The 72,089-nt window shown below is 43.7% G+C and overlaps 1 protein-coding gene across 1 annotated transcript; it reads left to right on the plus strand.

Annotated features, from left to right (window-relative positions):
* The first annotated feature begins 16,105 nt into the window (after positions 1-16,105).
* LOC144769729 (killer cell lectin-like receptor subfamily B member 1C) lies at positions 16,106-52,577 on the plus strand. The gene is made up of 5 exons (XM_078653910.1): positions 16,106-16,332; positions 32,040-32,182; positions 40,289-40,440; positions 41,292-41,404; positions 52,364-52,577. Exons 1-5 carry the CDS (start codon positions 16,106-16,108, stop codon positions 52,515-52,517), a joined length of 789 nt encoding a protein of 262 aa, XP_078510036.1. The 3' UTR covers positions 52,518-52,577.
* The last annotated feature ends 19,512 nt before the right edge of the window (positions 52,578-72,089 follow it).

Below are 72,089 nucleotides of genomic sequence, written 5' to 3' on the forward strand. Positions count from 1 at the left end.
AGAAGACCATCAACGTAGAACTAAAGCGGTTGATCGAAGACCACTCCGTACTCCACCCTTTGCAATCCAGATTCCGTAACAACTACAGCACCAAAACAGCCCTACTCGCCGCCACTGATGACATTCGCACCCTGCTCGACCAAGGCCACACCACAGCCCTGATCCTACTGGACCTGTCAGCAGCATTCGACAACATCTCTCATGGCACACTCGCCACCAGACTACACGATGCCGGCATTCAAGGAACCACCCTTGACTGGATCCGCTAGTTCCTCACTTGGCAGAAGCCAACCAATCAGACTGCCACCCTCCGATCCCACGGAAATCAACTGTGGAGTACCCCAGGGATCATCGTTCAGCCCAACCCTCTTCAACATCTACATGCCCCCCTCGCTGCCCTCGTCAGACAGCACGGCCTCAGCATAGTATCCAACGCTGACGGCACCCAGCTCATCTTCTCCCTCACCAAGGAACCCACCACCACCAGACTCAACTTCCAGGAAGAAATGCAGGACCTCGCATCCTGGATGAGCAACAGCTGCCTGAAGCTCAACTCAGAAAAGACAGACGTCCTCATCCTCGGAACCTCCCTGTCAGCATGGGACAACACCTGGTGGCCCACCGCTCTCGCCACCCATCCGACCCCCACAGGCCACGTCAGAAACCTCGGCATCATATTCGACTCCTCGCTCTCCATGAGCCGACAGATCAATGCTGTTTCAACACCCTCCGTATCCTCCGTAAAACCTTCAAAAGGATCCCCGAGGCAAGGAAGACAGTAACCCACGCACTCATAACCAGCAGACTTTACTACGGAAACCCACTTAACACCGGCATCAACAAGTCTCTACTCCGCAAGCTCCAGATGATACAGAACACCGCCGCCAGACTCGTCGTCGGCATCCCTCTACACAAGCACATCACCCAATTCGAGAAGAAAGTCACTTTCAAGATACTCACCCACGCCTACAAATGCCTCCACATCACCGTCCCCCAATACCTCAATGAGAGAATCACCTTCCACGCACCCAAAAGAAACCTCCGATCCGCCAACCTTACCCTTGCCGAAACCCCACGCATCCACAGAGCCAAAACAGGGGGGAGAGCCTTCTCATACATCGCGGCCAAGACCTGGAACGAGCTCCCGATCGACATCAGACGCGGCCCCTCCCTGAAAACCTTCAGGAATGCTCTTAAAACCTGGCTCTTTGACTGAACGGAACTTCAGACCCTCCCACCCCCTACCCAGCACCTTGAGACCCTCTCGGGTGAGAAGCACGCTTACAAGCTCACCTGATTGATTGATTGGTTGATTGATTGGAGGAGGCTTTTGAGTTTGTGTTCAATAGAGTAAGTACATTTGCTTCATGAATACACAGTCTGCTGTCATTATGTAAGGTTTCAAAAGATTCACGAATAGTGTGATTTAGTTATGCTTAATTGTGAGCACAAGATTTAGGTAGTTGGAAGGAAGGGTGTGATTGTTAACCGTTGAGGGCTTTAGCATGCCAGGATTTCAGAATATAGTTCTGGTTTTAATTTTGAGATCTTTATTATGCCATATGTATGATATAAAAAATGTGGTTTTATGTTAAGTTATGTAATTTAAGCTTGTAACACACTCAGATACTCCAAAGAGTGTTCTGGCGTGAGCCTTGAAAGGGTAAAGAAGGGCTAATTTAGGTGAAAAGAAACAATTTACATCTTTCTTTTAAGAGAGTGCAAAGGGCAAATGGCAGCGAATTCCAGGCCAAAGAGGCCCTAAAGCGAGAGAGCTTTCACCCATTCTCTGGAGATGAAAGTGTGGAATGTGGGCTAGGAGCTGTCTAGCCGTAACGTAGAACCTGAGCATTTCCTTAGGTAGATTGGACCGGATTCATGCAAGACAGAGTGTGTCAGGACGAGGGCTTTAAACTTGACGCTTTCGACCACAGGCAGCCATCGGAGTATGCATAGATGTTATCTTATGCTGGTTCTTATAGGGATGTTAAAAAGAAGCCTGGCTGCTATGTTCTGCAGTCTGTTCAGTAGATAGCCCGGCAAGCCAACGTACAAAGCGTTGGCATAGTCTATACGAGAGAGTAACCGTTTCCTTGGCCTCCCTAGGCAGGAGACATTTTCTGAGGGATTTAGGTCTCCCAAAGCAATGCCCAGCAAGCTTCTTGAGCTGAGTGGGAAAAGACAGGTTCTCTTCAAACCAAATCCCAAGTTTTTTTGTGGGTTACCCCGCTGAAGCAGGCATGGGATATTCAGCAGGCCAGAGTTCTTCCCTAAACTGAGGGGGAAACTTCCAAAAAGTATGATTGCTGATATATCCTTGTTGCATTTTAATTGTGCAGAGGAGAGCCATTTAAAAACTGCTGTCAGACAGTTTTTTGCCGAAGAAGTGGAGCACTCGTTTTTTTTCCAAGTAAACAGAAGCTGCACATCATCAGCTTATGCAATAATTTTGGCACCAAGCTCTCCAGCCATCTAAACCAGGAGAGTTACATATATGTTAAAAAGAAGGGGGCTCAAAGAGCCCTGAAGCTCTCTTGTGGTCACATTCTGAGGGGAGGAATAGGAAGGAGGAGCCAAACCTGTTGCGTTCAACCCTCCAGGAATGATTTCAACCAACTCCAGGCCAAACCTGAGATTCCTATGTCTGCAAGGTGAGCCAGCAACAGGGAATGGGGTATGGTATCAAATGCCGCAGAGATGTCCAACACAATCAGTGCTGCCCGGCCGCCAGAGTCCAGGCATTCCCAAATGGCTTCAGAAATTTCACAAAGAGCCGACTCAGTACCTTTAAGAGGCTCTGAACCCGAATTGGGAAGGATGGAGTAGGCCAGAGCCTTCGACGAAGTCGGTAAGGTGTTTGTGTACTACCTTTTCGCAGACTGTCACCACACCGGGTAGAAGGGAAATGGGGCGATAAGTCAGTGGGTACAACTGATCCAGCAAGGGTTTTTATAAGATTGGCAGGATCTTGGCCTGTTTCCAAGCTGCAGGGACTAGAGCCTCCTGGAGGGACAAGTTGATGACCGTGTTGACCTCTGAGTTGACTGTCTCTGCGGCCGAAGCCAGCAGCCTAGATGCACAGGGGTTAGACGGTGAGCCAGATTTCTAGGTCTTGAGGAACATCAGTGAATCAGGCGGATCAATAGTTGTGAATGCCACCAGAGGAGGAGATATAAGTGAGGCAGCTGCCGGTACCTCCGGAGGCAAAATCCAAGCTGTGGCGTGGATGCCTTATTAAAAGATGCCTGGAGAGTACTAATCTTATCGGTAAAGAAATTTGAGAGTTTCTCGCACCAGGGGGCAAGATGGCTGCTGGCAGGCTGTAGGGAGAGGACGTGTCTTTCCTCTCTCCCTGATTTTTGAGACAAAGATGGAAACGTGCATGCAGACCGGCGGATGAATCTCTTTGATGTACACGGAGAAAAACGAGGATATGGTGTACTTGCTTGGGCAAAAGAGAAAGAAAGATTTAATCTTAGTGTCCTCGATTATAGCTGAATACAAGTTATATGGACAAGAATCAACCGCCCAGACGGTGAGGACGGCGGTGGTGTGGGCGCTGACACGCTCAAATCAGTTGATTGCTAAGTTTACTGGCTGGACTCGATCACACTATCAAAGAGCACTAGCTACATCGTCTAACTATTGGGATATGATGGCTCCGAAAATATCGAAGAACGCGAGAGAGGAGAGGGAGAGAGCCGCCTGGAGCGATTCGGATGCTCCGGCGGCTAACCTCAGAGTGAAGAAAATACTTCGGAGTCAAGAGGAGCGTGATAATCTTCGTGTTGGCGAACAAGATAGGAGTGCTGTTAGAAATGATGTAGCTAACAGCACGACCGAAAGGAAGAGGAAAAAGGAAAAAAGCAAGGCGGCTTCTAACAAGAAATGCAATGCAGGCGGTAAAGCAGCTGAACAGACAACCATGAGGCAACCTACGGTTTACGAAGCTTTTCTACCTGTTAGTGTCAGCGTCGGCACTCGCGGGACATTAGCAAACACATCGGCTTCCGCAGACCTTGCTGTGGTTGAGTCAATCATTGCTCCTGCTCCAGAACATTTGGGTCAAGACGGCGCTATGGATTCAGCTCTGACAGTACCGGTAAGCGTGGAGGCAACGGTCACAGCAAACGAGCAAGGGGCGGGGCAAGGTGCTTCAAAGCAGTCGGAAGGAGTAGCAATGCAGGCGGATGGTGTGGAGCGAGGCAAGAATGAGAATGAGAGTGATTCACTGGAAGGGGAGAAACAGGCGGCGAACCAAGTGCAAGTGAACAGTATAGCCCAAATGGAAGTGACATTAACTCGGCAGGAGCAAGGGGCGGTAAATAATGGCAATAATGGCAATTGCCAGGATGAAGAGGGGACTGTCTCTGTGTGTGTGGATAAGGAAATGGCATCAATAGGGGCATTAACAGAGAAAGTAAGAACAGAAATACAGGCTGAAGTTATGGTTTTTTCTTCAGAAGATACTACGGGGTGGGGGTCTGCTCAAGGACTTACTAAATCCGGACCCATGATAACAGTGAACGACATGGCTATTGTAGATTCCGATGAGCCTTATACAAAAAAAGGAGGCCATTCTAGCAGGCACCCTTTGGAAATTCCAGGCTCTCCTTCCGATGAATGTTTTTTTTCTGTAAATGAGGGTGAGGAGAACGAGAAAGAGGAGGAGGAGGAGGAGGACGGGGAAGAGGAGTTGGGGGGAGAGCACTTCTGCAGCCTCCTCAAGCTCTGTGGAGACAGAGAATGATCAAACATTGTCTGGATTAGCGACAGAGGCAGTAGCCACATCAGAATCTGGAGAGGGTTCGGTTCAAAAGCTACCTGCTAAGCGTAAGTCAAAAATTTTGACAAAAAAACGAAGGAAATCAAAAAATACTGTAAGTCCTATAAATGCTGATATTGCAAAGCGACTGGATTGGGATTACTCTGCAACGTCACAGAAGTATCAAGAGACTGCTGGGGTGCCAGGAGATAAAAATATGGGCACTATAGAAATATCAGAGCAAGATTCAGAACAAAGGCAGAGGCAGAATCAGAGTCAGTATCTAGGGCAATCATCACCTAAAGGGTTTGAAATGATGTTTTCAATGTTGAAGCAAATACAGACTGAGGCGAGAGTGGAAAGTCGCAGAGCCAAGCAGGAAAGTAAAAAGATACAAGGATCTCTCCGCAAAGTGAACAAACTATACGCAGATTTGTCAGGGAGAGTCACAGAGGTGGAAGAAAGAACCGGTTTGTTGGAGGATGAAATGAAGAAATGGCAGGAGTTCAGGCAGGAGCAAGAGAAGACTACATCAGATGTCCTATGGAAATTGGAAGAATTTGAAAATAGGCAGCGTAGAAATAATATCAGACTCTTGGGTATTGCGGAGGGGAAAGAGGGGCAGGATGTGAGAGCATACGTTATTGAGCTACTCAAGGGTGCGCTTCCTGGAATAGAAGGCTGGGATTGGGAATCGGAGATACAGCGTGTGCATAGATTTCCATTTACACAGAGAAAGGGGAATGTATCAAGCAAACCTAGAGCAATACTTATATATGTTGGTAATTATCTGCTAAGAGAGGAGATAATGGCAAAGGCAAAACCACAGGCCAAGTGCAGGTATAAAGATGTTGAGTTTTTTGCTAGGCCTGACTTCTGCCACACAACTGTAGAAAGGAGGTGGAGATTGCGGGAGTTGATTGTGCCTTTTCAGAAAATGGGATGTGAGGAGTACCTGATGTTCCCTAGCAGGCTAAAAGTGGTAAGGGATGGACAGTTTAAAATTTTTTATTCTGAAATTAAAGCTCAGGAGTTTCTGATATGGTTGAAAGAGAATAGCCCACAGTCCCAGACACAGGCTGATAAAGAGCGAGCGGTAGCTCTGGTGGCGCAAGGAAGCAAGAAGCCGTAAAAGCACATACAAAATGGATGAGAAGTACAAATGATTATAGCAAAGTAAGCTAAGAAGCTGTATATATATAGGATATTTTCATCTTGTTTGCATAGGCTGGTATTAAGAAAGGGGGAGTGGGGGATACTGTGTTCCCAGACAGTCACAGCTGCCACATATAGGTCCCATGGACCTATTTGCCAGTAGGGGGGGTGGGATAGTCAGGGTGGGAACTCAGGGGGGGAGGGCAGGGGGGAGTGAGGAACAAAAATTTTGGAGATATTGTAGAGGAACAAAGGAAGCAAGTCAGAAGATAATGACTAATAAAAGAAAACTGTATGATTTTTTATGGCTGTTAGTTCATCATGTATAAGGTTTGAGCTGTGCATTGATATAAGAAATGTTTACTCATTTAATAATCCAGAATGAATACTCGAATAATGACATGGAATGTCTGCGGGTTAAATGACAGACTAAAAAGACAGAAGGTGGCTATTTTAATTAAGAGTCTTAGACTAGATTTCCTAATACTGCAAGAAACACATATTCAGGTGTCTGAAATTCATCTGCTTGAACAATTGGGACTTTCTTTATTAGCGTATTCAAGACAGGGGTCTAGGAATAGGGGAGTGGCAGTGTTAGCAAGACAGAGAGACATCACTACTAGGAAAAAATGGGAGGATGTTTGGGGGAGATGGGCTCTGATAGAATGCCTGGTAGGAGAACAATGGGTAACTCTTGGTTCTATATACGGATCTACAGGGGACGATGCGGAAATTTTTGAACAGGTCGATATAGAGTTGGCAACTTGGGCCCCATATGTTGTACTAGGAGGGGATTTTAACATTAATGGCGCAGGAGGCCTGGGATTGGGGTTAGGACCCCCAGTTAAATACCAAGGAAGGAAAAGAAGAGTGTTTCAAGCAGTCTGCTCACTAGCCAGGAATAATGGGTTACTGGATGTTTGGGATACTCTCAAACCAGGAGAGGATGGATATACGTACTACTCTGCACCGCATAAAGTAAGCGCAAGATTAGACTATTTTTTGGTCAGTAATCAGGGTGTTGAAGGTGCACATATTGAGAGATTGCCAAGATTATTGGCCAAGATTATAACCCCCTGATTATTAACCTAAAAGGATTATCAGCGGCAAGAGGGGGCTCGGTGTGGACTTTTGAAAGAGCACTGTTGGAAGATGATGCATATATCCAGCATATGAAGATTTGGATAGCAGAATACCTGACAATAAATAGAGATACAGCAACTGTAGGTATGGTCTGGGATAGTTTTAAAGCTGGGGTGAGGGGAGAGACTATAAGTTTTGGAGTAAGGAAAAGGAAGCAGGAACAAGAGAGAAGTCAGGCTTTAAAAAGGGAGATACTATTAGCAGAGGAAGAAGTGAGTTAGGGTGTAGATTCACCCAATAGTAATGGGTGTGTGCCAAATCCTGCTATAATTAAGTTAGCGAAATTGAGAATGGAAGCAGAAGAATATATAACAGCAAAGGCAGCAAAACAATATGTGACTAATAGGGAAAAATGCTATGAGTTGAGTGATCGAGTAGGCAGGATGTTAGCAGTCAGAGCGAGGCAAAAGGCATCGATTGGGGAGATAAAGGCAATAAAAGACAGTTCGGGAAAGGTGGTAACGAGTGTGCATCAAATTAGAGAAGTCTTTAGAAAATTTTATACAAATTTATACCAAGAAAGCGATGTAAGGGATCCTGGAGAGATAGCGGCATACTTGAATGATTACGCAGGGGTGGAATTGGATGAATCAGAGAGAAAGAGACTAGACAATCCAGTAGATCAACAGGAGATAGGAAGTGCTCTGAGGAATCTTCCATCTGGCAAAGCAGCTGGGCCGGATAAGATCCCGCTAGAATTCTATAAGGTGTTTTGGGATGAGTTAGGGAAGGATATGGTATGTACAATGCAACAGGCACAGAGGGGTTTATCAATACCGAACTCTTGGTCTGGTGCAGAAATAGTTGTCATTTTAAATAAAGGAAAGGCACCTACAGACCCGGGTTCGTACAGACCAATAACGCTAATGAATACCGATACAAAGATCTACTCAAAGGCATTAGCAATAAGATTCGCTAGGGTAATAACACCATTAGTTACTATTAGTCAGCATGGATTTATACCTGGACGAGGAACCACGCGCCATACACGGAAATTAATTACTCTTTTTGATAAAATGGAAGTTATAGGGGAACCATTAGCGGTCTTACTGTTAGATGCCGAGAAAGCATTTGACCGTGTATCCTGGGTGTATCTGTGGAGTGTCTTAGAAAGAGTGGGTTTTGGAAATGGCTTTCTTACGGCAATAAAGACTTTGTATAGGGATCCGGTGGCCACGATAAGAATAAACTCGGGAATAACTGAACAAGTGACAATTAATAGGGGTACTAGACAGGGATGTCCGTGTTCCCCATTACTCTTTGCTATATATCTGGACCCGTTAATACGCAGAATGGAAGGGAATGGGAATATACCTCCAGTTGTTACGCCCAGGGGGGACTGTAAGATACTTGCATATGCCGATGACGTGGCTGTTGTAACACCAGTACCCACAGAGGCTATCAGATATCTGGAACTGGAGGCTATAAAATTTGGAAAAGTGTCAGGTTACTCTTTAAATACTGGGAAAACACAGATTATAAAAAATAGTAAGGCAATGTGTCAAGATCCACGAGTGGTGCAGACAGGAACATACCTGGGTATAACGATCACTGCAGAGCTGGGAAAGTTAGTAGAACTAAATATAGATCCTATTATAAGGAAGGTGGGGAAAGATCTAGACAGACTTAATAATTTACACCTTACAATAGTTGGTAGAGTAAATATTATAAAGATGTTAATTTTACCGACATTTTTATATATTTTTAGGACAATCCCGTTATGGTTTGATAATCTCTGGTTTAAAAAGATCGAAGGAATGATTAATAGATTTATCTGGTCTAAAGGTAAAACTAGGAGAGCAGCAAGATTTATGGTACTCCCAAGAGAGAGAGGTGGGTGGGCTTTACCGGACCTGAAACTCTACTATTGGGCTGCAGCTTTACAGTATATGGTTGGATTGATAGGTGGAGCAGAAGCAGAAGGGGAGGATGATTTAGGATCATTAGCAATATATGGTTTATTGTTGGGGGAAGAGGTAAAAAATATATTCTTGAAACACTTTGACACAGCTTACTTCAAAAGGACACGATTTAAGACCATTTTGGGAGCCCATAATATCTGGAAAGCTTTTACCAAGAAATATGGCTTGGGGAAAATTAATAGATATACGAGAATAAAAGACAATTCAGTATTCCCTGAGGATATCTTTTCTGATCTAGTGTACATAGAATGGTATAGGAAGGGTATTATAAAAGTGGGGGATTTGATGGGTACACAGGGGATGAAACAATTTGTACAAATACAGGAGAAATATGATTTGGCAACAAGGCATTTTTTTAAATATCTTCAAGTAAGAAGTTTTTTGGTGAACAAAAGAGGGGGCCCGAGAGGATTTAAGAAAAACTCTATACTTGAGGCGATACATAACGGAGTAAACTGCACTATTAAAAGGTTTTATGCAGAGTTAATTGAAACAAAACCGGATGACATGGTTAAGTGGGGGGAAAGTTGGTCGACTAAGTTGGATATAGAATTGGAATGTTTTAATTTGTCATTAGAACTGGGACAAAATATTTTGTGCTCTGCAACATTACAGGCTCAGCATTATAAAACTATATACCGCCTGTATTATACTCCGGCAAAACTCGCACAATGGGGGGCGATTACTGGGACTAACTGTCCTAGATGTGGAAGCTTGCAGGCCGATATAATTCATATTTTTGCAACATGTCCATGTCTATCAATAATATTGAATGAAATACAAAATTTTTTACAAAGAGCATTGAAAATAACCGTCAACTTAACCCCTACGATTGTGTTATTGGGAGTGAACTCAGGCAATGCACATGGAGAGGGTTGCTATTTTATTTTTGTTGCAATGGCTGTCTTTAGATTATGTATTGCCTCAGCATGGCTCGATCAGGCACCACCAGTATTTCAACAATGGTTAGCTAAGGTCTTAAACATCTACAGTCTGGAAAAAGCAATATACTCTAGAAAAGGAAAGTATGGGAGGAAATTAGGATTGAAAATATGGGAGCCGATAGCAAAATGGAGAGAAGAAGCACAATGTATATAATGTATATAATGTATATAATGTATAGGTTTGTAATGTTTATTGTGGTAGGAGGGAGGAATCATAAGTGTCTAGTAGGAAACAATGTGTCGTATGTTTTTTGTTAATTTTAGGTGCCCCACATGATTGGATTGATCAATTACTAAATTTAAGCTCTTCCTGATGTATATGTTCCTCTATGTGTATTGTAGCATAAGTTGTTTTTGAATGTATACAGTAATATGTTCCTCACCCCCGGTGCAGGGGGGAAAAATAATATGTAAAAAGTTGTCAATAAAAAGAATAAAAAAAAAAAAAAGAGAGTTTCTCGCACCAGGCGGTCAAGGAAGGAAGCGTGATAGGTTCAGCTCTTGGATCCAGGAAGCTCTGCACAATGGTAAACATTTCCTTGGAGTTATTTCTGCCCAGATCTACGCAATCTGCATAATAAAGGCTTTCCTAAGAGTCACCTTAGCCAATGGGCAGTAGTCCTGACTCCAGCAATGTTCCAGGTTTTTGCATTGTTGCTTCTGCGCTTTGAGCTCAGATGAAAACCAAGGTTTCGAGGGCGAATGCATGGAATGCCTATGGAGGTACGCAGGAGATAGGTGCTCCACCGCCCACATGATCCAGCTGGAAAAGCTACTAAGAGCCCCCTCCAAGTCCCTAGGGAGGGATGGCCTTGACCCAGCAAGAGCATGGCTCAAAGTCATGGGGTCAATTTTGGCAGAGGCACCACCTTGACATTACATTTTGTACAGTAACTGGGTCCAGAACATCCTAATCTAGGGAAAGTAGTGTAGTAACATTAAGAACATCCTGGATAGACATATCCAAAGTCACCACTTCCTGTTCAAAAGTCTCAATAGGCTTAGGATTGGTTTAAAAAAATATTTTTAATTTCAGCTGTCTAATTAATTTAAACAGATCAATCTTCATATCATTAATATCGTACATCATTTTCGGACATAAATTCATGCCTTTTTGTAATGCAGATATCATGTCCCTAGACAGCTCTTTGCTAGATAAGTTAACCACGTGCACCCATACACCTTGATAATCATTCATTGTTTGTTTTTGTTCCATGAGTGTGTGTGTATTCTTTCTCTTTCTCTTGTTTGTCTTGCATCGTTCTCCTTGTTGCCCATTCTTAAATGTTGCACTTCCCTTAAAAAAGAGCTGTAAGGCAAGGTAGTGGAAGGTCCCTCAATGGGATACTAGAGTATCATAGGTTCCCCTTACTCTCTATACTAGACTTACTATTTGATATTTTATTCTTAAATAGTACTGCCGCATAGCAATTTAGGAGGGAAATCAATTTTGCTATATTTAGATATCACCTCACCCCTAATTGTTAACATTATTTTGCATACTTGGTCCACCTTTCAATAACTAATTACATAGACCAGGAAAAATGCGGAGAATGGATATTTGATGCTACCTTTGCAGCATATATAGGACTGCGGATCCCATTCTTGATGATAAATACAATGATAACTCATCCCCATTTTAAGATGGCAACCATGTATCCTTGGTCCTCAATACTGGTACGGCGAATACACCTTGCTGTTATTTTGGATATTTTCCTTTACTTCATATAACCTATAAAGTGACCCAACTACTACTTTGGGTCTTATTAGACATGAATTTTCTTTGCTACTCTAGACTGCCAGTACAAGAAGGTGGCCAACTACCACGCCGGTTTCTGATCACATGCTTTTTCAGGGCGGGCTTTCTATAGAATTACTATTTATTCAAGCAGGCACACTTTATGAGACGCTTGCGAGAAGCCGAATATGTTACATTGAGTACTCTCCGTCGGTAGGATACTATTAATGGAGATGATTGTCTTAACGTGGTGCAATATGCATACCTTACTCCCCTGATGTCGAGTCTTTCTGGGAACACGGGTTCCAAACTCATGTTATATACTCTCTAGCTATAATTTGGCTGCTAGCATTATACTCTCTAATATTTAAGCACTAACACACTTCTCAATCCTTGCTATACGGCACGTGTACGTCCTGAATTAAAATATTTTCTACCACGATTGCTGAATTATTATTGAGTTTGGTTTAAATACTTAGGGCCCGATTCACAGAACTAACATAAGACGAAATCCTAAACTTACTACCATTTTGGTATTCACAGAAGGCACTTACACATTTTGGTATTCGCAGAAGTTAGGACTCCTAACTTTAGGATTCCTAAATGCCTTCTGTGAATACCGAAAGTCTTAAAATTAGGATTTTCTCAGTTTAGTATTAGTAAAGTTAGGACTCCTAACTTTAGGACTCCTAAATACCTTCTGTGAATACCGAAAGCCTTAACATTAGGATTTTTCTCCGGCATTTAGGAGTCCTAAAGTTAGGAGTCCTAACGTTACTACTACTAAACTGAGAAAAATCCCAATTTTAAGACTTTCGGCATTCACAGAAGGCATTTAGGAGTCCTAAAGTTAGGGCTCCTAATTTTACTTCTACTAAACTGAGAAACATCCCAATTTTAAGACTTTCGGTATTCATAGAAGGCAATTATGGCTCCTAAATGACGACTAAGATTCAGTGTTTATATCACGTAACCTCTTATTTGAGTAGCATCATGTATTTTAGGATGCAAGATTTAGACTAATAAATACAACAGCATTGTTAGTTCACTTATTTTTATGGCACGGCTAACGGTTTTGCGCAACCTAGATAGTTTGTTATCTTTCATTTTTACTCATATACTTTAGGCATTGATAAGATTCTTTACATGTGTGGCCGGATATCTTGATGATAATTTTTTTGCCTCCTTTATTGGTTTTTAGACATACTTACCATGTACCCGTATTTGGAACAAAAGTGGATATGGGTATACGTACACTTCAATATTTCCTAATATTTCATCTGGGCCTCAGATGGAATATGATTTTGACATTATTTCTTTTCTTACTTAGGTTACACATATTTTAATTTGGGAATATTATTCTCTGAAGTCTTTCTCAATATTGTAGACAATTTGGTGAGCCTAAGATTTATACAGAATCAGTGTGGTTTATGTAATCACTAGGGTGATGGCTCTAAGTGTATCTCTTCTTCACTATGGATACCTGACTTCTTTATCTTTGCACACTTGCTTTCTTGCATTTCGGGGACTGTTTTCACATAGACATACTTTTAAACTTCTCTCTCCCTGCCACTTTCTCATATAATCTATTCCCTTTACCCTTGGAAGACTATTTATAATTTCTGGGTCTTTATACTGATGGTCTTTTTTGGTACTTTACTAACTTTAATATAATTGTAATCAAAAATTTACTGTAGCCCTGAGAAAGTTGGCGCATGATGACCAAATAACGAAACATGTGTTGGCTACGTCTATTGATTGCGACCATCACCAGGTTATGACGGTAACAACCGACAGTATTACCAACTGTAAATCAACTGTTCTAGATTTGATTGGCAGGATATATGCGATGACTACTTGAAAATAAAGAAGAAGAATTGGACATACCTTTCGAACTCTGGAACATTATTATCATTGTTTGCTCAGGATTAAGAGTGAATAGTGATTTAGTTTTTGGGACCTTCAGTCCTTCAGTCCGCAGAAATATTTGGGAACGTGGTTGGCCATTTCTCCTTTTTACTTTGAGCACTCTACAATAACTTTCAGTAAGCTAATTGTTCTTATGGTTATGCGTAGACCCTAACCCAACCACACTTTTTAGAAGTAGAACACAGTCAGGACCAAATCAGCAGATTTCCCTTACATTCTAATAATGCCATTATGAACCAAGAAATCCCTGATTGATCTGCTTTTGCAATATGTGATCAGTGGTTGTCTGTCATACTATTGCACATCCCATTATCACATTTAATATTGTTTCAGTTTTTAATAGTTACTTACAGTACATAGTATCAGAAGCAACAGTCAAAAACACACACTCAATCAGGTTTTTACTCTTAACTTTATCTTAAATTCAAAATATACAGCATTGCTATGTGTTGACCATATTTAACCTACATCTCCTACCACTCATGGTAGGTTACCCAGAGAACTGTTCTACCTTACCAGGTCTGAGTCTCTGTCCTTGTAATGGGATTTTCTACCAATATAATTTATACATCATGCTCTTTTGCACACTTTACGATATTCCTAGAAGAAAAGGTTTAGTTCCCTATTTAATGTTTTTTAATTTAGACAGAGTAGACCAGCCTTATTGTCTTTACAAAAACACACAACCCTCTGATATGCCTTGCCAAGGCCTCTTTTATTTGTCAGGTTCTTAAACTTTGGAAATGTGTATTTTTAATGTGATAACATGATTCAGGCATTTTAATATATTAATGTGTGTTAAAGATAAGAGCAATAAAATTCCATTGTATTTTTGTCCTTTTAGCGAATAAAGTGTATTTTACTTGACTTGCCTCTTAACCATTTTGCTTCCTTATTGTTTAATATCGCTGGTCCTTTCCATCCACTTGAAAGATGAATATTGAACTGGTTTAATGTTTTAAAATATGAACAAAATTCAGGGCTGTTGGACCTGGCCCTCTCTGCTCGCTGACCCCAGGAAGTTTGCTGAAGAGGCAGACCTCTGGGTCAGCATCAGAGTGTCCAAAAAGGTACCTGGGAATGACCCCAAGAGGTTGCTTCGGGTCCCCCCCTTCAGAGTGAGGGGAGAGTAAGGGAAACCCAGACAAGTCTTGTGGTAAGAAGGAAGGAAAGGGTTCCCATGTCATGCTAAAGAGCTTGTACTGATTTCCCTAAACATGGCTTGATTGGCATATATATAATTAGCGGATTTTATTTATATGTAAGTCCCTTATGGTATACCTATTGTGTCACCCACTTAAGTAGCACCTTAAAACATGTCCCAAGCCTGCCATTAAAGCCTGAATACAGTTTCACATTGCCATGTTGACATGGCATTTAAACCTCCTTGCCAAGCCTTAAACTCCCCTTTTAATACTGATACACAACTATTACTGTAGGCCCTAGGTAGCCCATAGGACAGTGTGCTGTGTAATTAAAAGGCTGGACTTTTGCTTTAAGTTTTGCATGTCCTGGTAGTGAAATAACTCCCACATTTGTTTTTTAAATACTGTGCGGCCTACCCCTTTCATAGGATAATATTGGGGATTCCATATTACTTTCAATAAGCTGTAATTCCTTACTTGAGAAAAGGTAGATATGTTTTGTTTGCTACCAATGAACCTGTAATGATAAACCCACTTTAATCGTAAAGCTGGATTCTTCACTACAATATTGAAAATGCCACTTTTAGTAACTTGCCATTTTCCTGCCCTTAGCCCTTTGTGCCTGCAGCGTGTCTTGGGTTACATGAATGGATGTAGCTAACAGTTAGACTTTGTGAATTCCTCCTAGACAGCCAGTCACACAATAGTGGGTTTGGTGTGCCTCAATGGGCCATCAACTGGCAAGATGGAGTGGTGGAGCTGAGCAGAGCCCTGCTTGCACCTCAATAGGCTGTGTTCTTTCTACTCAGAAAAAGCTTAACAACCTTGTATTGTCATTGCAGCCAGCTTGGAGCCAGGGCATGGTTGTAAGGGAATTCCATGTTCTTTAAAGAATCTTTCCAAAAACTTCTCCCACTTTCCAGAAGAATGGTCCCAGGATATAAAAATAAGACCTTCAGACCCACTCTTCAGTTCACTACTGGACCTGTGGAAGGACTCTCAGAGGACTGCCTGATGCTGTGACCTGCTGTACACTCCGCAAGACTGCGGCTGTACCTGGAAAGACTGTTTTGATACCTCGAGCCTGTCTTGAGTTCTCAGAGGCCAGCCCTGCTGCTGAGCCCTGCATCTTTACCTGCACGCAGGGTTGCCAGAAGTGGCTCCAAGTGATACTTTGCTGCCTTCTGTTCAGAGCCACAGGGACATATCAGACTCCCACCATCTTGAACCCACACCTGGGCCTAGCCTGTGTGAGTCCTGAACGCCCAAGAGAACTCTATCCATTCTAGGACCCTCAGTTGTTGTGCTAAAGGTGCCCACTAGACACTTTCCAAAACTGAGGACTTTCACAAAATGTAGCCAAAATGTGCTCTGAGAACCAGGAGAAGACCTGGACCAACCTGCTTGCCTATCTGCTCGAGGTGCATCACCGGTCAGTTGACTTTGCGGCTTCTAGTACTACTTCTTCAAATTCATTTCAGCGGTCCTTCGCCAAAGGGGCATATGACCTTGTGGAACTGTTAATGGCTACAGCCCTCTGCTTTGCCCCACCAGAGTTTTTTGACTTCCATTTCGGCGACAAAGTCCTAAGGTAAAAAAATGCACTGTGGCTTTGCTTGACGGCCATCCGACGACATTGATTCATTCCCGGGAACTCATGCAGCTTTGTCAGAATTTTTATTTTTTCAGAAATGTTTCTAAGTTTCAAGGTAATCGATGACCGTGCCCAATCCACTTCTGAACCGCACTTCATCTCGGTCGGCCTTAAATTTTGACTTTGAGCCACTGTCACGCAACCAGATGAGATTGGCATTTTGATCTTTTAGTGCCTAGATTTTACTAAAAAATTTAAAAAATCATAACTCTGGTCCTACTGATTGGATTTTTGTTGTTTTGGTGTCAAATAATTTATTAAAATGTAATGTATTTTTCTAAATTAGTTTGGGGTTTTTCTTGTGTTGTGTTCTCACATTATTACTGTTTGTGTACTGCATAAATACTTTCCTCATTGCTTCTAAGTTAAGCCTGACTGCTTTTTGTGCCAAACTACCCAGGGCTAAACAGAGGTTAATTTAGTGACTTTTTGTAGTTTATCCTGCAAGGGATTGGGGCTGTTTCTTGACCAGGACTCACACCCCAGTCTGCTAACAATCCAATTTCTCACAATGGCTTCTTCACAAATGCACTTTCGCCAAATAAAGAAAGAATTGTACTAATTTTGTGCCAACATGTTCTTTAAATGCTGCACATTTCACAATGATAGTAACACTTTTCTCAACTTCCTGACATGAGTAAGCAAAAAAGACAATTTCAGAATAATGTAGTTTGTATATGTTGTATTTATATGCAATTGTATTTAAATATTAAGTGAAATTTCTTAACCATTGCTTAAACTGCGTTTGTATATTGAGTTAAATTGTTAACAATTATCTCATTGTTTTAGCAAATTTACACAAAACATTTCTCCCTAGCGTTTATTTCTAAAAGTCAAAAATAAGAGTTTTTCATAGTTACCTACATTACCTTTCATTTCCTTCACATAAATGGTTTGTGAATTCAACATGTTTATTTTTTTTTTAACTGATCGAGTTACATTGCGTCATGTTTCTTACTGGTGTAACGTAAAGTTTAGCACTGGTACTGTGGCCCTCAGATTATATTTTGTAATATGTTATTGCTTAAGCCCACACACTGGTTCAAAGACAGTTTATTGGTGTATTTGAAATATATATATTTTGTTTACATGTAAAATTTCTACCTGCTTGTATTAGTGAACAAAGTCAATATCTACTTGAAAACCAAAAACTTGCTTAATAAGTCAAAAATGACTTTCAACGGTGCATTTCCATCACCTTTACAATACAGCTTCTTTGTATTTTTAGCTCCAGCCGTGCCTCCAGTTTGCAGTTTCCTTACTAAGGCGTTAGGGGCTCTGGTGGTGTTGCAGCTTGCTGTGGTGATAGCTCTAATTATTTTAAGTAAGTAGATTCAGGTTTACTATTTCAAAAAAATCCCCTTCCATCGAGTTGAAAGATGAAACTTTACATTGATTCTAAAATGCACTTTCAAGTACCAGCAAGCATAGCTTATGCCTACACACATTCAAAATGTTTACATGTATTACCAATTTATATTTACTTTACAGTTACACTAATTCTTATGTAGCTAAAATAAATAATAAAATAAAAGGCACTCAAATTCCCAACATTCAAACAAACCAATGCTACGCCTAATATAGGAGTAACGATCAGACGAAAAATCACGCATTCATCAATAACAGTAGATTATGACAGAGTCATAACAAGCATTGGCAAAGCCAAAAGTTCTAACATTTTCGCCATCCGTCTCGCAATTCATGTTTCGCTTTGGCATGTTTTTTGCAAAACTTTATTGTTTGTAACTGAACTGAAAAAAAGAAAATTGCTACAGGCAAAAACGTTTTGGGGATCACAACAAAACACACATTACCATGCTACTTCCTGGCACTCAATGTAACTATTTTGTGTGTGAATGTGTTACTTTGAAAGGATAGAATGCCATAACTCATAGTGAAGTCAGCCAATGGCTTAGTGCATAATGGAGTCGATGGAAGTCAAATGCGAATGACACCAAACACTGAATAATGGATGAAGTCTGGCTGAAACCCCTTTAAATAACAATGTTATAATAATAATTTTAGTCAAATCAAAAGTCGTGAATAACACAGACCTAAAACAAAGTCAGTCAGTTTGGCATTTGCTGCAAGCCTCATTGCCTTTGAGAAGGAAAGAAAGAAAGAAAGAAAGAAAGAAAGAAAGAAAGAAAGAAAGAAAGAAAGAAAGAAAGAACAAACAAACAAACTAAGAAGAAAACAAACATACACACAAAGAAGAAAATAAGGAAAATATTGTAGGGAAAAAGAAAGGGCGGAAAGAAGGCAAGAAAGCAAGCAGGAAAGCAAGCAAGAAAAAAGAAAGAAGGAAAGTAAAATGAAAAGTACAAAAGAAGGCAAGAACGGAAAGAAGGTGAAAGAAAAAGAAAGAAAGATAGTCAAAAAGAAAGTAAGAAGAAGAGAAAGAAAAAAGTAGGAAGTGAATAACTTAATACAGATCAGTCTGGTAAATTGTGAAATAGCTACTTTCAGAAAAGCAAAACACCCCAAAAGAAATTTACAATAGCATTGTCAAAAGATGGGATCTGCTAAAGATGAAATGCATCCTATGTTCACATTAAAATTATCCTGTTATCGCAGCAGGATTTTACACACAAACGCAACATTAAACTAATTATAAAGTAGAAACAAAAGCACTGGCTCTGAAGGGAACTGGCTTTTGTGTGGATGTGCTTCTAGTGAAAAAGCAAAACGCAGTCACATTAAGTGTAATTAATAAGAGGCTTAAATGGACTGAGCCACTGCTCCAAGCTATATACTGGAGCGGGTCGAAGCGAAACGTGAATGGCACAACAACATACCAATGGATGAAGAAAGGTGGTAGAAAGCCCCTATTTATAAGTATAATATTTCTATTTTTCTAAAATCAAAAGGGTTTGGCTAACACCAGTGTTAGAACCGGGGTCTCTAGTTGGCAGGGGTATGCACCCTAGTCCAAGTAGAGACCACCGCTTCCGACCTAGTAGCTTGGCGCAGAGCAGCAAAGGCGTAACTTCAGAGGCAATGTGTAAAGTATTTGTGCAACACACAATGGCAATGACACAGTAAAAACTCACAAAAGGGAACACCACACCAGTTTTGTATATACACATATAAATATCTTTATCTAAGAATTATGAAAGATCAATCATCAGGTAAGTGCAGCTGCACGCAAGATCAACAATTAGCCAAATCTAGCTTCCAGCCCAAATCAATGGTATAAATGAATCCAGTTGCCAGGCAAGATCAATAATAAAGGAAAAATCCACAACTATATCATAAGTTCTTAAAGGGTGTTATTTGTTGCTAATGTCTATGGAAGCCAGTCTTGCAGGTGCAACGAGTCTGTTGGAGCAATGTTCGGATGGTTTATGAGTTCAGTCTCAGGTCTATAATCCAGAAAAACGTGTGCAGGGGCTCTCCCTGCCTCCAGCCCGCAGTCTTTTAATGACAGTCCCCAAGTAACAGGAACCGGGGAGACAGTGTGAACAGTTGGTGCCCTCTGCGGTACTTGTTAAATGCTCCCCACAGGAATAACTGTCTGTCTGACCGGCCCGCCCTGGAGGAGGCAGAAGGCCGCGAGCCCCGGTAGGTGAATGTTACTGGGAGCGGGGCTCGCTAGGGTTTCAAATATCCCACAAGCCCTCTTAAACCAGATGCCCCACGTGGAGACTTCCCGCACACCGGTCGACAACTACACCCAGGGTGGTATGAGGGCATACCTGTGAAGGAGTGCGGAGATCCCCTGCTGGCATCCGGATGAGGAGCGAGGCGGTCCTGCCCGCTCCCAGCACGTCTCCTTTCTGGCTGCAGCGCTTCACCCAGGGAATCCCAAAGGCTAGGCAACCCTAGGTAAAGGAGGGTGTCCCTAACATCTGGAGGTAGGTTCTTATACAAACCACCCCCCCCAATAACTCTCTGGGACCCCATGGGCTCTTAAAGACACCTCGTAGGCGGCTAACCACTTATCAATATTATCCCCCACCTTAAAACTGGCCATCACATCTTTAGGCATAAAGACCCTGGACTCACTTGAAGCTTCCATAGGTACGCTGCCACCATTCTTGTTGCTGTTGGCCCCTACTTCTAGGGCCCGGATTTCCAGTTCCTTCAGGCTGAGCTCATGGGCAAGTTCTTTTTCCCGCATAGCCAGTCGCTTGTTTTTGCGATCCTGCTCCATGGCCCACCTTTCTCTTTCCCGCTCTTTCTCCAGCTCGGCAAGCTCCAACCTGAGCTGTCTCTCCTCCCTCCTGTCCTCCAGGTCCTCTAAGGACAGGCTCTTCACTGACACACTACTGCCTGCCCTGGAAGGTACCCTTGTACCTGGTAACAAATTACCATTTCCCGCCAAGTGCAGTAGGTCAAGGTTTCCTGTGGCGTCGTGCTCTGGTCCTTGCCCGTCCCCATCTACTTCTGGGTGGGCTGTTACCCATGCTCTCAAGGCTTTCTGAAGCTCTGCCTTCTTGGTGCTTCGCTTGAATGGCACCCCTTTCACCTCGCAGAATTCTTTGAGTTGTGCCACTGTGGTATGGGGGCGTACCTGTGAAGGAGGGCGGAGATCCCCTGCTGGCATCCGGATGAGGAGCGAGGCGGCCCCGCCGCTCCCAGCACGTCTCCTTTCTGGCTGCAGTGCTTCACCCAGGGAATCCCGAAGGCTAGGCAACCCTTCGGCTCGGCCCCCGCGTCACTCCAGGCATCAGCAGGCCCGGGCTGGGTTGCGTGGTGAGTCCTTGCGCTCCTTCCGTCCCAGTGCTGCTCTCAGGGGGACGCTCCTGTTGCTAGGGCAACCCCGTGCTGACACCCAATCACAGCGCGGCGGGTCCCTGACGTCAGGCGGGGAATCCTTGCTGGGCTTCTCCCGCCTTCCGGGTGGCGGCGGTGATCCCGGGCACTTAACCCTTCACTGCCTCAGCGCTTCATGGCACATTTAGGTCTCGGGCGGCGGCGGTGAATGCCAGAGCACACTTTTTCCCTGCCACAGCGCTCCCACTCTACAGCTTGCTCAGGAGTCCAGGGGCAGCGATGATGACGGAATCACAGCTCGATCACTCCCCCAGCGCTTTACCATTCCTTGGGGGTTCCTGATGGCACCGGGGTTATCAGGGCTTCAGCGTTTCAGTCTTTTCTCAGCGCTATACGTGCAGGCAGATACTGGGCAGCCGTGGTGATTTGGGGATGAATGAAGTATCCCCACAAACCCAGCGCTGCAATGATAATCACAGGGGCATAGCGCTTCAAGTCCCCCACAGCGCTATGCAACACAGTCAGAGTCTTGCAACAGCTGCAATGATTTAGGGATATAAGAAGTTGTCTCCCACACCCAGTGCTGCAGGGTGCAGAGGTTGTTCAGAAGCGCAGAGGGAGTCCTTCTGGATGTTGTGGAGACACTCTTGGGATGTTTCTTCAGTCTCCTCTTGGCAGGGCCAGATCAGCAGGCAGTAGGGCAGCTCAAGCACCACAGGGCAGCAGTTCCTAGGAACAGTCAGCTCCAGCAGAGTGGCAATCCTCCTAGCGCAGCAGTCTGTACTCCAGCAGAGTTTCTTCTTAGTCCAGGGTGTAACAAGAAGTGAGGCCAGGACCCTCCCTTATGTATCTTTCAGGCTAAGGGCTAGAAAGTGGTAGAAGTCTCTGGAAGGGTCTGGGGGGCAGGGGCTTCTGGAAGAGTCCAGGGAGTTCTGGTGTGTTCCCTGCCTCACAGTGACGAGAGACAGGCCATTAAGGCTACAGTGGGCAGCCCATCACAGCTAATCCCAGGGACGATGGTGTGAATCACCACTCCCACCTCCCAACCCAGGCAGGCTATCAGTATGCAGAGGGGAGGGGGGAGTCTGCAGCCTAATCTAAGTGTAGACAGGAAAAGGTCCCCTTTATAAAAGTGGGATCCCTAACGTAGTAATGCCCAAGCCCTATATATCATTGGAAAGGGTTCCCCGCCCCGAGTCCAACAAGACCAAACATGATAGACTTATTAGGTCCCTGTCAGAAGTTATTCCATAAGGGGAGGTTCCCAATGTTAGCCTATGGAGGATTAACCCTTACTGCGGTAGCAGTGGCTTGTGGCAGATATGCCAGCCTCACAAGGTTTTAGGGTAGAGCACCTGCACCTCAGCACTGTTTAGCAGCGGTGAGGCACCCAGAGTCCTAAGTCCAACAAAAGGTAAGGTAAAAATGGTAGGCCAAAAGGGCAAAAATGTAGGGGAGACCACCCTAAGGCTGACAGGTCTAACACGTGTCCCCCCCAGCTGAAAGTGGGGAGAACTACCCAACCTCCAGGGAGTTCTCATCACTAAGGCGGAAAAACCGAGAGAGACTGTCAGCATTGGCGTGGTCTACTCCGGGTCTGTGTTCCACCCTGAAATCCATCCCCTGTAGAGAAATGGACCACCTCAACAATTTGGGATTCTCGCCCCTCATTTGCATGAGCCACCTGAGGGGCTGGTGGTCAGTCTGGATCAGGAAGTGGGAGCCAAACAGATATGGCCTCAGCTTCTTTACAGCCCAGACCACCGCGAAGGCTTCTCTCTCAATCGAACTCCACCGCTGTTCTCGGGGGAGATGAAGGCTACTGGTTGGTCCCTTGCCTCCTCATTGAGTTGCGAAAGTACCGCCCCTATGCCATGCTCTGAGGCGTCCGTTTGGACAATGAACTCTTTGGAGAAGTCAGGGGCCCTGAGCACAGGAGCGGTGCACATGGTCTGCTTCAGAGAGTCAAAGGCTTTTTGGCAAGCCTCCGTCCAGATCACTTTTCTTGGTTGTTTCTAAGAGGTTAGCTCAGTCAAGGGGGCCACAATAGTGCCATAACCCTTGACAAATCTGCGGTAGTATCCTGTGAGGCCCAGGAATGCCCTGACCTCAGTCTGTGTTTTGGGAGGCTCCCAGGCCAGGATGGTTTCTATCTTGGCCTGTAGGGGCACCTTGCCCCCGCCTACCAAGTGTCCTAGATAGACTACCGACCCCTGCCCTATCTGGCATTTGCTAGCTTTGATAGTCAGGCCTGCCTGCTGCAGAGCCTGAAGCACTTCCTGGATGGGACCCAGATGGTCCTCCCAGCTCCTACTGAAGACAGCTATGTCGTCCAGGTAGGCAGCAGAGAAGGCCTCTAAACCGGAGAGGACCCGGTTCACCAGCCGCTGGAAGGTGGCAGGAGCGTTTTTCAGTCCAAAGGGCATCTCTCTAAACTGGTAGTGGCCCTCTGGGGTGGAAAAGGCGGACCTCTCTTTAGCTCCATCTGTTAGGGCGATCTGCCAGTACCCCGACGTGAGGTCAAAGGTACTCAGGTATCGGGCAGCCCCTAGTCGGTCAATGAGCTCATCCGCCCTAGGGATAGGATGAGCATCAGTCTTGGTCACAGAGTTCAGTCCCCTGTAGTCCACACAGAACCTAAGTTCTGGTGTGGTGCCCGGTGGGGCAGCTTTTGGCACCAGAACCACCGGACTGGACCAAGGGCTGTTGGAGGGATCTATCACCCCCAACTCCAGCATCTTAGTGACTTCACTCTGGATGCTGGCCTTCACCTTATCTGACAGCCTGTAAGATTTGGACTTGACAGGGGGGCTGTCTCCTGTGTCCACATCATGGGTACACAGGTGGGTAATCCCAGGGATAAGGGAGAACACTGAGGAGAACTGCCCCAGGACCTGGCGGCAGTCCCTCTGTTGCCCAGGAGTCAAGGATGGGAAGAGGACCACTCCCTCCACCGATCCATCCTTCTCTTTGGAAGCAAACAGGTCCGGGAGAGGTTCACTTTCCTCTTCCTCGGCCCCATCAGTTACCATCAGTAAGGTGAGCTCAGACCTCTCATGGTGGGGTTTGAGGCGGTTGGCATGTAGCACCCTGTGGGGCTGCCTGGGGGTCTTAAGATCCACTAGGTAAGTGGCCTTACCCTTCTTTTCCAATAACTCATAAGGGCCAGTCCAGCGATCCTGGAGGGCACTAAGCTCCCCAGGCTCCATGACCCACACCTTCTGTCCAGGTTCTAGCTCCACAGGGTGAGAGTTCTGGTCGTACCATTCCTTCATTACCGCCTGGCTGGCCTCTAAGTTGTCAGAAGCTTGTTTCCACAACTTAGCCATTTGGCTACGGAAGGCCAGCATGTAGCTCACTACATCCTGGGGAAGCCTCCTTGGAGTCTTCTGCCACCCATCCTTCACTAAACTGAGAGGTCCCCTAACAGGGTGACAGTACAAGAGCTCGAAGGGGCTGAAACCCACCCCCTTCTGCGGTACCTCCCTGTAGGAAAACAGCAAACAGGGCAAGAGGATGTCCCACTTTTTCCTCAGGCCCTCAGGCAGACTCCTGATCATGCCCTTTAGGGTCTTGTTAAATCTCTCCACGAGACCATTGGTCTGTGGGTGGTAAGGGGTGGAGAACCTATAAGTAACCCCACAATCCTTCCACATGGCTTGCTTGTAGGCAGACATAAAATTGGTACCCCTGTCGGACACCACCTCTTTGGGGAAACCCACTCTGGTAAAAATCCCCATCAGGGTCCGTGCCACTGCAGGTGCAGTGATGGTTCTCAGAGGAATAGCCTCTGGGTACCGGGTGGCGTGGTCCACCAGAACCAGGATAAACCTGTGACCAGAAGAAGTCGGTGGATCCATAGGCCCAACAATGTCGATGCCCACCCTCTCAAAGGGGGTGCTAATGACAGGTAGTGGTTCCAGGGGAGCCTTCAGCTTAGCCCCTGTTTTCCCACTAGCTTGGCAGGTCAGACAGGTCCTGCAGAATGTATCTGAGGAGATCCTCACCTTCGTCCAATAAAAATGTGGGACAAGCCTAGCAAAGGTCTTGTCTTGGCCCAAGTGTCCTGCCAATGGGATCTCATGAGCCAATTCCAAAAGAAATGCCCTGTAGCACGGGGGGACTGGGTGACCACTAAGGCCCTTGATGACCCATGCACAGGAGCCTTGGGCTCACTGTATAGGAGCCCATCCTCCCAGTAAATATGATACTTCGCGGAGGCATTGCCTGCAGCTTGGGCTTTCGGCCTGTTGCCTCATGCCCTCAAGGGTGGGGCACTCCTCCCTGGTGGGCCCTCCTTCCGCCTGCCACCCTGCAGGGGTAGGTAGGTCCCCCAAGGGAACAACGCCCCCTTCCGTGGACTCCGGTGCGACCTCTTCAGGTGCCCCATCCATCTCACGGGGTGACTGCACCGGGGCGGGCTTCCCACGCCCTCGGGCTCCTCCCTTCTTAGCAGCTGGCTGGGCCATTTTTCCAGGCTCCAGCCCTGGCTGACTCCCTTTCCGGGCAGCCATAGACCGTGTGGTAGCACAAATCCACTCCGGTAACCCCAGCATCTCCACGTGCGCTTTGAGCTCTACCTCCTTCCAGGCAGTATGCTCTAGGTCATTCCCTAACAGACAGTCCACTGGCATGGCAGGGCTCACAGCAACTCTTAAAAGGCCTGAAACCCCTCCCCACTCAAATGGAACCTGTGCTATGGGATAGTGACCCCCCCTGTTGTCAGCCATCACAACTGGATGGACTGCATCGGGAATTATTTGCTCTGGGGACACCTGCTGACTCCTTACCATAGTCATGCTGGCACCTGTGTCCCTCAGGGCCTCCACCCCCCGACCATTGAGGGTGACCCACTGCCTATACTTGGTAGTATTTGAGGGCACATGGACCTTAGGAACCATCTCACTGTCTGCCAGAGACACTAGGACAAGCCCTGCCCCCTCACTGCCATCATCTAGGGACAGCTCCTCCCCAAGCGCTACACTAGCCACCCCGGGGTTTTTACCTCCAGTGGGCTGTGGTGCTCTCTTGCGACACTTGGGATCCCCCTTGTAGTGTCCAAGTTCACCACACTCGTAGCACCGGACCATTCTGGGCTGCTGACCTTTGTCAGGATAAGTGGGCTTCTGGTGGCCAGATTGGGGCTGGGACCCAGACCCTTTCCCTTGTGAATTATTTTGGGGGCCTTTGGAGAACTCTTTCTTTTTGTCTCCCCCCTCTTTCCTCTGGTGGGAACCCTGACCACCCCTTTGGGAGTCCCCCCAGAACCCTTGTTGGACACCCTGGTACTGACCCAGGTGTCCACCTCCTTCACAAGCTTCCTAGGATTGGTCAACTTGCGGTCAACCAGGTGTTGGCGCAGCTCTGGAAAACATTTCTCTAGAAGGTGCTCTCTTAAAAACAAGTCATACAACCCTTCATAGTCATGCACATTGCTGCCCCGCACCCAACCATCTAAAGCTTTACTAGCGTAGTCCAGGAAGTCTACCCAGTTCTGTGTGGGAAGTTTGTGGCTATTCCTAAACCTCTGCCTATACCTCTCAGGGGTAAGACCGAACCTCTTAAGCAATGCGGCTTTCATGACAGAATAGTTAGTCTGGTCTTCCTTCTCTTGGTAAAGGAGGGTGTCCCTAACATCTGGAGGTAGGTACTTATACAAACCACCCCCCCAATAACTCTCTGGGACCCCATGGGCTCTTAAAGACACCTCATAGGCGGCTAACCACTTATCAATATTATCCCCCACCTTAAAACTGGCCATCACATCTTTAGGCATAAAGACCCTGGACTCACGTGAAGCTTCCATAGGTACGCTGCCACCATTCTTGTTGCTGTTGGCCCCTACTTCTAGGGCCCGGATTTCCAGTTCCTTCAGGCTGAGCTCATGGGCAAGTTCTTTTTCCTGCATAGCCAGTCGCTTGTTCTCGCGATCCTGCTCCATGGCCCACCTTTCTCTTTCCCGCTCTTTCTCCAGCTCGGCAAGCTCCAACCTGAGCTGTCTCTCCTCCCTCCTGTCCTCCAGGTCCTCTAAGGACAGGCTCTTCACTGACACACTACTGCCTGCCCTGGAAGGTACCCTTGTACCTGGTAACAAATTACCATTTCCCGCCAAGTGCAGTAGGTCAAGGTTTCCTGTGGCGTCGTGCTCTGGTCCTTGCCCGTCCCCATCTCCTTCTGGGTGGGCTGTTACCCATGCTCTCAAGGCTTTTTGAAGCTCTGCCTTCTTGGCGCTTCGCTTGAATGGCACCCCTTTCTCCTCTCAGAATTCTTTGAGTTGCGCCACTGTGTAAATTTCCAGGTTGGCCAGCTCGAATTCCATCTTGCTAGGTAGGGCCTCAGACGTTTGTAGAGAAAATCAAATGGGACTTAGGCAAAAGGACTTTTAAAAAGAGCAGCCAGTCAGGGAGAATTTTGAGAAAAATAAAAAATGCCAATTGGAGAGGGTAGACAAAAAAAATAAGGTTTCAGTGGAGTCAGGTGTAGGGTTGTGGTGTACACTGAGTCACTGCGTGGTGTTACACAAGCACAAATCCTATCCCACCGCTCGATCACCAATGTTAGAACCGGGGTCTCTAGTTGGCAGGGGTATGCACCCTAGTCCAAGTAGAGACAACCGCTTCCGACCTGGTAGCTTGGCGCAGAGCAGCAAAGGCGTAACTTCAGAGGCAATGTGTAAAGTATTTGTGCAACATACAACGGCGATGACACAGTAAAAACTCACAAAAGGGAACACCACACCAGTTTTGTATATAAAAATATAAATATCTTTATCTAAGAATTATGAAAGATCAATCATCAGGTAAGTGCAGCTGCACGCAAGATCAACAATTAGCCAAATCTAGCTTCCAGCCCAAATCAATGGTATAAATGAATCCAGTTGCCAGGCAAGATCAATAATAAAGGAAAAATCCACAACTATATCATAAGTTCTTAAAGCTTGTTATTTGTTGCTAATGTCTATGGAAGCCAGTCTTGCAGGTGCAACGAGTCTGTTGGAGCAATGTTCGGATGGTTTATGAGTTCAGTCTCAGGTCTATAATCCAGAAAAACGTGTGCAGGGGCTCTCCCTGCCTCCAGCCCGCAGTCTTTTAATGACAGTCCCCAAGTAACAGGAACCGGGGAGACAGTGTGAACAGTTGGTGCCCTCTGCGGTACTTGTTAAATGCTCCCCACAGGAATAACTGTCTGTCTGACCGGCCCGCCCTGGAGGAGGCAGAAGGCCGCGAGCCCCGGTAGGTGAATGTTACTGGGAGCGGGGCTCGCTAGGGTTTCAAATATCCCACAAGCCCTCTTAAACCAGCTGCCCCACGTGGAGACTTCCTGCACCCCGGTCGACAACTGCACCCAGGGTGGTATGAGGGCGTACCTGTGAAGGAGTGCGGAGATCCCCTGCTGGCATCCGGATGAGGAGCGAGGCGGCCCTGCCCGCTCCCAGCACGTCTCCTTTCTGGCTGCAGCGCTTCACCCAGGGAATCCCGAAGGCTAGGCAACCCTTCGGCTCGGCCCCCGCGTCACTCCAGGCATCAGCGGGCCCGGGCTGGTTTGCGTGGTGACGCCTTGCGCTCCTTCCGTCCCAGCGCTGCTCTCAGGGGGACACTCCTGTTGCTGGGGCAACCCCGTGCTGACACCCAATCACAGCACGGCGGGTCCCTGACGTCAGGCGGGGAATCCTTGCTGGGCTTCTATCGCCTCTCGGGTGGCGGCGGTGAACCCGGGCATTTAACCCTTCACTGCCTCAGCGCTTCATGGCACATTTAGGTCCCGGGCGGCGGCAGTGAATGCCAGAGCACACTTTTTCCCTGCCACAGCGCTCCCACTCTACAGCTTGCTCAGGAGTCCAGGGGCGGCGATGATGACGGAATCACAGCTCGATCACTCCCCCAGCGCTTTACCATTCCTTACTGGTTCCTGATGGCACCGGGGTTATCAGGGCTTCCGCGTTTCTGTCTTTTCGTAGCGCTACACGTGCAGGCAGATCCTGGGCAGCCGTGGTGATTTGGGGATAAATCAAGTATCCCCACAAACCCAGCGCTGCAATGATAATCACAGGGGCATAGCGCTTCAAGTCCCCCACAGCGCTATGCAACACAGTCAGAGTCTTGCAACAGCTGCAATGATTTAGGGATATAAGAAGTTGTCTCCCACACCCAGTGCTGCAGGGTGCAGAGGTTGTTCAGAAGCGCAGAGGGAGTCCTTCTGGATGTTGTGGAGACACTCCTGGGATGTTTCTTCAGTCTCCTCTTGGCAGGGCCAGATCAGCAGGCAGTAGGGCAGCTCAAGCACCACAGGGCAGCAGTTCCTAGGAACAGTCAGCTCCAGCAGAGTGGCAATCCTCCTAGCGCAGCAGTCTGTACTCCAGCAGAGTTTCTTCTTAGTCCAGGGTGTAACAAGAAGTGAGGCCAGGACCCTCCCTTATGTATCTTTCAGGCTAAGGGCTAGAAAGTGGTAGAAGTCTCTGGAAGGGTCTGGGGGGCAGGGGCTTCTGGAAGAGTCCAGGGAGTTCTGGTATGTTCCCTGCCTTCCCTGACCTAGCTGTCACAGTGACGAGAGAAAGGCCATTAAGGCTACAGTGGGCAGCCCATCACAGCTCATCCCAGGGAAGAAGGTGTGAATCACCACTCCCACCTCCCAACCCAGGCAGGCTTTCAGTGTGCAGAGGGGAGGGGGAGTCTGCAGCCTAATCTAAGTGTAGGCAGGAAAAGGTCCCCTTTATAAAAGTGGGATCCCTAACGTAGTAATGCCCAAACCCTATATATCATTGGAAAGGGTTCCCCGCCCCGAGTCTAACATGATAGACTTATTAGGTCCCTGTCAGAAGTTATTCCATAAGGGGAGGTTCCCAATGTTAGCCTATGGAGGATTAACCCTTACTGCGGTAGCAGTGGCTTGTGGCAGATATGCCAGCCTCACAAGGTTTTAGGGAAGAGCACCTGCACCTCAGCACTGTTTATCAGCGGTGAGGTGCCCTGAGTCCTAAGTCCAACAAAAGGTAAGGTAAAAATGGTAGGCCAAAAGGGCAAAAATGTAGGGGAGACCACCCTAAGGCTGACAGGTCTAACAACCAGTCTGAAAAATAAACGCAAAGTACACTTAAAACAAATGTGAGTAAAACGTACCAAATCCGTAAAATACAGTGGAACGAGCATTGGCTAATTTTGTTTGTGTGTGTGTTAGTTATACCATTGGCATATTTACCAAGTAGTCCCAAGTCATGTGTGACATCTTCAGTCTGTCCTTCATGCATTATGTAGACACTTCACCTCCCATGCAAAAGGACATATTAACACTATGATTACATTTTTGTTCATATTATGCACACTGCCTTATTGGCTATAATCCCTACATAGTGATGAATTATTACAATTTAAAATAAAGGTTTTGCCTGTTAAAAAGGGTATTTATTTTGACAGGTTGAATTGTACCACATTTAGGCTACAATAGAAGGCCTGAAGCAATGTTTGCACAGCATCTGTAGTGGCATAATAGGTGATGCAGTCCACTAGTGGAAGTTAATATGTAGTGCCTGGGTACACTTTCAACCATATACAAAGGGTTGATTTATGAGTTAAATATGCCAAATAGAATTATGCCAAATACAAAGGGTTGATTTATAAGTTAAATATGCCAAATAGAAATATGCCAAATAGAATTATGCCACTAAACTATGTTATCAAGCAGGGGTGCATACATGTTACTACTTGTTAACAAGGATAAAGTGCACAGAGTTCTAAAGCCAGCAAAAATATAGTGAAGCAAAAGGGAAAATATCCGGGGTGACCATGCAAACAGGCATATTTCCTAAATAGCTACACCCTATTCCCAAGACAAGTGCTAAGGTAAACTAATCAGTCACGTGATTGGTTCCCATGCTCAGGCTACAGAGCAAGGACAATTTTCCACCTCTGCAATGTCATTTGTCTGTTCTATGTCCCTCTTGACCTATCTGTACTCCTCTATCAATGTATGTCTCAGACACCAACCCTGTCCATGGGGACCTCTTTAGTTTATCTGCAGTACCCCACCTGATTAGCAGGGGTAAAGTGCACAGAGCAGCAACAATATAGGATCTAGCAAAAGGTGAGAAATTCAGAAAGGAAGAAGTCCTACCGAGTACATGAACATACCTCTTAACCTATTAAGTCTAAAGAATACAGAAGTTTTGGCCGCACTTATATACATTTTTTGAGTACAATAAAGCACTTTGACATTCATTGAAAAGCATCATAGTCTTAAATAACTAATAGAACCATCTGATAAGGGGGCACAGATGGCTCTCGACCTTTGGGGAAGCTGGTGGGGGCCAGTGTGTGCATGTCCAGATGTCCGGTGTGGTGAGTGCGTGATCACCCCGTGCAATGTACATTTCGTGTCCTGATTGGCTAAGTGTTCTTAACTACATGTGATATCAACAGAGGCAACCCACCAACCTGAACTAGGGGTAGTAAATGATTATTCCTAACAATAGTCCAGGAAGCACAAAACAATTCACAAATTTAGAAAGAGCCAATGCCCTTCGTCTTCTAAATACTAAAGAATAAAAAAGAAGAGAAAGGAAAAAGAAAAAGAAACGTGAAGGGAAAAAGAAAAAATTGTAGGGAGGGAGTGCAAGAATTTGTTTAAAGAAATATGAAAATCAAAAAGACATCATTCATCAAATTTAGAAAGATATCACAAAATTTATTTATAAAATAGTGTGCTCAATAGATATTTGCTGGTATATAAAATTACAGACCATATATACAAAAAAACAGACAGGTGGCAAACAAAGTTTGTGTTCTAGAAAGAAGGGATACAACATATACAGTGATCATGTGCCCTCTAAAAATCATCAGCCACAAGAGCGTATTATAGTAATTTTTGACTCCATGGATGCGTTTTCTCTGCACAAATGGTCACTAACTTCTGTTTATTATGTCAGCCCTTAGGAGTTCACCTCAAATTCCTCCCTCAACCACAGCGATACCTGCTAACCGCAAACTCGAGATATGTCTCAACTCTGGCTTCATCTTTGAGAGGACATCATTGACAATGAAGGAGTTGAAGTACCATTTATGTGAAGATCTAAATGGTGAGAAAATGGGAAATGATTGTATGGCTGCTACAAACTGGAGCACAGGAAACTCTAACTTCAAAGCTCAAGTACTTCTTTGAAGATGAATTAAGGCTGCAAATCATCACCTTCCGACAACCCAAACCAATAGAAAAGGGAGAATAAATAGACAAGAAATACCCGAGTACCATCCCCTTTCTAAAATGAATTATGAGGGGTAGTGGTTCATATGTAAGGATACATGTGAAAATGATAAAAAATAATTAGATTTAGAGAATATAAATGTTACAGAAACTACACTGTAGGTTTTCTTGGGCAAGTATTTAATTTGCCCCAAAATTAAGAAAATACAACATAAAGGCTTTTCCATGAGCTTAGGGGTTTTTATCTGCTTAGAAGAACGTGAATGAGGATAGAATACAGGTAATAGTGGGTATTATATTAAACTGCCAGAAAAAGAAGTAGTGACGAAGACGGGGTTGGGGTACAACCTTACACTTGTCCATACCATTGCTGGCCTACCAGAAGCAGTGTATTGAAGTATGAGAATGACACTCAATATTTGTGATTCTTAATTTGTAAGCATTGAAAAGGGTGACTTAAACCCATTATATGCATATGGGCGGTTAAGGCAATGCGCTGTCTAGTTTCTGAGCGGAGGAAGAGGAAGGGGGAGACAGGAAGAGGAAGGACTATCGGGAATAGGGAGAGGAGACAGTGAGGTAAGTGGTGCTGGGGTTTGGTCTTGGAGGTTGGCGGGTTTGTTTTTTGGGGTGGGGGTAGGTTTTAGGACTCAGGAGGGGTTGGAGTAGTTTTTAGGGTGGGTAACAGTTTTTAGGGCTAAGGACACGGTGAGGTAAGTGGGGCTGGGCCTTGGTCTTGGGGGTAGAGGGGTAGTTTTTTGGAGTGGAGGTAGGTTGTAGGACTCAGGAGGGGGTCGGGTTAGTTTTTAGCGTGGGGGACAGTTTTTAGGGCTAAGGGTGGGGGAAAAGGGACTGTTTACAGGGCAGGGAGCACGGTTGGGGTAGTTTAGGGATGTAGGGTTTTGTTTTTAAGGCTCAGGTCCAGGGGGCTGGGGTTGGGGTAGTTTTTGGGGTGTGGGATAATTTTTTTAGGGCTTAGGGCAGAGGCAGAAGGGACAGTTTACATCGTAGGGGGCAGGAAAGGGGTACTTTAGGGATGAAGGAGATAGTTTTTAGTGCTCAGGGCAGGGGACAGTTTTAGGACTCAGGGCGGATGGGGGCTGGGTCAGGGTACTTCACATTGGTAGGGAACAGTTTTTTAGGGCTAAGTGCTGGGTTTGGGGTAGTTTTGGGGGCATGAGGTTAAGTCTTAGGGCTCAGAACAGGCAGAAAATGGACAGTTTACAGGGCATGTAGCAAGTTCGGGGTAGTTTGGGGATATAGGGGATCCTTTTTAGTGCTCAGTGCAGGATGGCTGGGGTTGGGGTATTTTTGGGACGTGGGCTTAATTTTTAGGGCTCAGAGCAGGAGAGAAGGGACTGTTTACAGGGCAGAGTCAGGGTAGTTTAGGGATATAGGGGATAGATCAGGTCGCAGGGCTGGATGGGCTGGGCTCGGGGTAGTTTTTGTGGTGTGGGTTTAAATTTTAGGGGGCAGAGGGAAAAGGGCCAGTTTACATTGGTGGGGGTAGGGGTATGGTCTTTAGCCAGCATGCCCTTTACCCATCATTTCTTTACCACGAAATTGTGTGGTAAAGCAATGCATGGTAAAGGCATGCTTGCTAAAGACACAGTCGTGGTAGAGACTGCATAGTAGAGGCATGCTTTGTACCATCATACAACTGAACCCGGACTTTCGTAATCCTACAGCGGGTCTCCTCACTCACCCCAGTGATATCCTCAGGAATTTCAAGTTTTTATTCCCGAATGTACAAGTGGGAATCCCCATGGATCCCTTAGAGGAATGCAGATTCATTAACACTCTGCACCTTCCCCATTTTCAGCAGACCAAGCAGTGTAGTTAGATGCCACCATAATGGAGGAGGAAGTAGAGCATGCCATAAATGATGTGACAACAGGGAAGGCCCTGGGAGAGCAAGGTTTCTTGGCATTATATAATAAGATTACTAAGTCTCTGGTTGTCCCGCTCTTGTGTTGGGTGTTCTAGGAGACGATAGCTACAGGGATCCTACCAGCGGATTCTCGTGGTTCAAAATAGTTCTCATTCCCAAACAGAGCAGGGACCCCTGGAATGAGCTAACTATTTCCCTGCTTAATGCAGTTGGGACACCTTAAAAAAGGTATCATTACCCTGGTACACCATAATCATGTGATGTTCATGCCTGGGAGGGCTTTGTCTAATCATTTACTGCTCCTATTGCATGGTATCTGGTAAGTGCGGGATGGCAAGGATGAGAAAGTAGTCATCTCCCTTTACGCTGAAAGGTGTTTGACAGAGTGGAGTGGGGGTACTTTCTTCACACCATGGAGCAGATGGGGCTTGGGGAGAAATTCTTGGGCTAGGTGAGATGCATGAATAGATCCTCTGAGACAGTGATAACAATCAATGGGTTTTACGCCACCTCGGTGGAACAGGGCACCAGGCCAGGGTTCTCACTGTCCCCACTATTGTTTCTTTTGGTGCTTGAACTGTTGGCAATAGCTATCAGATGGGGCCGGGAGACTATTGGGATATGGACGGCGGTGGGCCAACATCAGACATTTCTTTATGAGGAAAATATTCTCCTAATGTTGACTCAGCCCCAGCAATTGGATGGTGGCCCTGATAAACCATTTCTCAATGTTCTAAGGATACTGTTTTAACTGAGCCACAAGTGAGGCCCTCCCTCTTACATGGGTCTCTACCCCAGCGATGCAGGAAGACCTGCCCTTTAAATGGAAACACTGACACCTCAAATGCCTTGAAGTGTTTGTCTAGAAAGTCCTAGAAAATATAGTTCAGGACAACCTCACCCCCCTCATGGTCAAGACTGAGGCCAATTTGAAAAGATGGGATCAGCTGAACCTGTCCCTATGGGGTAGAGCGAAAGTGGTGAAAATTAATTTTGCACCCAGATTTAATTTCATTTTTGGGATGCTGCCTTTGCCGGTACCCTAAATTCTATTGCGCTTGCATATCTCAAAATTACATGCCACTTCGAATGCCAGTGGCCTCCACTTGCCGAAAATTGAATGTAATTGGCTTACTCATCAACCAGACTGATGATCTAAATGTTAAAGATGTTTAGGGAAACATTGTTGTGGAATCCCTTGAGGGGCAGTTGTTGATGTCGGAGAGGTATTTCGCAATATACTAACCAGGAGTGGAGGAGGGATTCAGGGGAAGGAATCTGTCATGCAATCCTCGAACGTCACTTGGAAAAAGGAGCATGTACTGGTGAAGGGCTTGGTTATGCTCCGTGCAAATGCACCCTTATGGTGCAATATGTCAGGTGAGGGACTCAGAAATTAGTTAATTAATCTGGAAGAGTTGTAACATTTAGAGCATGGCTGACATGTTTCGGGGGCGGTGGTGGGCTAAATCCTTTAGGGATCCTAAAATTGAATTTGGACTCCCAGCTACTCAGGTCTGGAGATATGCCTATTTGAGAAGTGGTTTGTGAGCAGCACTTACGAGGGAGTCGTATGAGATAACATAACATAACATAACATCTTATGTTATGTTATGTTATACCTTCTTGTAGAGCGCTCGAATCACCACGAGGCATCTCGGCGCTTACTCAGAACATAACCAAGGAAAAAGAAGAATAGGTAGGAGAGGGCCTTTAGAACAGGAAGGCCTTTAGGTGTTTCCTAAAAATTTGATAGGATGGAATTTCTTGCAGGGATATAGGAAGGCTATTCCAGTATTTGGGGGCCAGGTAGGAAAAGGCCATTCCTCCTGACCTTTGAAGTCTAATACGGGGGACCTGTAATAGCAACTGCGAGCTTGATCTCAGCGAACGGCTCGGGATATGTTTCATCAGCTTATTTTGCAGATATTTTGGGCCCTGACCCTGAAGGGCATTAAAGGTCAGGCAGCAGACTTTAAAGAAGGATCTTTGTTTAATCGACAGCCAGTGCAGCTCTCTCAGCAAAGGCAGCGAAGATGATCTTGCCGGCATGTTCAACACCAGCCTGGCCGCTGTATTTTGGATTATCTGCAGTTTGTTGAGGGATGTGGACCCAGCTTCTGCCAAAAGGGCATTTCCGTAATCCAAACGGCTGATGACCATAGCTTGCGTAAGGGTTCTGCGGTGTTCTAACGGAATATAAGGGAAGATCTTTCTCAGCAGTCTTAACCTATAATAGCAGGATCCGAAGACGACAGCTACATGGTCCTGCAAAGAAAGCGAGTGGTTGATCTTAATACCAAGGTTGTTAACACACTCTTTAGGTGTGGGAGGGGCACCCAATTGTGTAGGCCACCAGTCCTTGGACCAGACTGCCGTGGCCCTACCCAGCAGCATGACTTCCGTCTTCCCAGGATTCAAATGGAGAGAGTTGTTAGTCATCCAGTTTGAGATTCCCAGAATACCTGTGGAAAACCGGAGTCTATCCGCCTCCTGGTTTGGGCCGATGTTAAACAGCAGCTGGGTGTCATCAGCATATGAAATCGTTTCGAACCCCAGAGCTTCCACTACCCTAGCCAAAGGTGCCATATAGATATTAAAGGCTAAGGCAGGAGCCATGGGGTACACCCTTGTCCAGTAAGGTTTTCCCTGCCTGATAAAGGCCCATGATGACCATTTAGGACCTATCCGTCAGGAAATTCTGTAGCCATTTAAGGGCCAGCCCCTGGATACCAATGGCTCTTAACCTCTCTGCCAGCCTAGCATGTGAGATGGTATCAAAGGCTGCGGAGAGGTCAAGAAGAATCAACATTGCCGATCCTCCAGCATCCACCGTCATCCGCAGGGAGTCAGTTAAAGCTAAAAGCGCCGTTTCCGTACCGTTTCTGTACTGAAACCCTTGCGGAAACCGGACTGCGAGGCGTCCAAAATGCAATTTGATTCAAGATAGCTGTTCAGTTGCTGATTAATCATGCTTTCAAGTACTTTGCCCAGTAGAGGGAGCAACATTTTGGAGGAACCATCACGGGAATATATACATACTCTTATAAAACAAGTTTTTTACTCAGAGACAGCAAGAAGGGTCATGAGGGGTTAGGAAACCCACCTGGTGGTCGAGTTTGCTGATGATGACTGGGATGAACAGATGACTGACCTTATCCAAGGTATGAGGGAGGCGAGATTGCAGTATAGTCATTTTAAGATACTTCATAGATTGCTTTGGACCCCAGTGAAACTCTACAGGGCAAAATAGTGTCTGATATTGGGCTGCTGGATGTGTTAAATGGAACAGGGGACATAGTATTTATTATATGGTACTGTAACAGAGATGCAGACTATTGGTAACAAGTTAGATCCATTCTTGAGGAAGAATTGGGAAGTCTCCTAATGTTACAGAGGCAGGGGTCGCTTCTACATGACTTTTCTCAGTTGCCCACCCTGATTTCTTATGAACCATTGCATTTCAATTTATCTAGCAGTGCCAAAATTGGGAATACTTAGACTGTGGAAGACCATACAGACCCCGTAAAATAGGCAATGGCTTGAGGATAAGTATGATATGGCAAGTTATAATCATAATATATAGACTTAATGCAAAATGTGGTATTTTGTCTGCTTCCGAGACAGTCCGCTATGCAATAGTGGCTGCTATGGGGCAGGATTGGTAGGGCGGGAGGGATTGGGGGTTAAAAAAAAGAACATTCCACTAACCTGCTAGCCACTGCCTCTCCTCTGTCTGACGCAGGAAACAGGAATCACACAGGCTCCCAGGCTCCCCTAGCCAATCATGACAATGCTATCACCAGCGTATCAGCAGCGTCACCCTGGTTCAGCGCTCAGACAGGGACTGGGAGCCTGTGCATGTTCTCTTCCAAGGCTGTACAATACAGCTGGATGAGAACGTGCTAAGTGCGCATGACTGGTTGGTCGGCCAAAGACAGCTGGCCAAACTGTCATGCGTACTTCAGAAAGTGCCCACCACTCCTCCCACTGCTCTGTGATCACTCCAGCCCCGCACTGCCGACACACCAAAGCAGAGTTAGTACTTAAAAAAATTATATTAACATGGTGTCATTATTATTTTATTTTTCCTGTGGGGCCACGCTCTTCTGCCTTAGCAGAGGAGCTGCCTCTATTCTTATGCATATACTCTGTGCAGAATCCTTTTGATGTGAACTGCATCCATGCTGCTGATAAAGAGGTGATGTTATCTGTTTTCTTATAAACCCAACAATAAATGCTATAAAAAAAGAAAAATGTGACCTTACATTTGAGTGGTGCGATTACTATTCCAATTCCAAAAATGCTCTGAGCAGCACCTCATTGATGGTTGAAAGTTATTGCTAAAAGACATAGGGACTCATTTTTTTTTTAATATGAAGCAATAACAACACACTTTGTATTCTAAGGGTACATGTGAAGTGTACCAACACACACTGCTTTTGTTTTGTGATATTTTATTCTTGTGTTTTATGTAGCACCTTCTCACTCACTATTAGAAGAGGTAGAGTTTTGCAGAAGACATTAGGTTGGCAGTAAAATCTATGATTCCAGGTCTTAAGAGACTTCCTCTTGGCTACCCTAGCCATTACACAGTTTTGGAGTACTTTATGGCATTTTGTAACTTGTGTAGTCCTTCTGACCATGAGGTGATTTATCTCATTATTTGTGGTGTTAGTGGGTTTGATTCTCTTTTAGGAATATTGTGATGGCATGTATCAGTTGCTACACTTGTGTTCTTTCCGTGATTATTACTGTGGCCTATCTTGTTGCTTATTGTTTTTAGAGTAAGGAATTAGTGTGGCTGAATGAAGAAGTTAAAATGAACAGGCTAAGATTTAGAGTGAGATTGTGTGAGATGGAACTTAAGAACAACAAATTCCCTCCCGGGGATGAATTTAACCTCTTTCCGCCATTGCACAACTTTAAATAGGTGAGCCGTGAACAAACATGGAGAGTTGATCGTATTCCCATGAAAGTGCTGCTATCAGGGCAGCTGCAAACTCATGCTGCCGTGGACAAAATGCTTTCACAAGAAATATGGAGCAGCAGCTTCAAAGCTGCTCCGTGTTTCACTGTACAGGCAGCACCCACCTGCTTTTCAAGAGGGGAGAGAGATCCCCTTGCAGGCGGGTGTAGTGAGTGACTGCACCCACCTGCAAGGTAATGCCTGAGGGCGTCCATGTGACCCCTTTTCTCCCCTCCAGTGGGCTGCCTTTAGGAGGTGCACTAAAAATGATTCCCTCAATTGCATGGGCCCAGGCCCACCATTCAAAAGAGGGAACACCCTCTAATGATAGCACCGCCGTTATGTGTGCGCTAGAGCTATCTGCATTACAGAAGGGGCTGCATATGCGTCTGCAGCCGCTACTGTAATACCAAAGTGCTCCAAGGGTGCAAAAAGCAGTTACACTTGCCTGTTGCTCCTCCAGAGAACTCTGTGTAGTATGTCCCCTAGTGTATTTGGAGTGCCTTAACCTGCCCAGTATTCGCAATCTCTTCCCTTTCTGTATCGACTGAGCCGCCGAGATATTTTAAGTTGAAGAAAAGGTTTATTGAAAAGATTAATATGATCATAAGAACAATACTTCGTATATGCAGTTATTTGTTAATACATAGATACATAAAGGTTCAATAAAGAATAACAATAATACATAATATCCATTAAAATGGTAAAAGGATAATATATAAGATGATATGAAAACAAAGGTTCACAGAAATAACAATGTATGTAAAAAATACACAATTTTAAAAAAACATAGAAAATGAAAAATCAAGCATAATTATAGACAAACAATAGGAGGTCAAAGAGGCTTGATAATTTCTTGTTGTGAGGGAGCGGGTAAAGAAGTTTTCTTCATTGTATCATCTAGAAATTGTATGAATGGGCCCCAAAGGTGAGAACGGTTAGCAGCAAGAGAGGTAGGATGAACAAGTGCTGTATCAAGGTGATGATTGTGACATACAGCATACCACCAAGCTAAATATGACAATTTAGAGGAATCCTTCTGCCGAGATATTTAATAATCTCTTATACACCAGTCCGGGAGGGCATTGAGATGTATTAATGCTGCTGTTTCCTCCCATTAGAATCCACATGTGTGATCTGTCCTTACAACTGGCTGAGTTTTCGAGGAAGATGTTACTTAATCTGTGAGGAATTAAACTCTTGGACCGACAGTGAGGAATACTGCATCTCCCGCCAATCTCGTCTAATACTCATTGACGATGAGAATGCAATGGTTAAGTATTGTGCATGAACACAGGTCATCTTTTAGTGATATTGTAGAAACAAGCTGGCATGTGATGACACTATTGTAAATTATGTTCCCTAAGCTACTCTTTCTCATCTTTTTACCACACAAGTAACAATTCTACTTGATTCTAAATTGCTTTCATGAAACTTCATTCAACAAAAGCAATTCTAAATGTACATGGCCCAACACTGTGAAAAGGCAGGTACACTCATGTTGCGTGTTGCACTATGCCTACCACAAACGTTGATTATATTGCCTAACTACCACCAGATTAATTTAGCATGATTGGGACTCTTACTATAAACCTATAAACCTATTAAAATGTACCTATGATCATGTGCCCTTTTTTGCTGCTAAATTATGCTAGGTTAATAACATTAATCTATAACATGTTACAGTCGCTGCGTTCCAGTCAGTCACTTCTATGAGGATGGGTTTCCTCTGCTAGTCTACTTCCTGTGGTTACACACTACCCCGCCTTCATGTCTGGTGCAGTTTCAGACCCTTGCACAGTTACCTAAAAGGAATAAAAAGACCTTTGGTGTAACTTCATAGGGGTCTTTCACTAGAGATGAGAGATTGTGACTCCATTCAGGAACCATGATGGAAGATGGCTGTATTGTTTTTGTATTGTTTACCTGTACTGTAATTGTTGATATTGACACACAAGAAAATATAAAAGTGAATTGCCTTTTGAATTGCAAGATTATGTGCTGGGTCTACTATTGTCCCTGTCTCACATATATCTTCTGCTCTGCAGGCCCTCGTGGAGTGCACATCATGCAGGACTTACAATCCCTATAACTCATTTTTACATATGTTTCTTTTTTTTTTAGATTTTTGCACAGTACAAAGAAAAGAGTAAAGCCTACTTTTGGATTGGCCTGAGAGTCAACGAAAGCAATTCTGAATGGACTTGGCTCAATGGCTCCACACTGCGAGAAGACAGGTACGCCTGGAATCCCATTTAGCCATACTGCTTTCAGCAGCCACTGCCCATGTGTTATGAGAATCTCTAGTTTATACACTGTGGTGTCACTAAGAGTGGGAGGGGGCGTTGTGAGGCTTATGCATTCTGAATCTTGTGTAGAAATAACACATGAATACAAATTGGCTGAAGGACATCTTGGGTCAGATAAGCCTGGGGGCAGGGGGCAAAGAAAATAAATTGCTTATTCGGACAAATGATTGATAGGCTGTGGTACATCATGCATCTCTTTTTTAGTTGATATATGGCACGGATATAGACAACAGTCACCTGCCTTGGCTCCTTGTGTCTTCTGTACCCTAGGAGGATTCTTATCAAATAGCAGGGGTTTAGAGTTCGACCATGAAGCTCAAGAGAGATAAGGTGGAAGGTGTACAGACTTAACTCAGCAAGGAAGGGACTGTTTTATGGTAGAATCAAGGATGATCAAGGCCATCATTTTAGAACAGCGGCAGAGTATTGCTGATGGTGGGAGACATACAAAAGCTATTTGCAATGGATTTTAGGTCAATAGATGGCTGCTGCAAGTGATAAAAGACTGGCATTATCAATCATGGCATTTGGGGGCCCATCCACTCATCCACACCTTAGTATGAGGTAATTGAGAGTACTTTGACAGCGGCTATATCAGAACTAACTTCAAGTGACACTTCAAAATCTCTCAGATACTGAATACAAACAATGCATAATGTTGACTTTAAAATACAGTTCACCTTTATTGAACATGTAGCATAACATTTCAGTATTTTTTTTAATATTAGAAAGGTTACCTCACAAAAAATCCAAAATAGATTTTGTTTTTCATGGCGACATGCATTATGGAATGGCAGTCCATTATAATTAATGCTATCTTTTACGCTTAAAATTATTAAGTACTTCTCTAAATGAAATGATGATTCTATCCAACATATATATATATTTAAAAAAAATATGTCCTGATGAAATCTTTAATGTAGCATTAATTATGGTACCTTTAAATGCTGAAACATACATTGCATATATAAATATATCTTTAATATCCATTTGGCAGATACAACATACTTTCTAATTATTCTTAAATCCTTTCAATACAGATATCGAGGCAAACATATCATGGGCCCATGAGGAAGAAAATCATGATGAGATACAGGATCAGAATAGCTACTTCAGTGTTCTCGCTTCACCAATGGGCGTTACAAGTCCTGTTTGTGAAACAAAAGTGGCTCCCACAAGACAAACAACTAGACCTTCTGCACACGTACGTCCACCTACAAGACGCATAACACACTCCTACATCCAAAGACTTAGAAGGCAAATACCACTAAAACCACAACCCACTCAAAAACACTAGAGACAGATGAAACACCATAAAATGAGGAATTTTTGCACATGGAAAGACAATGTTAAATGTGCAAAATAAGCAATATGAGGGTATAACCATAATTTCCTTAAACAGGAATGAAAGATTGTCTTCCATTATTAGTGGCATTGATAATGTGTTATGGGGTTCAACAACGGAATAAAATACATTGCCACATAGTATTTTAAAATGCAAAAAATTGTAAGAATTTGAGAAATGTGCTACTGTTATGGGGGTGCTTAGCAGAAGAACCATACGTTTTCACCAAGAAATGGCCCACTGTAGCAAGGATCTAACTAAGGACTGGGGTAGGTAAAATCATCACTGTAATACTGGCAAACTATGCAAACTAATTCCAGTGATCAACCAATCCATGCTCTACAAATTGAAGTGGCTTCCAGCCACAGTAGCTTGTCTATGTCTGACATAATAAGTAGTCGTAGTCAGACTGCTGAAGGTCAAGGGGACAGGACAGAGACAAATATCAATAGGCCAATTCCTAGCAATTTAATAAAGAGGCATGTGCTATTTTAACCCGTTAGCCATGGGTGTAATTCCCCCCGCGGTGGGGGGGGGGGAATGTGGCTGAAATTATTGTTTTTGTGCAGAAAGGTATACCTTCCTGCACAAAAACTATTCTGGCCACAACACAGGGACACAGGGAAACGGGCTGAAACGCGTTGGCTTGATAAAAGAAACCTTGAAATTTTTTGTCTCCTATAAAAAGGAACTTTTGCAACACCATCCAATATAGGAAAAAAAGGGTTGAGATCCATTATTACCCCTATCGGTGTTGGCACAAGGGATATCTTGATGACAAGGGTTGCGACCCATAGTTTTTGGAAAAAGTTGTTTTTTACAGCCCCATAAAAAATAGGGCAATAAGGAAACTTTGTGTATTCATGTTTTTGTTTTAGACAAGACATTATATGATCATTTATGTAAGTCAAATTTATCTGTATATACTTTTGTGTATTAATGTTGTTTGTATTACATATTTCCATATCATTTTTCTGTATGTAAATGTAGATATCTGATATGCTCTTCAACAAATATATACATAGAGATATACATCTGGATCTCAGACCAGTGTGAGTGCCCCCTTAATCAGATTAACGATTGTGTGGAGAATAACTCTCTATTGAGGGACTAATTAAGGTTTCCTTCAAGTTTATAAATTATCTTTGATCAATTACCGCCACACCATTTTTGGTTTGTGCTGTAGGCCTTTTAAAATTGAGCATACGTCTGGTGGTTCTCTGCAAGAAGGCAGGGGTATGGCCGCAGATAGCCAGTTCTTGGTGAGAGCCACCTAGGAGCCATGGTGGGCACCCTACTATCATGGAGGAGCCTTGGGTTCAATTCAGTTTTCCCCATTCTAAGTCTCATTGGCATAGAAATATATGCTCCCAGGAGAAATATTTGAAGTTTTCAATCACTCCCAAATTGTGGGAGGTTTAGCACTATGCTCATATGCTCATAGAGTGCAGGGGCCTTTGCTTCTATGTCTTGTGTTTGCTTTGCAGCTGGTACAGATGAGTGAAAAGACTCTTGTGCTGAATAATATTCAGGATTAAATAAATTAGATTTCCAGTCAATCCTTGCAGGTATTAGTGACTGGTATTGCAAAAAGATACCATCTTAAAATGTTTTAGTATTGATTGTATTGTGTTTTTGTATTACATTTCTGATTCTAACCGTTAGGTGGTAACTTGTTAAAGTCAGTTTGTCCAATACACAGAGGGGGTTATAGTTTTTGAAGTTCTGTATTTGCTGTAGCATGAATGGTTAGGGACCTGTTTGGTGAAAGGATCTGAGGGGCTTACATTTCGGAGTTAATCTGATATGCAGGAACCTGCCTTGATGGTTGTGTTACAAAAACAGTGATGGAAGGAATGCTTTATTTAATCTCAGCCCACATCCCAGACCATCATTATTATACACACTATGCCACCTCAGTTTAGACCAAGTCATATGCAAATCAGTGTTGACCCTGCTCGAATGGGAAAAGTCCTGCCGGAACTTCCAGGCCAGGTCATCCCAGGAATCTGAACACAAGCAACATAGGACCGGCTTCACCCTAGTTATGGCTCATCAGCAAGGCATAGCTTTACAGTTAGACAACTGGGCGTACCCATCCCACTTATGGTGACACACTAAAATATACAAAAAAAGTATTGAATTAATCTCAGACACCAGTAATAGCAGTCCATCTCTATTTTGCACAACATGCCACTTCTAAGTGGACCCAGCCATATGCAAATCAGTCTTGACCCTTCTCCAATGGGAGGTGAGTGGAATCTATGTTCACCTAAGCGAGAGTGGGATTAAATGCACCCAAGTTCGATGGAGCTATATGTGAGCCATTAAGTCACCCCCCCAAAAAAAATATGTCCATTTGCCATGATACCATACGGTCTCATTTAGTGCAGAAAATGTGCATCAAACAGGCTATTTCAAAGGAACTGTATGAAATTCATCACAAAGTCTAAACAAGCAATATTAAAAAGGGTGACAAGGTTTCAATCAAGTTACGGTTGTATGTTCTTACAACGCATTCTGTTGCAATGCATGCCTTTACCACGCGTCATTAAGAGGAAGCGGAAGTTTCTTTCCGTTTCCTCTTAAACGGCGCCGATTGCCTGCACATCCTGACGTGACTTCAGGTGAGGTTTTTTTTTGGGTGGGGGAGACCCCCACAAGACCCCCTTTTTTTATTTGAACCTTTACCACATATGCCTTTACTACATACCTCTTAGTAAAGGTATGCATGGTAAAGGCTTTCGTGGTAACCACGCATGCGTTGTAATGCATGCGTGGTTAATGTATTTGTGGAAATGGCCGCGTTGTAGTGGCCGTTTCCCTCAAGTTACCTGGCCATATACGTAAAGGCAAATTAAGATTTTCACAATCCATCATAGGGTCATGGTGAACAAAGGGAGTGTGATCGCACAAGATGTGGAATTGTGGAATTTGAAGAGGTTTGAGGAGGTTTGCTTTGGCAAGCAATCTTGTTTCCCATCCCTGTTGCATCAAGATCAAAACCGAACAAATCCGTCACTGACCCAGATAAGAATCCTGTCTTTGTGTTCAGTTCTCAGAAGAAGTTTATAGACAACTATTTTCTGCTGCCACTTGCAATCCTTTTTGATCACTCCTTATGGAAAGTAATTGCTAATCCTCTGGATTTTCACCTATAGGCCAGTGTAACTCTACAGCACAGTTGGATAGTGATGGGTTTGTGGCAGCTAGAGTTACAAATGCCAACAGAATCAGGAAAACCAATTTGAGGATGTTGCAACATTGATCTGTTTTTGCTCTACTTATGGCACCTAGTGTGATCTTTGATGTTGCCTTCGGTATCGGTTTTTTTAGGAGAGAGGAAAAGGAAATATTATATTGAGTCACTTTTTATCATTTGTTATTTAAGGAGAAGAATGTGTTTTATTGAGTCACGTTAATTATCATATAACCTTCTTTTATTGTTTTATTTGCCTTGCCCTTTCCTACCTTTTCCAGTTTCAGTCAGTCAACAAAGCTTTATTCGATATGAAATATCTTAAAAGCATTCAACATTTAAAAACAGAGTACATAACAAATATGGTTAAAGAGAGAATTACATTAATAATCATTGTTATAATAAAAAGATACAAATGTATTAAACCAAAGCAGCTTTGATGAAGAAATAAAAATTGATAATTGGATTTATTCATCATAAAACTTTCGATCTTATAAGCCAGGCCCAACTTAGAAATTTGGCCACCCCGCAGGCTAGGGTTGTATTTGCTTCTGCTCGGAGGATTCTGAGGGCAGTAGAATGATTCCTGATCTCTAGCTGTCGGCACACAGGTTTTAACCATTTCATTCTGGGTTTAATGTAAGCCGGACATGCAAAAAAAAGGTGTGGGATATTTTCAACTACACCTGCACAGTGTGGGCAATCAACGGGCGTTTGGTAGGGAGGACTCCATTTACTCGTGTGTTCACGAACAGGGAGGGTGCCCAACCTGAACTGTATAAAAAGAGCCCTATCTCTCGGTTTCTGAATAAAATCCATGTAGGGCTCCAAGCGAGACACAAGCTTATGTTGGCGAAACTCGTCAGTCAATCTACCTAAATTAGGAGCTCTAAGCTCCTGGTTATCGATCCATGCCCAAAATGGTCTCTTGGTTTCTCTTTTGGACTGCGGAATCCCTGCCTCCCATGCAGTTTTAAGACCAGTGGCCAAAAGGAGCCTTTTTACATTAGCTAGCCAACCAATCTTGTATGATCCCTGGAGACTCATGACTTCTCTAAGGCCATCAGCATAACCAGATAACTCGGGGGTGCGCCACAGTCGGGCCCAATAAAGGAGGGGACGCAAAGTAATTAAATCCTTGATTGAGCGACGACCCAAGTCGCTCAGGAGTGGCTTGGTGGGGGTCCCCCTGGGGACCGAGGCAAGCTCTCTAAAGAACTTATTTTCTGCCAGGACAAGGCTATCTACGTTACCAAAGCCCCAAAGTTCAGCTCCATATAATGCACAGCCCACAGCCTTTGCGGTGTAAATCTCCAGTGCTGGGGTGATGGGCCTAAAGATTGAGGCATGATGTTCCCTCCCTATCACACCCACAACCCGCTTGTGGTTTAGGGCCATTTTTTCAATGTGTGGCTGCCATTTCAGGTTATCTTAAACTCTAATCCCCAAGTAATCAAAAACTTTCACACGCTCTAGAGGCACACCATCGAGAACGAGGGTGGATTTGGACGACCTACTAGGGTTAAAATGGAGGAGCTTTGTTTTCGATGTATTGATAACTAGGCCCCTCTCCTTACAAAAGAGGCAGAACCGATCCAATAACTTCAGTAAACCCGCTGGTGTTTTCGATACCAGCAGAGTGTTGTCCGCAAAAAGTAATGCAGGGACTTTGACACCTGCCAGAACGGGAGCATCGGCATTGATTTCTGATAAAAAGGAAACAAACCCATTCACAAACAACGTTAACAGGGTTGGCGCCAATACGCATCCCTGGCGGACGCCTCCGTTGACAGGGATTTTGTCTGTTATTTGTTCCTGAGTGCCCCATCGAATACGGGCATAGTTCCCATCATGCATGTGAGCCAGGAGATTCAAAATGGGTGGGGGAAACCCCATCTCTTGCAAGACCGACCATAGGCGTTCTCTGGGAACCAGGTCAAAGGCGGTCTTCAAATAAATAAATGCAAGATAAAGACCGCCTTTGCCGATGGTTACCACCTTCCAGTGTAGAAGTACCAGCCTAAAAGCCTGGTTTATTGTGCTTGTGCATGCCCTGAACCCTGCCTGGAATTGCGAGATGATATTGTTTTCTTCGGCCCACGAAAGGATCCTCTCCAAGAGGACCCTGCCAACCACCTTCTGACCTGCATCGATAAGAAAATTGGGCGGTAATTGGCAGGGTCCCCCCTGGACCCCTTTTTGTGAATAGGGACCACTACTGCTCCCTTCCAGGAGTCAGGGACTGGAGACCCTTCAAGCAAAGCATTGATCAAGAATACAAAATAGGTGGCCCAATGCTCGGCGTTTGCTCTAAATAGGTCACCCGGTATACCATCTTGTCCCAGAGGCATGGCTGTGACGATTTTATTTATGGCCGCCATCACCTCAATTTTCTCTATGGGGTCAAAGGAGCCCAAGGGAATAGAGATGGATGCCAAGGGGCAACTCAACGACCCACATCTCTCCAAAATCTCGTCTCCTGCATAGAGTCTCCTGAAGTGATCAAACCACTCCCCATAAGTAATATGGTTAGGGATTTGGTCCGGATCACAACCATTAGATCTTCTTACCAGGGCCCAGGAGTGCTCGCCGTTCTTTGACTGGCTTGCTATCTTCTGGCTAGTCAAATGCGATTCTTCCCATGTCCTTTTCGCCTCTCCGATGGCTCGTCTATACTGTTGCCTCGCCATACGCACCTCAACAGTATTGTGGGTTTTAACAGCAAGTAACAATGCTAGTTTTATCCTCCTACAATCCTTATTGAACCTTATGGGCTTGCTACTCATGAAGCGCTTTTTATGAGACGGAGCCTCTAAAAAGAGCGAACCCAACAGCTCAAGTGTTTCAACATAGATTGTCTCCACCACTGCGGGCCCAATCACGTTCATGCAAGCAAACGAAAGCTTAGCGGTCTGATCTCTTAAGATTTCCCCCGAAGCTAATTTTTTTTGTTCATTCAGAATGAATTTTTGCCATTTGAGAAATCCTTTTGCAATTGGATGGTATAATTGCCTTTGATAACATCTTAGAGCTGGTGATAGGGCGATGCACTATGTTTTGCCACAAGTCCAGCATGGAAAGGGATTAGAGGGTTATGGTCATTATCAATAGACGATATAACAATCATGTCACATACCTATTTCCATAGCCTCTTATCAAGCAGTATATAGTCAATTCTGCTTGGACATGACACCCTATTATAAGTGTTTGCTCCCAAGACATCGGAGGGCGTACGCCCATTAACAGCTCTTAAACCAAGTTCCAACATTAGGGCATTCAGTTGAATGACCACCGGTGACCATTTCTTGACTGGCGAGATCAACAGTAAAGGTATACCCCATCTTACATCTTCAACATGGGTTCCCAGAATATCATCATGTGCCAAAGGTTCAAACTTACAGTTTAGGTCGCCAGCAATCAGGGTGAAAGAGTCAGGGGGGCAGGACAAAAGTACTTCAGACAAGATGGAAATAGTTGAAGATTTTTCCCCTCCTTGAGTGCCCCGTGCATAGATGTTAAAAAGTTCTAAGGTTATATTGCCCATTTTGCCCTTAATCGTTAGTCTCATCAGGTCTGGTGTTAGAAATGAGTGATGGACAACTTTATAGTTAAGCGCGGCCTTAACCCAGACCATGAGACCACCAGATGGGCGCCCGCGTCCAGAGGAGATGGTAGGTATATGGAAACAAGAGTAACCGGGCTTGAACAGTGGCTCGAGACTCCATGTTTCCTGGAATACACACAAATCATAGTCATCAATAAAAGTGTTCCAGTCCGGGAGAGATAGCTAGTTGCGTAAGCCCGCTATGTTCCATGAAACAACTTTAAGATTCACAATAGAACCACCTCCTTGAGTTGAATCAGGGTCACAGGCATTCTCTAAATTATCCTCTAAGGGTGCTGGAACTATAGTTGGCGATTCGGGACCTGGACACAGGGTTGGATGAGGTGGACAGGCAGTACTATTGCTGAATAGGGCCAGAGTGCTTGAGCATACCCCTTCATGAACCTGAAGTCAGTCGACGGCCTCCAAACCGCGAAACCGGTTTTGGATAGAGATTTGACTTGGTGTTGGTAAAGACTCCAGCCTGCCCCCGTTGGTCAAGCCCCTCCCATTCCACTTTAATAATGTCCACTCTTCATCTACAGTGGGAAAATATTCGGGGGGATAAAAATAGGACAATGGGAGGGATAGGATGGAAGCCTTTGGACTATAGTATTTCCAGTTACAAATGTGCTCAACTGTCCTGGGATCTTTAAAATTAACAAGGACGCAGTCCCCCTAATGTCCTTAGCCATATGTTCCACCCAGGACACCCTTCGTACCATGAGTATTTTACTCGAAATGTGCGTTGGCAATGGTCTATACTTGTTTAGCCAATCGGCAACTTTATTTCTTAAAGCCATGAATGAATCTTGGCCTGGTTTACTCAGGGCCGGCACCCTTGCTAAAACCACCAGATAGGGGCTTACTTCCGGGGCAAGTCAATATTAACTACCCCCATCCCCGGAGCCTGGGCTACGGGTTCCCCAACTCCCTCCTTCAACTGAGCTGATTTGCACTGGGTTGGTTTCTTAGTTACTGGAACCACTGGTGCCTTAGTTGGGGGGACCGTTGAAGCCTGTAAGACAGTAGTCGGAGCTAATGGGATTACCCGATCAGTAGCGACCTTCCCTCCCAGGGAGTCATTTGAAGGAACATTGACCCTTTGTATAGTTACCATCTTTAATGAGTCAGCAATTCCCAATGATGCAAGTTCAATCTTGCTTAATTGCTGTTCAATCTTGGTCAATCTATCTTCAGCTGGGCGAAGAAAGTGTTTCAAAAGATCACCCATTTTAACCAAAAAGGGCCCTCCATCCATACCCTTCTGCCTGGGCTCCTTAAGCTCTTGCCCCCAGCCTCAGCCTGGGGTACCATTCTCGTGGGTGTTAGACCTTCATTAGATGCGTCTACAATTACAGGGGTAGTCGCAATGGCCTGGTCCCCTGCGGCAGTGGTTACTCGAATATTTTTGGGCAACTTCACTTTCTTACCACCAGTTTCATTAGCCTTCCCTTGCTTATACTTTGGAATAGCCCCTTGGCGTCTCTCTCGTAATTGCCTGGTATTGTGCTCCTTAACAGGACTAGCCACAGTCGGTAACTTAAGGGTTGTCATCAATAGCGATTCAGAGACCGTAGACTGGTCCCCTATGGAAAGGTGGTCCAGGTCACGAACTGCCAACTGAGAGTTTGGTGTTTCGGGTATCATGGGTACACCAATACCGCTAATAGAGCCATGATGTTCTGGTGTCCGGGCATTGGCAATATACCCCAATGATGACCTCCTAGCAAGTGCTTAGTCCTGTGAGACCCGCCTCTCCATTAGCGTAATCCCCTGGTCATTGAACAGAGTTGACCCTGACGATAAAATTGTCCATCGTTCCAGTAAGGTTTGAATTGGCTGCCTTACTCCTACTCTCCTTGGCTGCCATATTATTAGAGGTAAGATAAGAATGCAACTGAAGTACTTACAGAAAAGGTCCCTGATTATAAAGTTGTTAAGGGGGTGACCCGTCCGGTCCTTATCCGGTCTTGAACGGGCTTAAACGGGCCTGCCCTTGGCCCGGGTTTCGCCCGGCTCGTCCCGCGCAGCGGGTGTCTCAGTCGCTTTTGTATGACATGTTCATGCCTTCGGGCGGGGCGGGGCTGGCAGGCGAACGCAGACCAGGTGTGCTGGGTCGGGCAGGGACTCCTGGTACTTCAAGTCCCTGCCGGCGTTCAGCGCTCGCTCTCTATCCATTTCGATGGCACCCAAAGGCCCCCACTGTAACAGGAGCACAGGTAAGGACTCTGTCCTCGCGGTGCGGCAAGTCGTGGGCTCAAAACCAATTCGCCTTCCTCCCACAGCGGTTAGCAGGGCTCTCCTAGTTCCTCACAGCAGTGCGGCTCCTTCCTTTTCCAGTTTGGACATTTGTGAAGTTACTCCCGTCAAAAATGCCGTTGGAAGTCATTGTGACTGTTACTTGACAGTGATTCAAATAAACCCACCTATAACGTTCATACTTATTTATTTAACTCTCCAAGGTGCTACAAGCCATAGGTGCACTATTCATTTTAGTAGTTTCTCAAATTGTGTCTCTTTTCTATAACCATTAGTCATTTGCTACAAGTTCACAGTTTGACTGAAATTTCTAAAAGGACATATTAGATGTTGTGCCTGTATATCCAATGGATGGAAGGGTTTGAAAAGCTATGCAGATGCAGGAAAACTAAAAATACACCAACAACAACTTCACAAGTTGTTCTGCACTGACCAAGCTGTGATCCCCAGTTCATCAGTCTATTTTTTCTCTAACAGCATCCTTATGAAATACAATGGCAAGTCTGAATCTAATTGTGGTTCCTACAGCGACAAACAGATCTTCCCGTTAAACTGCAACAGCAAAAACAAGTGGATTTGTGAGAAAAAGGCCATCCAGTTTGACAAGAAGTGTTTCGGCTCTAACCGATAATCCAAAGACTGGTAGTGAATGTATAAAGGAATTTTGGTTTACATGTACTCTCATGAAATAAAAAGCATACTTTTTTACTTGTACTTGAACAATGTCTGCTTTGTAGATATTTAATACTTAAGACTCTTTGTTATTTTTAAAAGCAAGTTTCTTTTGTAATTGCAATAAAAAGTGATGGTTGACGTGACATAGTTCTGTCCGTATGTATGTGAATCTCAGGTGATCTTTAAGGATACAACTTGCATTATAGAGCACAATCACACCATATATTCCATTATAAAACGACCCATGTACCAATATCAATTGTCCTCATCATATACCCTCAATATACATTGTCATCATGCATTTAAGAGTCCAAGTTCAATGTGTTCTCTCCACAAAAAATGAGGGCAAACTTTCCAATTGTATTACTCCACCATAGCAAAATTTACAAAAATACCTCAGGAGATGTAATGGGGAGGGAGGGGGTCAAGGGATCATTGAATGAAAATAGCAGCAGCATAGTTGAATGGGCATTCAGGAAATCAGTTAAACATATAACATGACTAAGAACATTATATACTAGGGAAGGTATCTGTGTGCTGGTGAATCAAGTTGCCTCAGAAATGGTGGTCCTTCATCAGACATTAAAAGTTGCTAAAATGATACAGACTCTTATATGATATGGATGATTGGCCTAGATGGCAGCTGCTTGAAAAGCAAAACTCTGTTTTACCCCAGAAGACATGCTGAGCTTTGGAGAACAGATGTAAAGCAGGAAGAGCTACCACTGGGTCCAAGAGGGTCGAGGGGTGGATCCTAGCTGTCACTAATCAAGTGCTAACCAGTCAATGCATCAAATATTAAGGTAAACTACCTAAAAGACATACAACCCTGGTTTAACAGGGAGCCAATGTAGTGAATTCCTTGCTTCAGAAACATAGTTCCTTTGCCAGAGGGCACTGATCAATCTACTTCTGGTATTTTGGACCACCTGCAGCCAAGACAGAAGTGAATACGGTAGACATACTTAAGAGCACTGGTATGATTCAGGAATACAATGATGTCTGTCTCCACAATGCCTTTGTAATGAAGAGTGCGGGCTGTATTTCTAAAGCTCATATCCGAAAGTTTTTCTATACCACTGCACAAAGTGAGTTCCAGGATCATGTCATTGTCAAAATAAAAGAAATGTTTTTTTAGCTGGGAAACTGGGCGTAAATCAAGTCCCATTTGGAAGACGGTGCAGTTTGATTCCCCTACTGGAAAATCTGCTGTTTTATCCACACGCTATGACTTCCATCTAGTATCCACACAAACAGAAGACTATAAGACTGCAGATTGCAATAGTTTTCGCCAAGACCACTAACTATGATGTAAAGTTTGGTGTTAACAACGTAAGCCTGGACCCAATGGAGTCCAGTTTGATGATGTTGAATACTGAGACTAGAAACACATTTAAAACTGATGGAAGTTATGCACATCCCTTGAAACTAAAGCAGATGATAGTTGTGTGGAGTAAACAATATTTCCCTCAAAATGTTTTCCCCGCAGGGAATTACAATGCGGTCGTTACAACAACTGCGTTGTAACCACGCATACCATTACTCCGGAAGTCGGAACAAAGACTTGCTGAGGAGGCAGAAGATGTTGGAATTAAAATCCAATACCTTCCCTACTGTCCGCAGAGACTGGACATGGAATAGTCAATTTTACTATTCCAACATCAAGTGCCCCCCATCCGCAAGTCATTGTTACGACTTGCGGGCTAATGGGATGCGTGGTTACAACACGGTTGTTGTAACGACTGCGTTGTAATTCCCTGCGAGGAAAAATAATGTGATAAAAGAGGTATATTTGTTGTGTGGTCTCTTATGGAATGGCCTATTTTGAACATGTGTGACACACAAGAGGACTGCTTAAGATTGGAAGAAATAGCAGATAGTCTACAGAGAGGGATATTGTATGCCACTGTATCGAAGACCATAGACAGTTCCAGCATGATGTATTATACTGCATGACTCTTATCAATACATTTAAGTGTGTGATCCCAAAACCCAGCCTGATCTTTTTCTGTAGTGCTGATAGCCCTGAAGCGAGATTGGAGAGGCAGCAATTTTGATGTTCGAGAAAGCCTGTTATTATGCTTTCAACCAAAATGTATCAATCTCCAAATACAAAATGTTGATTAAAAAGTTAACTTTCCAAGAGAAAATGTAGCCTGTCTGAACATAAAATGTTATATAAAAGGAATTTCATCATAAACAATGAAAGCACAATGAATCTTCACCAAAGCAACAGTGCTGGCAATACCCCCAAAAGATGCCAGTATTAATGCAAATCAATAATGAATTATTTAGTATCTCGAAAATAACAAGGTTTAATAAATATACTCAAATGCTGTGCTTAAAAAATTAATTCCTTATAATAAATTGATAATGTATAAATGTAATTGCAAAGTTTACCAGATGTTGTACTCGAATTTTTAAAATATCTAGTGAGACAATTCAGTTGGACTTGAAACCAACATTTGAGCTGAACATCATTCGGAGATGCCATTCTAAGTAACTTAGATCATGAGAAGACTGACAATATGTTGTTACTAAAGATGGGGCTCTGAGCTTAGAAATAAAAATAAAACAATCACATTGTTTATTATTTGAGTGGGGAGATCCAGTAGAGCCAAAATACCCACTTTAGGTCTAGGCTGGATAATCAGCTGAATGTTTTTACTAATCTCATCAAAGATTGTTTTGCCAAATTTGTTTTATATCCCCCCACCCCCGGCTTGAAACATAGAGCATGAGCTTTAATTCACCCACCTTCTAGTATATATCAGAGATACCCGGAGCTTGCCTGATTGTTATTTCTAGCAGTTCCAGTGCCAGCAGGACTTACAATGTGGACAGTGGATATCCTCGTCTAAGACCCTTCTTAATAGAAATCACGTCAGACTGGAAGCCATTGCAAATCATCACCACAGATGGATCGGCTTATAGGCATCAATCCTTTGCAAGAAAGACAGCTCCTAGGCCCATTCTTTTCATCAGGTGGAAATGGAAACCCCACTCCACTCTGTCAAAGGCCTTCAAAGGCAGACATCACCCTGGTGACTAGGCTCCACCCTCCCAAACACTATTACATTGTTCTATAAAAATTCCGGGATATCTCTTGGGTTTATAAGTATAGGTATACCCAACCCCCAAAAATATTTTTTAATTACCACTAGAGCAGATTCTACATGTGTGATCTTGGGTTTTAAATATGGTTTGTCACATTTGCGCATCATTTTTTCAACTTACTTTTACAATGCAGTGATTGCTTCACATTTTCATTACAACACCTGCATTTAACTCGCAAAACTGCGTTGTAATAAGTCATTGGAAATTATTTACAATTGTACAGATGGACTGTTGGCAGCTGTGGTTACTTTCATGATTACTTTTTAAAAAACTACTGATGATTCTTAAAGGCAAAAGATATAAAAAAAAGAAAAGTTTTAAATTAGATTATAAATTGAATATACTTGAACAGTGTTTTTAATTGAACATAAGAAGGGACTTAAGTTTTTTAAATAAAAGTATTTCACATCAATATGTGCATTAATATATTTTTAGGAGTTATGTATTAAAAGAATTCTATAATGTTCGGTCATAAAAAAATATGTTTACATGTAATTTTAATTGGCTAACTTTTATGCGATCTAAAATTTTGTGTTATAAAAAACGCGATGAAAAACAATGCATTGAATATGTGTTCTAGCTTGCGACCGATATATATAGGCAATGCCATCAGCATAACATTTAAGCTTAGAAGCAGCAGTGAAAGAAGCTGTTACTGAATTATTGGAACAAATAAATTCTTTAACTGCTTTAAGAAAAAGGGTGAAAAAAGGATAGTGGAAAGGGAGCAGAATCTGCAGCATTCTTCTGTTTCGAATGATATACGCGGCTTTTTGATAATTGGTTACAGAGCTCACGTGATTTGGTAAAGTGCAGATACTGATCATTTGAGCAAGGACGAAAATGTAAATTTAACCCATATTTGATTCGAACTTTCCAGCTCACAAGCTTAAATGCTTTCTCAGCATCCAATATAATAGTTGTCACTGAAACGTTTAGGTCACAATATCACTTATCTCAAGCATATAGTGTGTGTTGGCACAAAGATTGTGGCACAGTATACAACGTCTCTGATCTGTATGGAATAAATGTGGAACTGAGATAGTAAGAGTATTAGCTATTACTTCAGGTAGTGTCTTGCTATCAGTATTTTAAAATATTATAGGTCGATAAAAGTTTAATTCAGATGATTCAGCTCTCTGGTTTTCAAAATCTATACAAATCCTTCAACTGAAGAAAGGGGAAGTGCACTGCCATCTAATACAGAATTGAAGAAATCCAGTAAAGATTGTATTTGATGGTCCACAAAATGTTTATATAATTCTGTGCCAAAGCCGTCTTCCTCATAGGCATTGACATTTGGTAATTGTCTTAGAACCTCTCTAATTTTAATTTCTCAAAAGGGTTCTTTATAGTTGAGCAGCTTCTTGAGAAGGTATCAGTAGATATATTCCTCTGAGAAATTGGACAATACCCTTATCTTAGCTCAACGCGTCATAGTCATTTTCATTATCTAAAGATGTGTAATAGGCTCAAAAATGTTTTCATATCAAAGAGTTGCCAGATTTCTACTTGGTAATGTAATTAAGTTTCAGTTATTCATTTCCCTGGGAGACCTGAAAATGTCTCACCCTTTCCTCTTCTTCATAAAGTTGATGTTGAAATGTTTTATTATTAACGATTTCTCATTGGAAGTAAAATAACACTATTTTTTGCTGCTTTAATAGCATGTGAAGACTTGTAGACCAAGTCTATGTAACATGCAACTTTTAACTCAGTGTGAATAGAAAATGTTAATTCCTTATCTATTTTAGCACTTTTCCTTAACCCTTTTACTGTTGAGGACGAGACATTCATGTCGTCCTCATTACTGCCATAATGAAGAGGACCTGAACATGTCGACCCTTGCGGGCCACAAATTGGAAGTTTAACTCTTGCAAGGCCAATCATCTGACCTTAATGTGCTAATTCACGCAGATAGGAGCAACGACTATTTGTGTCATGTATCTGTGCAACATGCTCCTTATATTACTGACCAGTTATTTTATTTCCCAAGCATACAGTGCTGAAAGCCACCTGGTTAGGGAAGTGTGGATAAAATACAGGCAAAGACAAAGTAGGCACTAAAGGAAACTGGTAGCACACAGGCACAGAACAAATTCTCTAAGTGCATATGTGCTAGCCTATTGGTGTTGCAGAGCTTGTGGATATTCATAGTATATATGTAGGGTGTCAAGATGGTTCTTTGAGTTAAACACTGCCTGCTGTTATTTGGGTTGATTTCAGGTCACACATTTGAATCCTGGCAAGGTCTACTCAGCCTTCTATTCTACCTGGGTCAGTAAATTGATTTTCATTACATTGGCAGTAGTGACTCCTGTTATTTGCAATATTTATAAATGAATGCCACTACATAAAAACCGTTAAGCTCATCCTAGCCTGAAGAAAACCTAAAGGGTGAGGTGCCCTCTGTAAACAGTGTAAAGATATATTTGTATATGCATTTGTGTATAAATGTATAGGTTTCTGTGTACGTGGCCAACTGAAGAAATGTGGGTTTGTGTGCTAAGTATTTAGGTGTGCATCGTGACAGCTGTGTGTGTTTATATTAGTATTAGTGTTTGCATGAGTGTGTCTGTTAATATGAACGTGTGAGTGTGAGAATGTCTATGGATGTGGATCTGATTGTACTTGTGCTAGTGACTGCATGCAGTGAGTATGTTTTTGAAATTTCATACATGTACTTAGAAAAATAAAGTTTAGGCCTGATGAAAAGTATGAGTACATTTAAGTGAGTGTGTGGGAATCAATGACTGAATGAGTGGGCATGATGGGAGTGTAAATAAGTGTGTGTCAGTAAGTACACAAAGAAGTTAGCATGAGTATAGGTGGATACTAGAATGTCACACCGAACAGAAATAGTCAAGTTTGTGTATATGTGTGAGATGAACTGATAAGAGTGTTAATGAGTGCAATTATTGTGGCCGTCAGGTGCTATTAATGTAAGTAACTGCCTCTTCTGCAGAGTGTTGGTGAAGGAATCTAGGGCACATTCGTGACTTGGGACATGTGTGTTACCAGAGCAGGGACTCACACCTTGCAGACTGTGTGGGCCTGACCTGGCTTGATACAGTGACCAACCCACTGCTGCAATGTCATTGTCAAGCAACAGTGAAGGAGATGGATGTGCAATGGCAATGTCGACCACAGAATGACATGCACATGTAGGAATGGCTACTTGTAAAGAAGAATAGAAGTCCAAGGGAGATCGCCACGTTAAGCAGCCAAATTCATTTGGACAATGCCCTAACATCATGCTAAAGTTTAATGGCTGCCCAATAACTTTTATTATAGACAGTGGTGTATCAATCAATATCGTGCTGGCAGAAAAATATAACAAACTGACTCCGGTATCATGTCAAATGGCGTACACCTGGGCTACTTCTACACCATTGCAAAATCAAGGTTCCTTCGGTGTGCCCATGAAGCATAAAAAAACACCAGTACAAGCACCAATTCATGCCCTCCCAGGTTCTTTGGCTCGGACATGTCTTCTCACTTTCAGCACTGCTGTTGACATGGGACTGATATCCATCAACTACAAGCTCAATGCACATTCTGAAATAATCAATTCCTGTCGTTGTTTCACGGACTGGCAAAACTCAAGACAAATTAAGGTGAAACTTCACATTAATGAGGACATTTGTCCTGTTGCTCGACAAGACCGTTGAGCTGCTTTTCATTTGCAAGAAAATGTTGCGAAAGAACTAGAGACATTAATAAAGCATGATGTCATTGAGTGCTCTTCTGGTCCGATGCCATGGGTTTCACCCATTGTGCTAAAAAAGGACAGTGGTGGTGCGTTGCCCATTTGTGTTGATATACGCCAACAAAGCAATCTAGAGCGAAAGACATCTAGGTCCACACATAGCAGACATGATTACACAGCTGAAGGGTGCCGAAGTCTTCTCCCATTTTTATTTGAACAAAGGAAACATCAACTCAAGCTAGAAGTGAACTGTAGGTATATCACTATTTTTTCAACCCATGACAGTTTGTTCAGATACAAAAGGCTTAGATTTGGTATGTCGTCGGATGCAGAAATCTTTCAGGATGACATTTGCAGAGTAATTCAATCTGTCACACATGCTTTTACCTACAGTGATAATATAATAGTGTTTTGGGCCACAAGAAAGGAGCATGAAACAGCTCTTACACAAGTATGTAATATGTTTGCTGATGAGGGTCTCACTTTAAATGCAGAAAAGTGTGAGTTTCACAAAACCAAACTCAAGTTCTTTGGCATATCTTCTCTGAAAGGGGGATGACTCCTGACGCTAAAAAGTACAAGCAGTGTCATCCACTTGTCCCCTGCATGATGGGCCATGCTGCAATACTTTTTAGGTACAAAAGGGGGTGGTGATGGACGGAGCATCTGAACCAATCAAACACTCACACCCAGTCAAAAGATCTGGGTTTGATCCATCACCGTTCTTTAGCCCACTCTGCCACCCCAGTTCAGACATGGCTATATGCAAATCAGTCTGACCCTGTGCCTCATGGGAACAGTCCAGCCGAACTGCCAAGCCATGCCTTCCCTGGACCGGAAACAAGCTTCCGAGGATCGGTTTCTGGCATTACGGCCGTCTTCAGCCCGGCTTGCTTGAATCCAGTGGATTGGGGTGGCGGAGTGAGCTAAAGAACGTTGAATCCTTGCTGCTACCAACACTGAGACATGCTCACACTCAAGGATATCATTACAATGCAATCCTGCAGAAGATATACTCAACATCTCACAGATGTTGTTGAATATCAAAAATAAAAAAATATGTAGGACAAACTTTCCGCCACATAAGAAGGTATTGTACTAAGAGGTTTAAGAATTGCAACACCTGAGAGCTTGAGGCAACAAGTCATTGAACTGGCACATAAAGGACATTGTGGCATTGTAATCACCAAGACAGCCATCAGAGATTGAGTGTGGTTTCCTCACCCAATAAAGAGTTGAGAAGGAACTGAAAGCATGTCACCTGTCTAACTACTTATCTCCCAAGACAACACAGTAGGGGAGAATATTGCAGTTCATTTATTTGGACCCCTAAAAAATGCCCATCATCTCATTGCAGTTATTGATGTTTTCCTTTAGTGGAAGATTTGTCATTGTTCACCCATGAGAAAGTTATTGAAAGGTTCGATGACATTTTCGCAGCGTGGGGTGTTACCTCCATTCTTTAGTCTGACAAAGGTCCACCCTTCAACAGCAGAGAGTTTAAGGGCTTCCAATTTGCTTGAATGTCAAACATCAGAAAAGCACACCGCTCTGGTCACAGGCAAATGGCATTGTTGAAGAATTTATGGCCACCCGGAAGAAAGTGGTTCAGCTTGCTGAGCTAGAAAAAATCGATCTCAAGTCAGCCCTATGTCCAGCCCTTCATGCCTATCAGTTAACTCCCCATTCTACAACAGTTGAAAGTCCTGCCACCTTACTGTTTGGGAGCGCCATTGGGACCAGGTTACCACAATGGACCACAAACTGTGTAATAGTCACTGATGAGGTTTGTGTCATGGACACTTCTCACAAAAGCAAGATGAAGGCATATGCAGATAAACGCAAATGCGCTCAGTTCATGGTTTTCAAAGAAATATACTGGGTCCTAGTCAAACAAAAATACAAGACTGACGCTTCATTTGATGCTGATCCATTGAGAGTAGTGACAAGTAAAGGACATATGGTGAATTCTCAACATCCCGGAAAGTCCATTGCGAGAGACTTGTCACATTTCAAGGATCTGCCACGATGTTCATAGGCTCCGGACCTTACAAGTGAGACAAGTCCACCTGAGTGCCAGAGTCAAGCATCTTAGTCTACATCAGATGACGGTGCCACTTCTTCACCTCATACGACTTGATTTGGAAGACAGGTGCAAGCAGCTCGACAACTCATTGAGCAACTCTAATTTATAATTGTTGCCCATACTTTTTATTTAAAAAAGTGGGAGATGTGGTGTTGTGTGGTCGTGTGCAGTAGGACCATTGCCGTGCTCAACATACTCCTTACAAGTTACGTAATCAGCTGGGGTGTATCTGGGTGTGGTCAATAAAGTTTACAATGCAATGTGTTCAGTTAATGGTTGCATGCTGAAGAATAAAGATTTGTGCTACAATGCTCCGGGTGTGGCTTATTCATGTATGTGCTCCAGAGGTGGGGTGGAGGTGACATGAGCCACCTTGCCTGTGGATCACTGACAGAATATAAAATGCCAAAATATTGAGCTGCCAAAATATCGTGGACGAAATATAGAATGCCAAAATATCGAATTCCTATCTACAAACAGGTAAGAACAAAAATATTGAATCCAAAATATCGTTGTAAATAATATAGTTTGTTAAAATATCGATTTTTTTAAATGTCTTAAAATTAATGTAAATTAATGAAATAATAAATATAATTAACTAAAACATACCTAAAAATACTTAAATAACCTTAAAATAAATAATAATTAATGTAAGTTATAAAAAAAGAAATATACATTTTTATTTTTTAATACATGTATATATTAACTTAATATTAATAAAACATATTCAATATTTTTAGCATAGGATAGCCCGAGGGTAACATTTACTGTCTCCACTCCAGTGAGTGCACCAGTAGGGAAAACGTTAGATAGGGGGAGGGTAAAAATTACTATTTCCACTCCAGTGAGTGCAACAGTAGGGAAAGCGTTGGATAGCGGGAGGGTAAAAATTACTATTCCCACTCCAGTGAGTGCAACAGTAGGTCAAACGTTGGATAGCATAGGGGTTAAAATGACTATTCCCACTCCAGAGAGTGCAACAGTAAGGAATGCGTTGGATAGCATAGGGGTAAAAATTACTTTTCCCACTTCTGAGAGTGCAACAGTAGGGAAAGCGTTGGATATCAGGAGGGTTAAATTTACTATTCTCACTCCAGTAAGTGCAACAGTAGGGAAAGCATTGGATAGCGTATGGGTAAAAATTATTATTTCCTCTCCAGAGAGTGCAACAGTAGGGATAGCGTTGGATAGCGTAGGGGTACAAATTACTATTCACACGCCAGTGATTGCAACAGTAGGGAAAATAATGATTTAATATTTAAATAAAAAAGAATTCATTATCAATACCAATAAAAGTGAATTAAAATGAATTACCAATTACAACATATGTAATAATTAATTAATTATAAATACCAATAAATATTATTTCCTAAACATTAATCATATTAATAATTGATTAATAGCCAATTAATTTTCAATACACAACATGTAACAAATAATAAAACAATAACCAATCAATAATTAATTAACAATATATTAATTATCAATACACAAAAATAATTTCAATAATTACTTAATTACAATTACATTACTTCCCACCTTATTCCCCTATAAACCCACAAGCCACTCCGAATAGTACATGAATACAGTTAACATAATTATCAATTAATCAATTAATAAAAATGAATTACCAATTAATAATTATTTAACAATAAAAATAATTATCAATTAAATTACTTCCCACCCTATTCCCCTATAAACCCAGAACCCGCTACAGAACTAAAACGCAAAATAAATTAAAAATATTTAATAATTACAAAAATTTAATATTTAATTTACTATAAATAAATTAATTCCCACCCTATTCCCTTATAAACCCACAATCCGTTATGGAATTAAATTACGCAAAAATTAAATAACATAAAATTCATTACTTTAAAAAAAGTAAACATACATTACAAAAATAATAATCACTTTTAATACATAAACTAACATACAAAAAACTTTTAAAAAATCGATAATATTAAAAATTCGATATATTTTAATGCCTATATTATGTACCCGATATTTTGACAGTCGATATTACTTACCTGAATTTCGATATTTTTAACTACTATATTATGTCCATTCTATATTTTGACTTCGATATTCTGTCCATTCTACATATTTTTTTCGATATTTTGTCTCGTTACCCGTGCCCATATGTGAAAGGACCCAGAAGTTTCATAGACCCAGGTGGCTGGGCACAGCAGAATAGTTAAATAGAGGGTAACCTGGTCACTTGGGGCTCACTTCAAGACTGAGAGGTCTTGTGTGAGTTGTCCTCAGGTAATGCACTACCAGCATAGGTCTGCGCTGGCCCCACGCTCTACAGTGGGAACCAAGGATTCAAAGGGGATCACCTCTTTGTGTGAAACAGGAATCTGCTAGTTGAAACATGTGTCTGCCGAAGAAAAGTAATAAAGAAGAGCAGCCATGGAACCATTTCCCCTACTTCTGTACAGAAACAGGAAGCTGTAGCCACCCAGCCTGGCTGGGCATGTGGAGGAGCAGACCATGTACCAGAAATGTGAAGGAACAGTGCTTCTCCTCAGTAACCACACCCGGGACCTGCCAGTAAACAGGAGATGTACGATCGGCAAGGTCTTGTGCCCCAGTGTGGAAGACTCACCACTGCTCCAGATTTCACTGAAACAGAGAGCTTACCAGCTCAAGGGAAAACAATAAAGCATACCAAAGGCATTACTAGTGCATCAGCAGCACCTTAAGCCATTGCAACACATCTGCAAAAGTGCTCAACCTAAACAGGACCAAGAGGCAGAGAAGAATAAGGTCAGTGATCCCTGGGGCATGGTTGATAAACAGCAAGGGACACCAGCCAAAAAACCAACACTGCCACCCACAGCTCATCTGGAAGGGGAAATTGCCCCACACAAATCAATGATGGTACTTCCCCCATTTAGTGAGTTAATAGATCCAGCCACAGCTGCCCCCGGGTGGAATACATGCATTGACCGCCTCAAAAACCATTTTAAGACCATAAGAGAAACTTATGGCCCAGTGATGGGTTCTCTTCTAAAGCACTTCGTGAGAGAAGAAATATTCAAACTGTTTGAAAACCTCCCAGGGACAGGAGCTAATCATGATTGCAATGTAGGGGTTGCAGTGCCCACAGCTCAATCCAGACTATAAGCAGTTCAACAGTAACAGGCTCCTCAAAAAAAGAGGGAAACAATAGATTTTGTGCACATCTGAGAGAATTGGCGAGCACATGTACCAATGTTGATCAACAAAACAAAGTCAGAACCCAAGTGATGCAAGGATGCAGGTCATTGGTGCTGAGATTCCTGACTGAATTGAACAGGAATAACATTGGAAGGCATGATCTCAGCTAGGTGCCACAAACTGTACAACAGTCGGGCAGAAAAATTGGATGTAGCCCAAATGAAAGACCAGCAACATAAACCTATGCGATCACCATCAAAGAAGAGGAGGTAGATGCAATAAGAGGAAGAGCTGCTCCAAAACAACCACTGGGGCTCAGGCAGACACGACAGGCCTGTACAGAAACTGTGGATTAGAAGCCCATACAATAGAGTAGTGTTTGGCCCAGGGAGAGAGGTTTCAAATATGGGAAGGTAAACCACTTTGCCAGAGTGTGCAGAAGTGGAAATTGAGAACGGGAGTCCCCCAGTGCTACAGTGCATCACCTCAGCTCTGTACAGCCTGGCACCCAGGGAAATATGATGACAGACAGACAAAGCGAATATGATGATGATGATGAGTATATGTTCTTAGCGTTGCATACCAACCAAAGTGACTCCGTACTAAGGCCATAAGGCATGAGCAACATATTATGCCCACCATGAATTACATTATTGTACACTTCAAAGGAGCTCAATGGTTTTTAAAAAAGGATCTCCATGCTGGATACTACTAGCTAATGATCAAACGTACAGTAGATACATAATGTCATTTTCATCCTACATGGGGCTAAGGAGATAAATACACATAAACTTTGGGATTTCCTCGGTAGCCAAGGAGTTCCAAAATGCAATTCATGAGGCATTATACAAATTAGAAGCATTAGAAACTTGGAAGCATTCTAAACATTCTGGACAACAGCTGGATATATTATCAACAACACTGGCTGAGCACCACTAGCACTCATGAGCAACACTCAAAAGTATTATCTGAGTATGAACTGACCTTGTAAAAGGACATATGCTCTTTCTTTACAATGTAGATTGCGTTTTTTAGTTATGTCTTCTCCAAATAAGGTATTGAAGTGCATCTCAACAGGTTGGATGCCATCAGAAAAGCTCCTGCCCCCAAAGCACCACAGAAGTGAGGAGCTTCCTCAGGATGGCCAAGTACTGCAGAAGGTTTGTCCCTTATGCCTCAACCCTTTTAACAAAGGCAAATGCCAACCAGGAGTGAAACACCAAGTTGAAAAAGGTATTTGAAAACATAATAAAATGCTTCTACATGACACCACAACGGCCTATTTTGTCCCCCTGAAGAACATGAAGTTTGTTTTCGATGTAAAAAAGGTACATTGGTCATATTCCTTATCGAGGAACACGAACGGGAACTATGGAAGTAATTTGCATTCACCAGCAGCCTCTAACCAACATAGACATAAGCCATGCACAGATTAGAGGAAAGTCCTCGCCATCAAGTAAGGATGCCACCATTTTCACCTGTGAAACGTTCTACTGGTGAGAATTTGAGTTGTCACTGACCACAAGCCATTGGTCCACCTGTTCTCTGACACAGCACAACAACACTGATGAGGGTTGAGAGGTGGATAGTCCAGCAGAATGTTTTCACTTTTAGCTACAAACCAGGGGGCAGATTTACAAGTAACTGACGCATCGATGCGTCCGTTTTATTGCGTCACCTCCAACTGTCCTTGCGCCACCATGGATGCACTGTATTTACAATACAGTGCACCATGGCGCAAGGAATTACAGATGCGTAAGAAAATCTGACGCTTCTGTGTCAGCCCCCTCCTGTCCCATCAATGACCTCAGCATGTCGTATTGCGTACTGACATTATCCAGCCACCCGACAAAGAAGGCACCAAGACCATCCAGAGTGATTTCTCCCACCAGTGGGCTCTTTTATGTTTGAGAGAGGTTTCATGAAAAGGGGAGACCAACAACATAAATTGGGAAGGGTCATCCTCAGAAACAGATATCAACTTATAATGTGTTTGAAAAAGCCCTTGGGTCCTGGAGAAGCACATTCAATAGTGAAAAAGGAAGTAATGGTGGCAAAAGAGGTTAGCTGTATTTGCTCATATGACAGGACTGAAAACAAATGTGGATGTTTCAAAAATTCATATATATGTCATAACACAGAGCCACGCTCTTCAGAACCACATAATGCTATGGTGATTAGTACTAACAAACGAAAGGTAAAGTGAGAGTTTCTTTCAAGATCCAAAGAGGTCACAACCGAAATCTATAAGGTTATATTAGAAGCATTTCAAACTCTTGAGTGCCATGTTTTAACCCCCACTCAGATCACGATAATGCACGATAATTTATTTCTAACAATTAGCAACCTATTTGTAAAGGACTGCAAAAGTTGAATGGGAATTCAGAGACCAAGAGTAAATAAGTGGTTCAATGAATCATGCAAAATCGCTAAGAAGGCCCTCGTGGATGCCCTAAAGAGTAACCAAAGTGCACTGATTGTTGATTTTAGAGGGGATATATCAGGGATATTAAAACCAGTAGAGCCCAGTGAGAGACCTGCATATGGGAGGATTTATTAGATGTGGTAAGGCTTAGAGGCAACAAGTGCTTCTGGCAGTTAGTTACACATGACATCCATAGAGACGTATCCGCCCAGACTGCAATATCCCCACAGAACCTTGGGTGAACTACTTTTCGAAACTTTATAAGGAGGCAAAATTGTGGGATGGGATGTTAGAGACCCTGCCATCCCTTCCTATCGATCCTCCTGGAGAGGCAGTCGTCATTCACTCTGGTTTGGATAGAATCCCAGCATATTTATTCCAGAATGTTATTTTTCATATAGGTACCCCAACATAGGCTCAGGTAGTTACCAAACATTTCACCTATATTTCCCCTGCCATTACACTGCATACCATTCTTGGGACTGACCTTTTACCTAGTCATGGTACTGCTTCCAGGGTGTTGGGGTTTCCCTGAAAACTGCAAATTAATAATACAGAGAGTTTCTACCTGTAGTAATAAAGCAGGCGCTACAAGTCGCCAATAGATAAACTCCCAGAAAGCTGGCCTATCAACAGAGACATGCAAAAATCATGAATTCAAAAGATATCAAAATGTATTAATAATCAAATCATGCTTTTTTATACATAGATAATCAAAAGCCTCAATAAATAACATCCCCACAACCCATTCATTCACACATACCGACCAACAGACTCGTAAACACACATTTGATCCATTCATACTAGCAGCGATAAAGACAATGTTTGATACAGTGGACCATAGTTGTCATGTACAGTTGTTACATAAATCAAGCTGTTTGCATAATAACTATGTATAAGGGTCATTCCTTCCATCATCCTTGTCAGACATGACACAGCAAGGTAGATCCCCTTGGAGTACCACTTTGGGTATATAAACACCATATCTTTGCTGAGGCAGGGGAGGAGAAGAAGGACTTCCATGTTGACTAAGTGTGGGCTGAAAATCCGTTCTGTTCGCGGAATTTGCGCATTTTTGCCAATTTCGCGGACTGCGAATTGCGCAAATTTGCCCAAAAATCCACAATTCGCAAGCTGGCGGATTTATTTGCTTGGTCGCGATTCAAAAATACAATCTCGCGAGCGTGGCGTTGACTTACCATGATTCTGAGTTTGACAAGTTGTTTTTCCTCCCGGTTTGCATGCGCTGTGCCATTTTGTTTGGTTCACTTTTGGGTTACTTTTGGATTTGAGATTTAACAAGTAAGTTGCTGTTGTTTGTTTGGGGCATTGCAGTCGCTGCAACTACAATTTTAAAACTTTTTCACAACTTTAAAAAAAATATATTGTGGGTAGGCACTGTATCCAGTAGGCCCAGGGTTAGTCATTGGTGCATGATACAACTGTTTCTGTGAGTTTTGTTGAACTTAAATATCATTTACTTCATGGAATTGAATAGCTCACTGTTATATGTGGATTTTTTTAAATTTTGGTGTGCGTGTAAAGCTAGTAGGCCCAGGGGCACTCAGTGTGGTGCATGGACCAAGGCTTTCTGTGGGGTCTCATGAATTTAAACATCATTTAGGGCATGGATGGCATTGGATTGTGGTGATTTTTGTGTGTTTTTCCATTTTTTGGGGTGGTGTTGGGACCTGTCCATGTGGGTGGGGGTCAAGGGGGCCATTTTGTAGCCAGGCAGTGTGCTTTGTGCCATAGGCCTGCACCCAGTCTGCCCTGCTTTCATCCATTATGCCCAGGGGTACTCAGTGGTGCATGAAACAACTCTCTCTGTGTGGTCTCTCTTCTGTTAATGTAAAACATCCATTTATGATTAGAAATGATTGTAATTTTTATTTTTGGTCTTTCCGTTTATGGGTGTGTTTTAATAATAATAAATGCCTAGTTGCAAATATTAATTGAAGCACGACATATGCAACATTTATTTAACTGATGTCCCTCTGGCTTCCTTTGCTTTCAGGTGCACAAATAGAACCAAGAATCATCCTCATCGTTCATCATCAGTGCCAGGAAGAAGTCCTGCTGCGGTGTGTGCAGCACAACGTCACGTGATGTCACGTGTGGCCACAGACAACTCTGCAACTCGTGCAACTGCGGCCTGCTGTTCTGACATCTGAAGAAGATGGGCCCAAAGAAAGGTTGCCATAGCTCCTCTATCAAGAAAGTTGCCAGTGCCACTGCCAGTAAGAAGGAGCAGAAGAAGCAAATGGAGCCACTTACCAAGGCGACTGGTGTGTCCACAGACACTTTTTTTGGGGAAAAAAACTATGCCTGCAGCAGCGGTGTCCGCCGGGGACCAAGCTGGGAGCAGCACCTCAGCTTCATTGGTCTCAGTGCCACCAGGCCAAGTTAGGCCCAAGGCCATGAGTGCCGCAGAGGCAGCCACTTTAATTGCTCAATCACCATCGACCAGTGATGTTAGCGTTGACTCATCGCAAGAAAGTAGCATGCAATCAACGCAGGGTGTAACTCATCTGACGAGTGTTCAACCACAACCGCAACGACAACCACAGGTGCAACAAGGAGAGGCGCAAAGAGAGGCGCAAGGAGAGGCGCAAGGAGAGGTGCAAGGAGAGGTGCAAGGACAGGCGCAAGGAGAGGAGCAAGTAGAGGCGCAAGGAGAGGAGCATGGAGAGGTTCAAGTAGAGGCGCATGGAGACGCGCATGGAGAGGCACAAATGCCCACAATGCTTGTTCCTCCAGAAGTAGGGGCACATCAGGAAATCGAGATTCAAGCGGAGGTATCATCCGAGCAAGCCACTCCTCCTGATGATCCATTGTCTTCCAGATCCCCAGCAAGAAAAAGGTCAAGGAGGGCTAGTACAACTTCTTCTTCAAGCCCCCTTCCTTCTGATGATTTAGATCTTGATTGGAACCCACCAATGCATTCTGAGAGGGAGGCACTCCATGAGCCGACAAAGGTAGCTAAACCTAAAAGGAAGGTTCCCGCAAGGCTTTCACTTATGGGTGATGACGACGATCAAGAAGTAGAAGTGGTGCATTCTGCTGCGGATGAACAGTCTGACGATGACGACCCAGTCATCACAGTCGTCACTCCAGCCCCTGCGGGCATGCAGCAGACAGACATTTTGACCCTATCCCGAATTGCTGCTGAGCGGGATGTGGGCAGCGTGGCACTGGTACCACCACCAACACAGGTAACTACTACACCAACGCGAACTACAGCTTCCATATTTTCTCGTGAGAAGGGCCGGCAGGGACCTCCATCCAGCTCGACCTCCATTGCCTCGAGTAGTGGTGCTGTAAGTGCACAACAGAGTCAAATTCAGCCTCGCCCATCTTCCACTTCATCTGGCATTGAAAGTAGCACCTCCACCACCAGCAGAAATCTCCAGTCCCCAGTTTGGGACTTCTTTAGTATTAGCAAAAAGGCGGAAAACCTAGTTAGTTGTTCGATTTGTAAAACTGTAGTTAGTCGGGGTAAGCTTGGTACCAACTATGGTACCGGGGGCCAGAGAGGTCATCTCCAAAAACACCACACTATCCCTTGGGAGGCGCACCTAAGGAAGATCCGGGAAGCCAAAAGTACAACAAAAACAAATCCAAATGTATCCATTGATATGGCATCTGATGATGACGAGGGGCTGATTGTGCATGGGGGAGGTGAAGAAGCGACAGACATTTTTTCTGGTACACCCAGTACCCCTGGCACCAGCACTGCAGTGGTAGCGCCCAGACCCTCTACCCCAGCAACATGTATGAGGCACACTAAGAGTCTGGGAGAGACACCAATGCAAAAAAGTACATCAATGAGCCTAACTGGGTTGAAGAAGTCTGCATCATGTAATGTAATGTAATTTATTTTTATAAAGCGCGACTTACACTCCACGTAGCATCTTGGCGCTAGTCACTCGTGTCTAGGAGGTGTAGGACCAGTGGGACAGTGAGGACTCAGTGGGAAGTTTGTCTAGTATCTCTGGGGGTGGGGTTTTAGACTAGTGTTAGACAGGAAGTATCTGTGATTTTAAAAATCCATGTTTTTAGAGCCTTCTGAAAGAGGTTTTCTGATGGAATCTGACGCATTTGGAGTGGGAGTTTATTCCAGGCTCTGGCTCCTAGCACTCCGAGGGATTTTCCTCCTTTCGTAGCTAGTCTAAATTTGGGGATTGCCAGTAGGTTCAGGTTGGAAGATCTGAGTGAGCGAGAGGGCGCGTATTTTACGAACCTTTTTGACAGGTAGGTGGGGCCCAGCTGGTGGTAGGCCCTGTAAGTGATTAGTAGGATTTTGAAAAGCACCCTCTTGTGGATGGGCAGCCAGTGCAAGATCTTGAGTGCTGAGGATGCAGATGACTTCCTGGGCCATCTTAGCACAAGGCGTGCGGTGGCATTTTGGACCATCTGCAATTTGTGCAGTACAGCTTTACTGGAGCCTGCGTAAAGACTGTTGCAGTAGTCCAAGCGAGAAGTAATAAGGGCCACCGCTACCGTCTTTCTGGCTGCCAGGGGAAGGAGGTCAAAGAATCTTCTGAGGCCCTTGATTATGTTAAAACAGGACCCCGCCACAGTGCCTGCTGGTTGTCTAAAAGACAGAGCGTTGTCGAACCGAATACCTAGGTTGCGGGCCGTTGTTATAGTGTTAGGGGGAACTTCAGCATCTCGAGGCCACCATAGTATGGGGGAAAAAAGATTTTGTTGTCCGAATGGGAGGATTTCAGTCTTGCTCGAGTTGCATTTGAGATGGTGATTACTCATCCAGGCAAATGTTGCTGCAAGACACTCTCTCAGATTTTCCTCTGATCTTGTTGTGTTGTTGTCCAGAACGAGGATGAGCTGAGTGTCGTCAGCATAGGATATCGTGCTGATGTGGAAAGATGTAATGAGCTCTATCAAAGGGGTCATATAAAGGTTAAACAGTATTGGGCTTAAGCTGGAGCCCTGTGGTACTCCTGTTTTTAAAGCTTTTTCATCTGAGCAGTGACTTCCTAGTATTGTAACTTGCTTCCTATTG

Source organism: Lissotriton helveticus, chromosome 7 (assembly GCF_964261635.1).
Source record: "Lissotriton helveticus chromosome 7, aLisHel1.1, whole genome shotgun sequence".
In the NCBI taxonomy this organism is placed as follows: domain Eukaryota; kingdom Metazoa; phylum Chordata; class Amphibia; order Caudata; family Salamandridae; genus Lissotriton; species Lissotriton helveticus.

What these genes read in the sequence shown, in the direction of transcription:
- LOC144769729 (XM_078653910.1), top strand. Translation starts at nt 16,106, where the DNA reads ATGTGCTCTGAGAACCAGGAGAAGACCTGGACCAACCTGCTTGCCTAT. An exon ending in TTCGGCGACAAAGTCCTAAG is followed by an intron (nt 16,333 to 32,039) that starts GTAAAAAAATGC and finishes GTCAGCCCTTAG; the next exon opens with GAGTTCACCTCAAATTCCTC. An exon ending in TTTATGTGAAGATCTAAATG is followed by an intron (nt 32,183 to 40,288) that starts GTGAGAAAATGG and finishes TCCTCCCATTAG; the next exon opens with AATCCACATGTGTGATCTGT.